This window comes from Stegostoma tigrinum, chromosome 5 (genome assembly GCF_030684315.1).
Source record: "Stegostoma tigrinum isolate sSteTig4 chromosome 5, sSteTig4.hap1, whole genome shotgun sequence".
NCBI lineage: Eukaryota > Metazoa > Chordata > Chondrichthyes > Orectolobiformes > Stegostomatidae > Stegostoma > Stegostoma tigrinum.
The window spans coordinates 103731232-103803320 of record NC_081358.1 but is presented as its reverse complement, the minus strand read 5'-3'; positions in this window follow the sequence as shown (position 1 = coordinate 103803320).

Sequence of the window (72089 nt, the reverse complement as noted above, 5' to 3'; positions counted from 1 at the left end):
CGCACCTGGAGTATTGTGTACAGTTTTGGTCTCCAAATTTGAGGAAGGACATTCTTGCTATTGAGGGAGTGCAGCGTAGGTTCACAAGGTCAATTCCCAGAATGGCGGGACTATCATATGTTGAAAGATTGGAGTGACTGGGCTTGTATACACTTTTTAGAAGGAGTTTAGAAAGATGAGAGGGGATCTGACTGAGGCGTATAAGATTATTAACTGATTGGACACTCTGGAAGCAGGAAGCATGTTTCCGCTGATGGGTGAGTCCAGAACCAGAGGACACAGTTTAAGAATAAGGGGTAGGCCATTTAGGACAGAGTTGAGGAAAAACTTCTTCACCCAGAGAGTGGTGGATATATGGAATGCTCTGCCCCAGAAGGCAGTGGAGACCAACTCTCTGGATACTTTCAAGAAAGAGATAGATAGCGCTCTTAAAGATAGTGGAATCAAGGGTTATGGGGATAAGACAGGAACAGGATACTGATTGTGGATGATCAGCCATGATCATAATGAATGGTGGTGCTGGCTCAAAGGGCTGAATGGCCTACTCCAGCACCTATTGTCTATTGTCTATTGAAAAATGTTGTGATCATGCCTACATGGTATAGACTATAGTCATTCAGGAAGGTGATTCACTATCACTTCATCAAGGACAATAGAATTTGGTAATAAATATTGCCCTTAATATTCTTACGTGATTTTTTTAAACCCTACATTTAAATATGACATGTGGGAAATAAGTGGATGTCACAAAAAGACAAGTTAATCATTGATAAGAAAGTGAAAGCCAAATCATAGATCTGGTTCTTGCAATAAAATTTCATATCTAAGGATTGATTAAATAATGCAGGAGAACCCATATCTGTGTTGACCATTATAATTTTTTCCATTATCTGAGAGGAATGTATCACTCAAAAATGATAGTTAAATAGCAGAGCTGAATCAGTGGATTGATTTCTTTAACATTGAATAATACTTTTAACATTTATTTTTGTTTCCAGCCCTTCCTTGATGTAACAGTAGGTAAATTATAATTGTATTGCTGTAACTGAAGTGAAATTTGGAACAGTAAGTGTCAGATTATAGACGGCAGAACAAGAATCTGTTAACTGTGTGCCAAGTATAGGTAATGAGGTAAACACAGATCAAACAAATCGTCTTCATTCACTCCAAGTTTCATGTGTATTTGCAATCTCACAATGATTTGTTCAACTGTCAGAACAGCATATGGAACCATTTCTCCATTTACAATATTTGCAACTCTTTTCAATAGGAAAGTTTCACTCTTTACGGCACAAAGATTAATCTGCAAAACCTGAGACCAAAATTTCTGAGTGGTTTCTTGGCCCATTGCATTCCTGAGTTAATGTATTTTTGATAGGCCCATATTTATTGCCCCTCCTTAACTGTCCTGCAGATGCTGGACAGCTACCTTCTTGAAACGCTGCAGGCTTTGGGAGTGTTGGGACACCCAGAATGCTATTAGAAAGGAAGTTTCAGGAATTTGGCCCAGCAACAGTGACAGAATAGCAATGTAGTTCCATGTCAGGGTGATGCAAAACGTGATAGGAAGCTTGCAGGTAGTCGTGTTCCAATGGATCTGCTTTCTTTATTGTTCTAGTTGGTGGGGGGGGGACACTGGTTTTGAAGATGTTGTCTAAGGAGCTTTCATGAGTTACCTATAGGTGGTGCTTACTGCTGTCATTGTGTTTTGCTGGTGACAAAAGTGAAGGTAAATGTTGGAATGCAAGTCAAGTCAGCTGCATTGCCATGAATGTTGTCAAGCTTCTTGATTATCATTGAAGATTTTGAGCATTGTTGATGTTGTCTGCACGCAACCAAGAAAGTCTCCGCTAATTCCCTTCAGCTCAAACCTTATTTTCATTTGTAGTCTCATCCAATTCAAATTCAACAGCATTTGACAAGCATGGCCCCAAGTTCACATGAAAGAACTAGGGTGAACACGTGTTTGGAAATTTTCTACCACTCCCTTTAAAAGGCACCAGGCTTGGGGGCAGCAAGTATGTAGAATATGGCTGTAAGAGGGCTGACAACTGTTGTAACAAAAAGTTCAAGTAAGATTTGATGACACACTTGAAGAATGTCTTCGAGGTATATAATAGACAGAGGCACCCAAATAATGGAACTTGACATTTCAAAGAAACATCACACCTACATCACACTAGAAGTCAGTCTCCGATGATGTATGGCAACTGACAGCTGTGACTGCAAAGTCTACAGCCTTCATTTGTGTGAACACCATGGGAGATTTTTCTTCATTGCGGGATTCAATGGAGTGTGTGGCAGCTTCACTGAAATGTGCATCAGCATATCTCAGAAACAACCAGAAGTCATTCATTACGTCTGCCTCCACAGAAGCAGATCACAGTGACAACAGGGAGCTAATTAGACAGCGGGCTTTGTATTAGTATTCACACACTATGGGGTCACACATTTGTGTCTTAGGGCTCTCATCATCTGAGAACTGCCAATAGTCTAAGTGATCAAGGGGTTCTCAGAACCTGGGCTCGGTTCAATTTCATTACAGAAAATCTCTGGAACAGAAGCAAGCCAGTCCGTTGAATTGATACACAGTGTCATGTATGACACACAAACCTCCCCCAACTCTTTTCCCTCAAAAGTCTCCTTCCTCCCCATTCTAACACTTTTGTTTGCTCATGTACACATCGACTTTCCTTTTCAAAGCGTCAACATTATTTGCTTCAGCTATTTCACATGGCAGAAAATGTTATATTCTCAAGGCTCTATAATGAAAATCACATTGCGTTCCTCATTCGGTTTAATCTTATATTTAAGCCTCCTTTCTTCTGGGCTCGTCCACAAGAGGAAGCAGATTCTCTACATTCACCATATCTAACCTAGTCATCATTTTAAAGACTTCCATCAAATGAGAAATGCAGGTAGTCACTCTGAAAGCTTATTGGTCTCAATATTACTGTGCGCTGGAAGCTGATGGCAGGGAAATTGAAAATTTTCAGTAATCCTGTTCCCGTGTCTGCATATCCCTGCCAGCCTCACAGGCGTTTGGTGCACAATTGAAGGGAAGCATCCAGCAGCCTGCCTGCCTGTTATTGAGAAGCAAATTAACGGAAGTGCTCATTTCAGCAGCACTGGGATTTTGTTCACAGTCAGCAGCACACATCTTGGTGAGCAGAGTAAGTGCTACAGTCGGGCTAATGGCTGAGTCTATTGCTCCCATTCACACATCCTCCTCCTGACCCTGTGTTTCCTTGATCCTGCCCTATTGATCCTGCCCTCTCCTTCCTGAATCTCTCCCCTACGAGCTGAGACTGGCCCCAATAAGACCCCAGAAAGTCCAATTCATGGTATCACTTCTTTAGAACAGATTGCTCTAGCAAAGGCCACAGCTCCAAGTGGTAAAGATAAAACAAAGCGATGACAGCCATTTGATTGGCCAGCAAGTCTTGGAGACAGACCTTCCTTTCCAATGGAGGCAGCAGTCCCACCTCAATGGCTAATCATCTTCTCAATGTCTCAGGCCAAGCCAAATAAGCGTAGGTGATCATACCACCAACCTTTATATTGGGGATCTTTGTTCCATCAAAAACAAAAGACCATCATTTCACCAGGTATTATCACATGCCTGGCATATAGCTAAGTACCACATCTCAATCTTGAGATGGCATCCTTTACAACTGTTATGCGGTAAAACATTTCCTCTTCGTTTCTCTCTACCTATGTGCAATCTTTAGCATGGTTGATCTTACTTGTCTGCTCCACCAACTCTCGTATTGTCCCGCTGCTTGACAGGGCCATTGGCTAGGTTCATTCCAACCTCTCAAAATAATTTCCTGCAATGTCTTTTCTTCCTGTTCTCATATTGTCAACTCTAGAGTCTTTACATCGCTGATCTTTGGCCTTTTCCAATTTCTCATTTTCATTCCACTCCTTGGTGACATTATCTGAAGATATGTCAGAGCCATTGGTATGCTAATAACATCACTCAGCTCCTCCATTACTTTTGATATGTAACATTGCTTGTCCAATGCTCAGCATTAAATAATAAAAATATCTTTGGAACATCAAAATCATTGCCATGGAACTCCAATGCAAACTTTGTTGCTTAGATTCCAACTCCCAGACTGAGCTAGACTGTTTGTAAACCTGCTATCCAGAGCTAAACTTCTCGTCGGATGTCCTTTGTATCACCAAGTCCTCTTATCTCTATCTTCATAACATTGTGATCTCTATCCTTGCCTCAGAATATCTTGTACTATGCCTTTGTTAACTCCAGATTGGACCATTTCAATAGTCTCTTGGACTATTCACTTCATTGTATTCTTATGTAATGAACCTACACAGAGTGCAATGATGTTAGGAAAGACATGAACTGGCCATCTTGGTGTCTGAGTTTCTTTCCTGACACAGAGGGGAGAAAGTCTTATCTCCATCCTACTAAGAGGCAATATGAATGGTAGACGGTGTTCCTTTGGCAACTTCTATTGACCTCCAGGCTGAGGATTTTTGGGAAGTTAGAAACAGTTTGGCAGAATGTACAGAATTCAGGCATCTCACATTATTCAGCTAATTGTTACAAAAAAATCAGTGAAGGTTTACTGAGTCACTCTTACCTTTAAAATCAGACAAAATAATTACAAGGGATACATTATAATGTTAGGAACTCATAGTTACGAGAATCATTCAGTTCATAGATTGAAAGAATAGACAAGATTCCCAGAACAAATGGAACCCAAAAAGAAGTCAAGATTTGAAATCAGAATATACTTGTATGGAAGTAAAATATTGCTAATGCAGATTGATGTGGAGGTATAAGCTTTGCTATGTAAACTTCTTTTGCCCAGCAAAAGATGGACAATTTAAAACAGTCATCACCAGTTTGGAGAAACATTTCAATACCCACTTGAGGTGGAAGCAGGTTAGAAATTTGGAACTAAAAATTATAAAGTATCCAAATTGTTAGAGAGTACACTGTGTCTCTGAGGGATTTCTAATTTCAATACAACTTTGGCGCATGTGTAGCCTATGCATTACAAGGCAGATGTGTCTGTGATTTGGAGGATAAATCAAATTTAATAAGCAAACAAAAATATAACACTTGAGCTATCATGCAAATTAATTTTACCATGGAGATGGCAACAAAAATGCAATGATGCTTATAAGTCTTGTTCTAGGCAAAATTCCAGTCTAGCTTCTGTCAACTATTGAAAGGCCTGAAGTTTAATCCTGAGCAAACTTGATCAGTAGAGAGCTGTTGTTAGTTGTTTATTGACTTTTTATCATTGTGATGAGAACCACACAACATAGGCATGTTAATACAGAAGCCCCAAGTGCTTTATTTGACAAATGATGAACACCATATTACAACTCTTGCAAAGAAAAAGCCAAAGTACGACAGAACACTTGCTCCAGTTGAGATAGAAAACAACAACATCACAAGTATGGAGTTTACAATCCTGAAGAGAATCTCAAGTGCTTCAGCAGAGGATATCTAGAGCTGTACAATATTTATGCAACCAATAATCATTCGAATGACAGGCTTTTGTACACAGCTATTTATTAAACCAACAGAAAATCAATATTTGCATCAATACATCTGTACATTTCCCTTTATATCTAGACACAGATGATAGCATTTTTGGTTACAGCCTTTAACAGAGAGCATAGATTAATTGAGCTCCTACACCAGTGTTGGAAAGTTGTGTACCACCAAGTGCAATGTTTAATAATAAGCACACGTAGAACATGACTCGTCAACTGAGGTAGTATGGGCTGAGGTTAGAAACAGGAAAGGAGAGGTCACCCTGTTGGGAGTTTTCTATAGGCCTCCGAATAGTTCCAGAGATGTAGAGGAAAGGATAGCAAAGATGACTCTCGATAGGAGTGAGAGAGACAGGGTAGTTGTCATGGGGGACTTCAACTTTCCAAATATTGACTGGGAACACTATAGTTCGAGTACTATAGATGGGTCAGTTTTTGTCCAGAGTGTGCAGGAGGGCTTCCTGACACAGTATGTAGATAGGCCAACAAGGGGCGAAGCCACATTAGATTTGGTACTGGGTAATGAGCCCGGCCAGGTGTTAGATTTGGAAGTAGGTGAGCATTTTGGTGATAGCGATCACAATTCTGTTATGTTTACTTTAGAGATGGAAAGGGATAGGTGTATACCACTGGGCAAGAGTTATAGCTGGGGGGAAGGCAATTACGATGAGATTAGGCAAGATTTAGGGAGCATAGGATGGGGAAGGAAACTGCAGGGGATGGGCACAATAGAAATGTGGAGCTTATTCAAGAAAAAGCTCCTGTATGTCCTAGATAAATATGTACCTGTCAGGCAGGGAGGGAGCTGTAGAGTGCGGGAGCTGTGGTTCACGAAGGAGGTGGAATCTCTGATCAAGAGGAAGAAGAAGGCTTATGTTAGGATGAGATGTGAAGGCTCAGTTAGGGCACCTGAGGGCTACGAGGTAGCCAGGAAAGACCTAAAGAGAGAGCTCAGAAGAGCCAGGAGGAGACAGGAGAAGTTGTTGGCAGATAGGGTCAGGGTAAACCCTAAGGCTTTCTATAGGTATTTAAGGAATAAAAGAATGACGAAAGTAAGATTAGGCCCAATCAAGGATAGTAGTGGTAAGTTGTGTGTGGAGTCAGATGAGATAGGGGAAGCGCTAAATGAATATTTTTCAACAGTATTCACTCTAGAAAACGATAATGTGGTCGAGGAGAATACTGAGATACAGGCTACTAGACTAGGTGGGATTGAGGTTCACAAGGAAGAGGTATTAGAAATCCTTCAGAGGGGGAAGATAGATAAGTCCCCTGGGCTGGATGGGATTTATCCTAGGATCCTCTGGGAAGCCAGGGAGGAGATTGCCAAGCCTTTGGCATTGATCTTTAACTCGTCATTGTCTACAGGAATAGTGCCAGACGACTGGAGGATAGCGATTGTGGTTCCCCTGTTCAAGAAGGGGAGTAGAGACAACCCTGGTAATTATAGACCAGTGAGCCTTACCTCAGTTGTTGGTAAAGTGTTGGAAAAGGTTATAAGGGATAGGATTTATAATCATCTAGAAAAGAATAAATTGATTAGGGATAGTCAGCAGGGTTTTGTGAAGGGAAGGTCATGCCTCACAAACCTTATTGAGTTCTTTGAGAAGGTGACCAAACAGGTAGATGAGAGTAAACCGGTTGATGTGGTGTATATGGATTTCAGCAAGGCGTTCGATAAGGTTCCCCACAACAGGCTATTGTACAAAATGCAGAGGAATGGGATTGTGGGAGATATAGCAGTTTGGATCGGAAATTGGCTTGCTGAAAGAAGACAGAGGGTGGTAGTTGATGGGAAATGTTCATCCAAGAGACCAGTTACTAGTGGTGTACCGCAAGGGTCGGTGTTGGGTCCACTGTTGTTTGTCATTTTTATAAATGACCTGGATGAGGGCGTAGAAGGATGGGTTAGTAAATTTGCAGACGACACTAAGGTCGGTGGAGTTGTGTATAGTGACGACTGATGCTGTAGGTTGCAGGGGCATATAGGTAAGCTGCAGATCTGGGCTGAGAGGTGGCAAATGGAGTTTAATGCAGACAAGTGTGAGGTGATGCACTTTGGTAGGAGTAACCGGAAGGCAAAGTACAGGGCTAATGGTAAGATTCTTAGCAGTGTAGATGAGCAGAAAGATCTCGGTGTCCATGTACACAGATCCTTGAAAGTTGCCACCCAGGTTGACAGGGCTGTTAAGAAGGCATACAGTATTTTAGCTTTTATTAATAGAGGGATCGAGTTCCGGAACCAAGAGGTTATGCTGCAGCTGTACAAAACTCTGGTGCGGCCGCACTTGGAGTTTTGCGTACAGTTCTGGCCACCGCATTATAAGAAGGATGTGAAAGCTTTGGAAAGGGTGCAGAGGAGATTTACTAGGATGTTGCCTGATATGGAGGGAAGGTCTTATGAGGAAAGGCTGAGGGAATTGAGGCTGTTTTCATTAGAGAGAAGAAGGTTGAGAAGTGACTTAATTGAAACATATAAAATAATCAGAGGGTTAGATAGGGTGGATAGGGAGAGCCTTTTTCCTAGGATGGTGAGGTGAGCACGAGGGGGCATAAATTGAGGGGTGAAAGATATAGGACAGATGTCAGAGGTAGTTTCTTTACTCAGAGAATAGTAAGAGAATGGAACGCTTTGCCTGCAATGGTAGTAGATTCGCCAAATTTAGCTACATTTAAGTCGTCATTGGACAAGCATATGGACGTACATGGAATAGTGTAGGTTAGATGGGCTTGAGATTGGTATGACAAGTCGGCACAACATCGAGGGCCTAAGGGCCTGTACTGTGCTGTAATGTTCTATGTTCTATGTTCTATTACAGCATAGTACAGGCCCTTTGGCCCTCGATGTTGTGCCGACCGGTCATACCGACCTGAAGCCCATCTAACCTACACTATTCCATGTACGTCCATATGCTTATCCAACACGTTCCTGAAATTGCCCAATGTTACAGTGAGATATCTGAACAAAGAATTCTTAATGAATCAAGATTGGCATTGCTAGCTGAGGTTAGACTAGAAGCAAGTTTTTGAGTTGCAATTTTCAAACAGCCATAGCAACATTTCCAAGAACAATTGGGACGATATGTTGTATATGGAAGTGCATGTTCAATCAGGCCTCGTACAAAACAATATACTGCAAGGCTAGTTCAATTTCTTTCTTTAAAATTATCAGCAGGATGCGGGTGTGGCTAACTCGGCCAGCATACGTTGCCCGTCTCTTACTGTTTTAGAGAAGGTGATGGTGATTTGCCTTTTGGAACAATTGTTGTCATAGAGTCATACAGTGCAGAAACAGACCTTTTGGTCCAACCAATCCATACTGGACATAATCCCAAACTAACCTAGATTCATCTGTCTGTTCCAAGCCCATATCCCTCCAAACCTTTTCTATTCATGTAGTTATCTAAATGCCTTTTAAAAGTTCTAACTGTACCCACATCCACCACTTCCTCAGGATGTTCATTCCACATGGGACCCACTCTCTGTGTGAATAATTTACCTCCCATGCCTTTTTTACATCTCTCTTCTCTGACCTTAAAAACATGCCTCCTAGGCCTTGAAATTCCCCCATTCTCAGAAAAGACAACTACCATTAATTCTAAAACAAAAACAGAACATGCTGGAAAAAGGTCTGACAGCATCTTTGAAGATAAATCAGTGGGATTTCCCTTTACACATGCTGCCAGACCCGCTGAGATTTTCCAGCAATTTGTGCTTTTGTTTCTGATTTACAGCATCTGCAGTTCCTTTGGGAAGGTTTTTTTTTACCATTAACTCTATCTAAAGCACTCATTATTTTATAAAATTGTATAGTGTCTCCTGTCAACCTCCCAAGGTCCAGTGAAAAATGCCCAAGTGTATCCATCTTTTCATTATAACTCAAACATTCCTTAACTGGCAACATGATGGTAAATCTCATCTGAACCCTCTCCAGCTTAATAATATCTTTCCTAAAACTGGGTGACCAGAACTGGACATGATATTTTAGAAGAGGCCTCACCCATGTCCTGTACAACCCCAAGATGAGTTCACAGTGTCGTCAGGGAGTTCCAAGAATTTGACCCGTTGACAGTAAAGGGATGGCAGTATGGTTCTAAGAAAGGGCAGTAAGGACTTGGAAAGGAACTTGCAGGTGTTGGTGCTCCCATGTACCTGCTGCTGTTGCTCTTCTAGGTGCTAGATGTTAGGAGGTGCTGTCAAAAGAGCCCTGGTAAGTTATTACAGTGCAATCTCAGGATATGCACTGCTCTATATTATGCCGGTCTCTTAATAGTGCATAATGCATTGCTATTGCTGGTGTAAGTGGTAAAATCATATTGTACTGATCATCTACATACAGAAAGGGCAGAGCTTCTCTACTTGTACAGCAATATTTGTAGATGTAGTGATGAATCTAGTTGCTTCATGTAACTCAGGTGACAGCTACTCAGCAGGGCTCCCATTTTCCGAGGCTCTTGAGACTGCTGAACATTTTCTTTGGCTTCTTATAGCTCAGCTCTAGCATTGAACTGGGCAGTTTTATCAAAGTGAAACTTGGCTTTATGCCACTTTATCTCTATTTTGTCACGGACCCCTGTACCTACTTCAGTTTCCCATAGTTTCTTCATTGTTGGAAGAATTGTTGGTGCTGCATGACTGACTTTAGACTGAACTAATTTCCATGTCTTTTGCAGGTGGGCGTGGTATTTCTGCGGCCAAGAATCCCTTGTTCAGTAGATCATGAACTTCTAGCATAACAAGGTGTAGAGCTGGATGAACACAGCTGACCAAGCAGTATCAGAGGAGCAGGAAGGCAGTTTCGGGTCTGGACCCTACTTCAGAAATTGGGGAGGGGAAGGGGATTCTGAAATAAATAGAGAGAGAGGGGGAGGTGGATGGAAGATGGATAAAGGAGCAGCAAGGTGGTGAGGTGACGGACCGGTCAAGGAGGCGGGGATGGAGCCAGTAAAGGTGAGAGTAGGTGGGGAGTTAGGGTGGGAATTGGTCAATCAAAGGAAGACAGACAGGTCAAGGAGGCTGGGGTGAGGCTGGTAAGTAGGAGGTGTGGGTGGAGGTTGAGGTGAGAGGAACGGATAAGCAGGATAAAAGACGGACAGGTCAAGGAGGCAGGGATGAGCTGGGCTGATTTTGGGATGTGGTTAGGGGAGGGGGAGATTTTGAAGCTTGTGAAGTCCACATTAATACCATTGGGCTGCAGGGCTCCCAAGCGAAATAAAAGGTACTGTTCCTGCAATCTTCAGGTGGCATCGTTGTGGCACTGGAGGAGGCCCATGATGGACATGTTGTCCAAGGAGTAGGAGGGGGAGTTGAAGTGGTTCGTGACCAGGAGGTGCAGTTGTTTGTCGTGAACCGAGCATAGGTGCTCCACAAAGCGAACTCTAAGCATCCACTTGGTTTCCCTGATGTAGAGGAAGCCACACTGGGAACAGTGGATACAGTATACCACATTAGCAGATGTGCAGGTCAACATCCGTTTAGTGTGGAAGGTTTTCTTGGGGCCAGGAAGGGGGGGTGAGGGTGAAGGTGTAGGTGCAGGTGTCGCACTTCCCTCGGTTACAGGGAAAGGTGCCGGGGGTGGTGGGGCTATTGGGGACTGTGGAGCAGATAAGGGAGTCACAGAGAGACCGGTCACTCCAGAAGTCTGACAAGAGTGGGGAGGGAAAAATGTCCTTGGTAGTGGGGTCGGATTGCAGGTGGCAGAAGTGGCGGAGGATGATGCATTGAACCCGGAGGTTGGTGGGGTGGTACGTGAGGACGAGGGGGGTTCTGCTTTCATTGTTATTGTGGGGAGGTGGTGTGAGGGATGAGTTGTGGGGTATGTGGGAGACAGAGTCAAGGGCATTATTGACCACTGTGAATAGGAAGTTGCGGTCCTTGAAAAATGTGGACATCTGGGATGTCCAGGAATGTAATTTCTCATCTCGGGAGCAGATGCGGCAGAGGCGAAGGGCTTGCGAATAGGCATTCTTGCAGGAAGGTGGGTGAAAGGAGGTGTATTCTGGGTAGCTGTGGGAGTCAGCAGGCTTGAAACAGATATCAGTTTCTAAGTAGTTGTCAGAGATGGAGACAGAGAGGTCCAGGAAGGAGAGAGAGGTAGTAGAGATGGCCCAGGTGAACTTAAGGTTGGGGTGGACAGTGTTGGTGAAGTGGATGAACTGTTTGAGCTTCTTGCGGGAGCACGAGGCGGCGCCGATACAGTTATCAATATAACAGAGGAGGAGGTGGGGTTTAGGGCCGGTGTAGCTGCGGAAGACAGATTGTTCCATGTATCCTACAAAGAGGCAGGCATAGCTTAGAACATGGAACATAGAACATAGAACATTACAGCGCAGTACAGGCCCTTCCGTCCTCGATGTTTTGCCAACCTGTGAAACCAATCTGAAGCCCATCTAATCTACACTATTCCATTATCATCCATTTGTTTATCAAATGACCATTTAAATGTCCTTAAAGTTGGCAAGTCGACTACTTTTTTCTGTAGGAAGTGGGAGGAATTAAAGGAGAAGTTGTTAAGGGTAAGGACGAGTTCAGCTATGCGGATAAGGGTGTCAGTGACGGGGGAACTGGCCGGGCCTTTAGGACAGGAAGAAGCAGAGGGCCTTTAGGCCATTGCATGGGAAATGCAAGTATATAGGAACTAGACATCCATGGTATAGATAAGGTGCTGGGTCCAGGGAATCAGAGTTTTGAAGGAAATAGAAGGCATAGGTGGGGAGTTCCTGGGCCCGGAGGAGAAAATGGTGTCGAGATAGTGGAGATAAGTTCAGTGGGGTAAGAGCAGGCAGAGACAATGGGTTGGCCAGGGCAGTCAAGCTTATGGATTTTGGGAAGGAGATAGAAACAGGCGGTGTGGGGTTAGGGAGCCATGAGGATGGAGGCTGTGGGTGGGAAGTCACCTGAGGTGATGAGGCTGTGGATGGTCTGGAAGGTGATGTTTGGTGGTCGGGGGTGGGGTCAAGATCAAGGGGGAGGTAGGAGGAGGTGTTGAAATGATTACAGTGTCAAGGAGAGGTTGTTGACTTGCTCATCGAGCTGGCTTATGTCAAGGGATCAATGGTGGGTTATGCCATTCTCACAATCTAATTAAGAACCAAAATCTCACAATTCAAAAGCAAAAGGCATTTTTGGTGCTTTATCATACTTGTACAGGATATATGAGTGTCTGAAATGTAAACAGTGGAAGGCCATTTGGCTCCTCAAGTCTGCTCCAACATTCAGTAAGATCAAGATTGATGTGTTTGTGTTTCAAACTCCACTCCTGACAGCACTTGATTCCTCTACCTGACAAGAATCTAACCACCTCTGTCTCAAAAAAATTCAATGGGCCTACCTCCATTGCCTTCCGAGGAACTAAAAGTTCCAAAGTAGCCCTCTAAGAGAAAATAAATTTTCCTCATCTTCGACCTGAAAGGGTGACCCCTAATTTGAAATTATTACCCCTGAGTTCTGGACACTCACACATGAAGTTCATATCCACATTGTCAGGACAATTCAACCTGTACAACCTATCCTTGTAAGGCAACTCTTTCATTCCAGGTATCAGTCTAGTGGACCTCCTCTAAATTACTGGCAACACATTTACAACTTTCCTTTGGCAGGGAAACAAAAACTCTACACAATATTCTAGATATCGTCTCAAAATTTCCTTGTACAACTGAAGCATAGCATCCCTACTTTAATGTCCAATTTCACTCATCATAAAGAGTAGTATCCCATTAGCCTTCTCAATCATCTGCATAATAAATTTTTATGACATATGAGCCTCAGAGTTCTTCAGCTGCTCTCCATTTAAGTCATACTTTGCTTTCTTATTCTTCCTGCCAAAGTGATTAACTTCCAAATTTCCTACACAGAACTTCATCAGCCAGATTTTTGCCCAATCAATTAACTTGTCTGTGTTTTCCTCCAACATTGTTTTTGTCTTCCTCACAACATACATTCTTACCTGTCATTTTGTTGTCTGAAAAATTATATACTATGCCTTCATTCCTCTCAGTTAAATCATTGTAGAATCATAGACTCATACAGCATGGAAACAGACCCTTTTGTCTAGCTTGTACATGCCACCAAATTAGTTCCACTTGCCTGCATTTGGCCCAAGCCCCTCTAAACATTTCCTACTCATGTCCCTAATGACATTTTTTTAAATGTTGAAAATGTAGCTGCATCTACCTCTTCCTTTGGCAGTTCATTCCACTTATGAACCTCCCTTAAAAATGTACCGCCTAGTTTTGAACACACCCATCCTAGAGAAAAACTTTTGCGATTCATCCTGTCTATGCCAGTCATAATTTTATAAACCTCTATAAGGTTAGCTCTCAACCTCCTATGTTCAGGTGAAAAATGTCCTATCCTATCCAGCCTCACCTTATAACTCAAACCCTTCCATCCCAGCAACATCCTGGGAAATCTTTTCAGAACACTCTCCAATTTAATAATATCATTCCTACAGCAGAGCAACCAGAACTGTGCACAGTACCCTCACTGAAGTCCTGTGTGACCTCAATATGACATTTTAACTCCTATACTCAATGGTCTGAACATTGAAGGCAAGTGTACTAAATGCCTTCTTAACCAACCTCTCTACCTGTGTTGCAACTTTCAAAAAACCCTAGTCTTTCTGTCTTTTTGTTTAACAACACTACCCAACAACAGTACATCATTATCATTGGCATTAATTGTAAAAGCTGGGATCCCAGCACAGACGCCTGTAGAACTCTACTCATCACATGCTGCCAATCAGACAGCTATCTATTTATGCATATTGGCTGTTTGTACCAGCCATCCAATCTTCTGACAATTCTGCAGCGTTTACCCTCTAACAGCTGACTAGACTGAGGCTATTTTCACTGAAACATCAGAGGCTGAGGGGTGGCCTTATCGAGGTTTATAAAATCATGAGGGGCATGGTTAAGGTGAACAAGCAAGGTCTTTTTCCTGGGGTAGGGTAGTCCAAAACTAAAGGCTAAGGTTTTAAGGTGAGAAGGAATATATTTAAAAGAGACCTAAGGGGCAAATTTTTCACGGAGGGGTCGTGCACGTACGGAATGAGCTGCCAGAGACAGTGATGGAGACTGGCACAATTACAACATTTAAAAGGCATCTGGATGGGTATATGAATAAGAAGGGGTTAGAGGAATATGGGTTGAATACTGACAAATGAGGCTAGATTAGTTTAGGGTATCTGGTTGGAATGGACAAGTGGACAGAGGGATCTATTTCTATGCTGTACATCTCTATGATTCTATAACCATCAGCTTTGATTTTGCACAATAGCCTTTGATTTTGCATCCTATCAAACACCTTTTAGTAATCCAAGTACAGTACATTTTCAGTGCCCCACAACCTTTTCATCAGTGCATGTTATTCCTTCAAAAGCCTTCAATAAATTGGTTAAATATAATTTAATTTTGATGAAGCCATGGTGACTCTTCGTAACTTGTTGCATTAGGCACTCGGATGTAAGCGCTGAAAGTATAATCATTTTGAGGACTGCTGATTTTCTCATTACTGCAACTGAAAATGAAATTGGATTTCAGGCAGAACAGAATCCAAAAGAGTCAAAACAGATATTGAATGTTTGCGTGGTTTCACCAGTGTAAAGATGAGTAACTGAAATCATTCCACCACTGTCATCATGAGTCGACATTGTCAATAGTGGGATCACAGTTGGATGGTTAAGTTCTTCTGAGAGATAGAATTTGGGCATGACTCTATGCTGAACATAAGAAATTGTATGAGACGCATAGCAAGAGGATTTAGTTTATCGGCCTGACCTAAATAGAGAAAATGGGAAGCAAATGTACTATCATCCAAAACTATAGAAATAAGCCACTAATCATGATGAGCCAGTTCCTTTCAAAGAGTTCATGTAGACATTCTGGAAAGGAAAGTGGAAATTTCTTGGAGTTCGCCCATTGCTACATGAAGTGCATCAATGTAAAGTATGTTAGCCAAAGTACCAATGCTGAATCAGCAATAAATAAATTACAGTCCATTTTTGCTGGCCATGACTTACCTCTGATAACAGCCATCAAGTTCATTCTGCTCTGTTTGAATATTATATGAAACAAAACAGCATCAACCATCCTATGATAACAAGGTGTAGAGCTGGATGAACACAGCTGGACAAGCAGCATCAGAGGAGCAGGAAGGCTTACATTTCGGGCCAAGACCCTTCTTCAGCTTTCCTGCTCCTCTGATGCTGCTTGGCCTGTTGTGTTCATCCATCTCTCCACCTTGTTATCTCAGATTCTCCAGAATCTGCAGTTCCAGTATCTCTATCAAGCATCCTATCCCCTGTTTGCTATCTGCATCAAGTGGAGAACAAGATCTGTTAGGCTAGTCAAAGAAACTCTCAAGGAACAAGTGTTGAATGGCTCCTTTAAATTCACTTTGAAACAGCAGCTGGCTAATTCTTTGCTGAAGTGTAGCACAACTTCACACCCTGTGTGAAGAGAATTTAAAGAGCATTTAATGAGGAGAAGAGTTTTTTTCAGTCTTTCAAATTTGATTGCAAAAGAGGAACTTGAGCGATTTAGCCAAGATGTCAGTATGACCTGACCCTGACAAAAGGGAATGCGGCTTCATGTTCATATTCTAAGCCCTTTTCAACCTTCCCTAGTCCTCTCAAAAGACTCACAAGCATGATGTTGGAATGTAGTAGCGATTTATGAAACAAAATGAAACTCAGCTGAAATTAAAGGAAAGGAGAGAAATTCGCATGTGGATCATATGATCCCAGGGAAGTATAGAACAAGACACAATACTACTGACTTGATCATGAGTTCATACTAAAGCGCAATTCAGTTCAGATTTTAGTGTGTGAAGTATCAGGTTCTGACAAATGTACTGCATTCTCACATGTACTGAACTGGAGCCGTCAAAAATCTGACTTCAACAAAGCTAATAAGGAGATCAAGAAGGTTTCTTAGAATGGTTATTAAATTTCATTTTAAAATGTAAGTTGCAAGTAAAAAATGCTACGTTTAAATGTGTTTATTGTGCACATTTTAAAGACATTTATTTGTTTTTCACTTTTGTAGTTAGGAAACAGTTTATATTTTTAAAAAGTGCTTTGTTAAAATTAGGTGACATATTCATTCACTATTAAGATGCACAGTTTGCAATGATGGAAGTTAACACATGAATGGGATATCTTGATGTCTATCCCTGTTTTGCCAGTGCCTACCAAAGTATAGCACCTGGCAATTTGCATTGTCCAGAAATTTAAATTCATCCAAAGTTCTACTGCTGATTCCCATTCACCCATCACCACTGGACATGCCGAACAACCTTAACAAATGGTTCAGCAATGTCTCAATATTAAAATTATCTTCCTTGTTTTCAATACTGTGGTCTGCCATTAGTTAATAAAATTCTCATCTTTGAATCATGACAGTTCTGGATTCTAATCCCACTCTGGACCTTGAATACAAAAATCAATTCTAACACTTCAGAACAGTGCTGATGGAATGCTTTACTGTTGGACACACTGTCTTTCTAATGCAATGTTAAATCTGAGCAGCTTTTCAGGTGAAAGCAAACTATCCCATGATATTAATGAAAAGTAAAGCAGTTAAGTTATCCCCAGGATTCTGTCCAATATTTAAACCCTCAATGACAACACAAGTGTAAGTTACCTGATAATGATCATATTGCTGTTTGCAGCAACATGCTGTGTTCAGGCTCTCTGTCACTTTTTTAAACCAAAGTTACAATAATGAATACACTTCACTAGCTGAGAAGCAGTTTAAGATATTTGTTGGTCATGAAAGGCACTGTATAATCCAAGTCTACCTTTAATCTCCTTCAGCTCTGCAACTTTACAAGGTATTTGTACTCTCCAATTCTGGCTTCTTGCACATTCCCCAGTTTATTTCCTCCAGCACTGGTGGCCATATCTTCATTTACCTAAGCCTGAACCTCTAGAATCCATTTCCTAAACCTCCTTCCTGCACCCTTTTAAAACATTCCACACACCCAAAACATGGTCAAAGGAGCAGACTATCAGTCTTAGATAATAAACAGCATCTGTAGTTCCCATTATCTCTGAGACTATCAGTCTTATTGCCCTAGACTATTGTGGTCAAAGTGGGGAAAAGCAATGCTACTTATTATTGAGCTGGATGAAAGCCTTGCTGTCAGGTTTAGGAATCTATGTGCTATTAACTGTGTATTTGATGTTCGTGATCAGAGATAATGGGAACTGCAGATGCTGGAGAATCCAAGATAACAAAGTGTGGAGCTGGATGAACACAGCAGGGCAAGCAGCATCTCAGGAGCACAAAAGCTGATGTTTCGGGCCTAGACCCTTCATCAGAGAGGGGGTTGGGGAGAGGGTTCTGAAATAAATAGGGAGAGAGGGGGAGGCGGACCGAAGATGGATAGAGGAGAAGATAGGTGGAGAGAAGAGTATAGGTTGGGAGGTGGGGAGGGGATAGGTCAGTCCGGGGAGGACAGACAGGTCAAGGAGGTGGGATGAGGTTGGTAGGCGGGAAATGGAGGTGCGGCTTAAGGTGGGAGAAGGGGGTAAGTGAGAGGAAGAACAGGTTAGGGAGGCGGGGACAAGCTGGGCTGGTTTTGTGATGCTGTGGGGGGAGAGGGCGAGCTGGCCTGGTTTTGGGATGCAGTGGGGGAGGGGGAGATTTTGAAGCTTGTGAAGTCCACATTGATGCCATTGGGCTGCAGGGTTCCCAAGCGGAATATGAGTTGCTGTTCCTGCAACCTTCGGGTGGCATCATCGTGGCACTGCAGGAGGCCCATGATGGACATGTCATCTAAAGAATGGGAGGGGGAGTGGAAACATCAAGGTAACGGAGGCAGAGGTGGGGTTTGGGGCCAGTGTAGGTGCAGAAGAGGGACTGTTCCACGTAACCTACAAAGAGGCAGGCATCGCTTGGGCCCATGCGGGTGCCCATGGCCACCCCCTTTGTCTGTAGGAAGTGGGAGGAATCAAAAGAGAAGTCGTTGAGGGTGAGGACGAGTTCAGCTAGGCAGATGAGGGTGTCGGTGGAGGGGAACTGATTGGGCCTGCAGGACAGGAAGAAGCGGAGGGCCTTAAGGCCATCTGCACGAGGAATACAGGCATATAGGGACATTTGATGTTCGTGTTGACTGATGGAGATTTCTGTTACCATGCTGCAATGATATTATCAAGTTGTCTCCACAGGAAATGAAAAGCATTAATTATCAAATCACCTCCCAAAAAATGTTACAGAGTGAAATAAAAGCAGGGTCATTCATGGTGTTACGAAGAAATTGAAATATTAAGAACAAATCTTTAAGAAAATCTCAAAACCTTTAAACATCTGAAAAATAATCATTTTGTACATTTGTCAGTATTCCACACGTGTAACTTTTTTTATTTGTGAGCAAATCAGTTTTTTTTAGCAGTAGCTTTTACAACTATCACTATTTAAAAAGCCAGCTCACCTCACTGAATAACGCAGGATTGTTTTTACTGGAGTATGAAGGCAAAAGACAGGAAGATCTCTTCAAATCATTTAGTTTAATTGATAGTCGCTCGGGGAATGGGAGATTCAGAGTGCAGCTTGTTGTGAAACGGCGAATGACGTACAATATTGCAAATTCAGAATGTCTTTGTTAATGTATACTGACAGTTCACTCTCAATAAGTTTTAGAGCAATACTTTTTGTGGCTTAAGGGCTGACTTTGTTTAACAACGTTCATTTGAAGGCTGTTGGAATATTTTACTGTGTTAAAGGCACCACAGAAATGTAAATTGTTGTCCTGGTTGTGGGAAGCTACAGTAAGCTGCTTCAAGATAAAGTTACAGCAATTTACTCAGAAGGATTACACAAACCTCAGTTACGTGAAGGATAATTTTTTTTTGAAGTGATACATATTAGCTGCGCACCAGAAGATCCCGCCTGCATTTCAAATGACACCATAGCTTATTCTGCATTTTCTGGAACATCAGCGTACGGTTTTGTACAATAACTTTGAATCAGAGTTGATACAAATTAACATACTTGCCCTGAAGCCAAAGGGTCTATGTTCAAGGTACACTCCAGAGACTTGAGAGGTACAAGATCTAGGTTGAGGTTCATGTTCGGGTTGATCGAGCCCGATACTCTCATACACAGTATCTCCAACAAAGTGTTAAACCTCTTCCCTCTCAGATAAATGTGAAAGCTTCAATGAAAAATGAGAGACTTTGACATTTTGGCCAATATTCTTCACTCAATTAACACCTAGAGCAATTTATTTGGTCATTATTACGTTGATATTTTAAGATTTACTTTGTTAAAATTGTTTGCCACATTTCCTGAATGGCAATAGCATCAACATTTCAAAAATATTTCATTGGTTATAAAATGCCTGAGTTCTGATAGGTGCAACATGAAAGCACATTATTTATTTCTTCTTTCTTCATTTTATCCTCTGATAATGCTTCTGTATAACATCAGTGTGTCAGCCGAAAATATATGCTCAGAGCTGTACTCTCAGAAATATAAAGTGCTCATCCTCAGCCAAGCTGATTTTAGAAAGGCTTCATGTTACTGGTTCAGAGCAGCATTCAAAAAGCCCTCAGGCCTGATCTGAGTGAAATATTATGCTAGCTTAATGCTTCTTTGATCTTTGAGGTGTTTCCAGATCCACCACAGAAGCATTTACACAGAAAGTGAAAATTCTCCATCTCCTAGGCAGAGGTAGAATTGGAAAAATGTCAGAGACCGGATTCATTGGGTCCTCATAGGCCCCATTTCTTCATGGTATATCCAAGAATTTTACTCACTGCTTTAATGTGCTAGATACTGTAACCAACTAACTACATACATTGTGGCTGCATTTGTTTGGGAAACAAAGTTGTGGCAATCTGATAAACTCAGATTGTTTATCATACAACATTAGAATTAAATTCATTCACCTGTTTACATACAATGCCATAGAAAGAGATCAGAACACTGAAGTACTGCAGACAACATTAACTGTTAATTCCGAATGTGGTTTTAAAGAAATCTGTAACAGCCAATGAAATGAACAGACTTGTAAATTTAGTCACACTCTGGCAACTCCCCTTTTGATACCCATGGAATGTTCCACCTGTCCAGTGTCAGGAGAATGTCAGAGAGAAATGTAACAGTAACAAGCAAAGAGGGTTCTCACGACCTTCTGGCCCACTGTATCAGCAGGAAGTCACCTCTTGGAGAATTTTAGTGACTTTGGCCTTACAGGAAAATATGAAAAAATGGTTAAAAACCAATAGTTTATGAGTTAATGGCCTTACATTCTAAGTGCACAGATTGTGATCAAAACCACAGCCCTGAGAACAACCATTAAATATCTGTGTCAGGCGTGTAGAAAAAAATGGGAAAGGCTGTTTATCATTGCCTGCTGACCAGTGCTGCCAGTCAGCTACTGATAAGAAAAAGTCACGACACAGGCTTCAATCACGTTACAAAGTCAAGAATCTCAAAATCAACTGGTTAACTACCATCATCAATACTACCTGTAACATCCACTAAAACAGCCACAACATTCAACTACCCACTTCACATATACAATTCAGGGACTAATCCATATGTTTTAAAACTTATATCTTTCTGGACTATGTTCATTGTACTGTGTTGCTATTTCTTCTCACGTTCAGTAATAAATGAAAGCAACGGGCACAATCTCACATTGGCTTGAATGAAGTGGACCTTGGGAAATGAATGGCTTGAGAATTACATTGAGGCCTACCTCAATGTCAGGAACAATTTGCTACATCTTTTATCTAAGTTTTGGGTGCCAAGGTAAGGTTCATGCTAGGCAATGGTGAGTGACTTATTAAGGGGGATTGTTATTGATAACGATCTTGTTAATTACTCATGTCACCTCATTAATATGAAGCTTTCTATCCTAACACCCTGCGCAAGCAAACTGAATGTTACAAATACTTGGCATGGAAGTCCAAGTGAGTACCTGGCATTTAAAAATCATTGTGTGCTCCAGACAATCTCCATATTGGACACCAGGCACCAAAATCCCAGGGAACACTCCATGGACACGATCAACATTTATCCCACATCCACAGACATTGCCATTTGACATGTGCCAACCTTTATGAATGCAAGAGACACATTTACAATCCACTTACATGTCACTTCTGCATTTCAATACTGCTCCTGGGAGCACACCAGCAACTATCATTGTAATGCTACGGCAGGTCACTGTGCACTCAGGGGCACTCACACAGTTTATAGACTGGACAGGATTGCATCGCTGAACTGTTTCAGAGACAGTAGGAACTGCAGATGCTGGAGAATCTGAGATAACAAGGTGTAGAGGCGAATTAACACAACAGGCCAAGCAGCATCAGAGGAGCAGGAAGACTGACATTTTGGGCCTGGACCCTTCTTCAGAAATGGGGGAGGGGAAGGGAGTTCTGAAATAAATAGGGAGAGAGGGAAGGTGGATAGAAGATGGATAGAGGAGAAGATAGGTGGAGAGGAGGCAGACAGGTCAAAGAGGCGGGGATGGGGCCAGTAAAGGTGAGTGTAGATGGGGAAGTAGGAGGAGATAGGTCAGTCAAGGGAGGATGGACAGGTCAAGGGGGCGGAATGAGGTTAGTAGGTAGGAGATGGGAATGAAGCTTGAGGAGGGAGGAAGAGACAAGTGAGACGAAGGACAGGTTAGGGAAGCGGGGACGAGCTGGGCTGGTTTTGGGAAACGACCCCGGCTAGTCCTCACCTCCCTCACCTGTCCTTCCTCTCACCTGCCCCCTCCTCCCACCTCAAGCCCCACCCCCATGTCCTTCCTACTAAACTTATCCCGCCCCCTTCACCTGTTCGTCCTCCCTGGACTGACCTATCCCCTCCCTAACTCCCCACCTACACTCATCTTTACTGGCTCCATCCCCGCCTCTTTGACCTGTCTGTCTCCTCTCCACATATCTTCTCCTCTATCTATCTTCTATCCGCCTCGCCTTCTTTCCCTATTTATTTCAGAACCCCTTCCCCTCCACCATTTCTGATGAAGGGTCTAGGCCTGAAATGTCAGTCTTCCTGCTCCTCTGATGCTGCTTGGCCTGCTGTGTTCATCCAGCTCTACACCTTGTTATCTCTTGCATAGCTGAACTGTTTGCTTCCCCTCTTAGTGCTCACTCACTTTGAGCATACCTGGATATTCACAGCAACCCTGACTTGAGTTTTTGTGCCTTGGCCCTCAGCAAAAGGTACCAGGCTCTCAGTTCTTCTGTATTTCCATGCTGTTTAGCACAGACACAAAGAAAGGAATCTTGTTATGAATACCAGCAGCCCTCAGTCACATTAAGGGGGGAAAAGTCTTCGGGCGACCCTCACACAGGACAGCCTTTAACAACCATCCAGCAGCTTGGATACAGTCACTCAGTCACTCAGTGTGATCAGAGTTAAGATTTTCTCTTGATAAGTGATGACGTGTTAAGTACTAGGAAGCCCACAACTAGTCCCGCGTCTTTCTGCCCCATTGTGGGCTGTGTTCCTCCTGGAATGAGATAGTAACAGGTATTAAGGGAGATGAAAGCAAATAGTACAGCTGTTACTTTTGGAGCAAATGAGCAAGTGAGTAAGTTTCCTGAGCAAGTGAGTGGGCAGCACAGAGGACGGACGGTATCAGTAATATGGGCATTTAACATGGATGTCTATAAATGAAGGAAGACGTTGAAATCAATCATGAGAGTAGCAGAACCTTGGTAGGAGGTGGGCATAGTAGCAGAGATAGTGGGAGTTTGATATAAAGAGATGATAGTGGCATTTAGACTCATGAGTATAAAAGGACTTTCCTCATACATTGCTGTGCATTCCTCCAAATGGCTGAGATTGTATTGATCCTGGTATGACTTTGTTGCATGGCTTCTGTGCCTGGTCCTAAAGGATGAGGATATCCCCCTTCTGCACGATCCTATCCAGCAGGGCTTCAAGAACCATGTCCCAAAGCAAGACATCAATTTCTTCTTCTCTGCACAGTTTCAATGTCCAAGGTGAATATGCAGGAAAGTTATAGGCCAGCAGCGCCTGCCTAAGTGAGCAACTGTGTTGTTAAAGATGCCATTCCATTCCAGGATATACTACCCATGGTAAGCTGTTCTTGGTTGGTCATTAATGAAATAAGTTTGGTCAACAGCGAGAAAACCCACCAGCCTCAAAGAGAGAAACCCTGTAAGAAATTTGATGAACCTGACAGTTAGCCAAAGAAATGCAAGTATCATCCCACTGTTCTTTTTTATTCATTTAAGGCTGGTTGTATCATTTCCTTCTAAAATATAAGTTCATTTGCATCTGGTAGAAGAATGTCCACAAGAGAAGGGATCTTTTATTGAATTAACCTTGTGGCTGGGACAAGGAAAGGTGAGTAATCAAGGAGAATTTGTTCATCCCTTCTCACCAGGAATTAAACAGTTTCAGGTGTCCCATCTGTTCCTGGAACAAATTGAGGACTGATCAACTGCTTTTGAACAATATCCCAGAGGACATCAAAAGCAATACAATTCTTTGTTCAAGGAGTGTTCATAAGAAAATGATTTGCTTTTCTCAGTAAATTTTGCATTCATTTGCCTTTCTGGATTTCAACAGATTGATCGAAGAATGTCATTTCTTGGAGGTTTACTGTCATTAATAACTGGTGTTGAAAAGCTTTTTATCCTATTTTAATGTGAGTCCTGTATCTGGTCAGTCTGCTAAGATTACTTTTTTCGCTTCCAGAAAACTGATTACCTGACGATTTCAATTGTTGCTGAAACTATCATTCGCCTGGTCGTAAATTTAAAAGGGAGTCTTTGTCTCCCATTTACACATTCAAAAAATAAGAACATAAAACTCTTTTTGGGTTTCTTATGAAGTAATGCAAAGCCAGAAAAGAGATAGATATGAGATCACAGAATACCATGGAAACACTGCTGACTTTATAAATTCTCTATAAGCAAAGTTTTCAGATCATAAAACATCCTTATCTTCTTTTCAATAACAATGGGTTTTAACTCATCCTGAGCCTTCCTTGAAGTATTCGCTCAAAGAAATGTACCTCTGCACAAGTTACAGAAATTGTTAGCAAACCTATCTTCTACTCGATGTACCCATGGCAACGCCACTAACCTGTTGATGAAAACAGTCATCAAAAAAAGGTATTATGTCTAAGTGCAAGTTCGGAGCAACTGGGGATTTAAATGCGAGCAGATAGATATATCTTCGTCCACAAGTTGTCTGAAAAAGTATCTAATGCGGTGAAGTAATTGCTGACAAGGATGAAAGTGTAAAGTGACTCTAGGCCCTCAGTGAAGGTAAAGCCTGGAAACAGCCAAATGGTTGAAGTGTATGATTACTGTCTTTGATGTAAGACATAAGCAATTCAATCTGCAACGGTATAAGACTGTGAAAGAATATATAAGGCTAGAAGCAGGGCAGTGGAATTAGGTCATAATGGACCTCTGATGTTCATGTTAGAATGATAGAAATTTTCAGCACAGGAGGTGGTGATTTGACCGTAGTGAGTGTGTCTGCACATTGCCAAGAGAATTTAAAATTAATCCCAATGACCTGTGCAGTCTCAACAGCCTGTACCTTCAATTATTTATCTAATTTTCTTTTTAAAGATGGAATTGCCTTTGCCTCAATCATATCCTTGAGCAAAACATTCCATTATTCATAAGAATTAAGGAAAGTTCTAATCTCTCTCTTCAACCTTTTAGTGAAATCTATTAATTGTCAATTCCCCAGCTTTTACTAACCAAACTAAAGAAATGATATTCCACCATCTTAAACATCTCAACTAGATGTTCTCTTAGTCATTATTCCGCAATAAAAGACATTCCAAGTAAACCAAATCTCTGTCTTCCTAAATAGACGTGGAGTTGGCAGTGTTGGACTGGTGTGGGCATGGTCAGAAATCACATACACCAGACTATAGTCCATAAGGTTTACTTGAAAACACAAACTTTCATAGTTATACACCCTCTTCAGGTGTTAGAGAGAAAGATAGTAGCAGACACAGAATCTATAAGTAAAGGATCAAAGGATCACATTATTGATGAGGGTGTATTACATAAACCTAAGATGCCGTAAAATCCGCAATCAGTTAGCACATTTTAATTGATTAATATGTATGTGTAAATTACCAAATTCCTTTCAAGCCCCTGTCCTGTGAGAACTAAAGGCTTTATCAGTGTAAAGAAGAGATGGCATCTTAGGTTGGATATTTCATGTTGGATGTGAGACCTTGTTTAGAATCTGCTTGTGTTTGGATGGGAGTTAGACTGGTTTTATTTCAAAAGTAGAGACTGACTGTCTATAACTTTTGTGCTTTTTGAACAATATAGAATGCATCTGCCAATACAAATTGTGTGTGTGTGTGTGTGTGTGTGTGTGTGTGTGTGTTGTGGGGAGTGCTGGTGGGGAGGAAGGGAGAGAGAAAGAGTGTGTGAGTGGGACAGAGTGAGTGTGTAGAGTGTACAGTGTGATGGGGTCACCTGTAATGCAATTTCAACCCAAGATCCCAGTTGAGGCCATCCTTATGGGTACCGAACTTGGCTATCAGCCACTGATCGGCGTCTCTGCTTTGTTGTGTATCCCATTTTCACCTGAAGATCTGAGGCTGAATGTCCTTGACCGCTGAAGTGCCCCCCCCCCCACCACTGGGAGACAACATTCCTGTTTGGCCATCATTGCGTGTTGTCCATTCGTCCGTTGTCGGAGTACCTGCGTGGTTTTGCTAATATACCATTCCTCGGGCATCTTTGCCTGCAGCATATGAGATAGACAATGGTGGTCAAGTCACATGAGTATCTGTCATGTATGTGGTGGGTGGTGTTCCCACGTGTGATGTTAGTATCTATGGCAAAGATTTGACATGCCTTGTATAGGTTACCATGACAGTGTTGTATAGTGTTGTATACACTCTCTCTCTTTCTTTCTCTCTCTCTCTCACATACACACAATCACACAAACACACACACACACACACACACACACACACATACACAATCAACACAGATTCTGTCTCATAAACACACTGTCCCTCTCTTGCACACACCTCCACACACACACACACACACACACACACACACAATCCCTCTCTCCCTCACACACACAGACATGCACACATGTACGCACTCTATCCCACAGACACACTTTCTCCCCCACACACTCTCTCACACACACTCATTCTCTGTTTCTCTCCCTGCACAGACACACAAACTCTATCTCTCTCTCTCTCTCTCACACACACACACACACACACACACACACACACACACACACACACACACACACACACACACACACACACACGAGTGAAATAAGGGATGAATTTGTATTTGCAAATATATTCTGTTCAAAAAGCATACAATTTACAGACAGTCAGTCTCTATTTCAGAAATAAAACCGGTCTGACTGCAAACCAAAGCACAAACAGATTCTAAACAAGGCCTCATACCTGACATGTATTGTCTGACTCAAGATGTTACTTTGTCGTCACGCTGATAAAACATTTAGTTCTCACAGGACAGGGACTTGAAAGGAATTCGTGGATTTATATCTACATACTAATCAATTAAACCTATCCTAAATAGACTTTACTAACACTGACACATGTTTCCATCAGCTTTAATGGCCATGTTATTTATATACTTTAAGCAGACCTTTTTTTAACTAATTCATGTAATGTGAGTGCTGCAGACTGGGTCATTTATTTTCTAGCATCAGTTGCTCTCAAAAAGGTGGTAATAAGCTGCCTTCTTGAACCACTGCAGCCCATGCGCTGTAGGTAGACCCGCAATGTTGTTAGGGAGTGAGGTCCAGGAAACCCTCAAGGAATGCAATATATTTCCAAATCACCACTTAAAGAAGATGTGTGTCCCCTTGTATCTGCTGCCCTGGAGCTTCTAATTGGCAGTATTTGTGGGATTGGAATTTGCTGTCTATGGAGCCTCGGTGAATTTCTGCAGTACTTTTTGTAAATGATAATGATACACACGGTTGCTACTGAGCTTCGGTGGTGGAGCGAGTGAATATCTGCAAATGTAGCAGCAATCAAGCGGGCTGTTTGGTTCTAGATGGTCTCACACTTCTTGAGTATTATGAGGCTGCACTCAAACAAACACTCATCCAGATTTTGGCTCATATTTATTACTATATCGCTTTTCCATCCTGTGCCTCTACTTATAAAACTAATGCGGTTTTGGTCTTTTAATGTCCCTTTTATCTACTCCCCTTACATTTTTAATAAAATTTGTGTTTGGATCCTCTGATCTTAGTATGCAGTATCTTACCAGCTTCAAAAAAGATCCGCTTTCTGGACCCCTTCTACCTTCACTGTACAGTGTACCCTCCATTCAAAATGGATCTTTTGAGAATTTTGTAGTGAAGAAGTTTCATAGTTGTTTAGGTCATTTGAGTAGGTTATTACCCTCAGAGTCATTAGTCCACAGTCTTGATTATCCCCAAGTTTGTGGCCTCATTATCCTTGCTGCTCTTCCATTTAGAGGATGTCACAGTTGTCCCCAGTTTGCTGTGGGAGGCCATCTCCAAATAGCCCTAGGCTTCGGTCTTAGCAGGGCATTGGCCTCACTCCGGTTAAATACTGGTGACTCTTGATAATGGTCCATTGGGGAATGGAGCAGAGTGCCTTCAACTGATCTAATTGTCTGCTTGCCTTTGGGAGACCAGGTAGCAATTCACATGACAACTCAGTCCTAGAAGGATACAGAGGTAGGACAGCATCAGAGACCCAAAACAGCTTGCGCATTTTTTACATTTTGCCACATTTCTACCTGCGAAACAATCTTCATCTGACCAGGAAAATGCTTTTAGGGTCTTTCCATTAGAGTTTGAATTAATAGTCCATAGTTTTCCTGTTGCAGGATATCTATTTTATCACAATGACTTGCATTTGCACTATTAGCACAATATAAAACATTTCAAGAAACTTCAGAGGAGCTTTAACAAAAAAAAAATGACACAGAGCCACAGAAGATGATTCTGAGTAGATGGCCATAAGCTTGGTCATAGTGGCCCTTAGAAAATCTGCTACAAACAAAGAGCATTAGAAAGACTGAGTTGGGAGGTGGATTCATGAAGAAAATACCAAGTTTTGGAACAGAAACAGAAATTTGTGGAAATTCTCAGCAGGTCTGGCAGCATTTGTGGAGAGATGGCAGAGTTAACATTTTGATCCAGTGACTCTTCTGAAGGAAGGCAAACCAGTGACTCTTCTTAAATACGCAGAAGCAGTTCTGATGAAGACAAAAAGTTAACTCTGCTTTCTCTCCACAGATGCTGACTTTATCCAGTAATTTATGTTTTTGCTTCTGATTTCCAGCAACCACAGCTTTTTTTGTCCAGAGTTTGGGACCTCTACATTGGAAGGTATGACGGTTAACTGTGGAGGGGAAGCTCTGGTGTCGTGGTAGTGGCACTGTACTAGTAATCTAGCAACTCAAGCTAATTCTTTGCAGACAAAATTTCAAACCAGACCATGATAGCTGGTGGAACTTCAGTTCAATTATTTATATCTGGAATTGGAAGTTCACCTCACAAGCGGTTTCACTAAACTACCATCATCGTGTCCTTTAGGAAGGCAAATCTACCCTTCTTATTCAGTCAGCCCTGTATGTGACTCCAGGCCCACAGTAATGTGGTTGGTACTTATCAGCCATCAGAAATGGACCTGCAAGCCACCCAGTACACACAGCCTATGAAAAATTATAACTATTAGAAAAAACATCATAATTCAAGAAGTACCATCATCTAGAATGAATAGAGGGCTGGAGGGTATTATGGAGATAGTGAAGGGCAAGAGAATGGAGAGAATTAAAAATAAGCTTGTGAATTTTAAAACAGAGGCTTTGTTTGACTGCAAGACAATATAAGCCAGTGAGAACAGTGGTGATGGATAGATGGAATTAGGAAATAGAGAGTAGAAATTCGGAATAAACACAGAGAATGCTGGAAAACACCCCAAATGTGGCAGTAGCTACGGTGAGAGAGAGTAACAGAGATAATTCCTGCTGAATTTTTCAATCATTGCCTAGTTTTGTTTCAAATTACCAGCATCTGAAGTATTTTGCCTTTATTCGAGCAGAGATTTAGATTTGCTTATGTTTATGATGTGGGTAAGCTAGGAACTCAAGCAAGGGGCATTGGATAATCAAAACTAAAGGCAATAAAGGTAATAAGGTGTAGAGCTGGATGAACACAACAGGCCAAGCAGCATCTTAGGAGCAAGAAAGCTGACGTTTCGGGCCTAGACCCTTCATCAGAAATGGGGGAGGGGAAGGGGTTTCTGAAATAAATAGGGAGAGAGGGGGAGGTGGATCGAAGATGGATAGAGAAGAGGATAGATGGAGAGGAGATAGACAGTCAAAGAGGTGGGGACGGAGCCAGTAAAGGTAAGTGCAGGTGGGGAGGCAGGGAGGAGATAGGTCAGTCCAGGGAGGATGGACAGGTCAAGGGGGTGGGATGAGGCTAGTAGGTAGGAAATGGAGGTGCAGCTTGAGGTGGGAGGAGGGGATAGGTGAGAGGAAGAACAGATTAGGGAGGCAGGGACAAGCTGGGCTGGCTTTGGGATGCAGTGGGGGGAGGGGAGATTTTGAAGCTTGTGAAATCGACATTGATGCCACTGAGCCGCAGGGTTCCCGAGTGGAATATGAGCTGCTGTTCCTGCAACCTTCAGATGGCATCATTGTGGCGCTGCAGGAGGCCCAGGATGGACATGTCATCTGAGTAATGGAAGGAGGAGTTGTTTATTGCAAACTGAGTGTAGGTGTTCTGCAAAGCAGTCCTCAAGCCTCCGCTTGGTTTCCCCAATGTAGAGGAGGCCACAACAGGTACAGCAGATACAGTATACCACATTCACAGATGTGCAGGTGAACATCTGCTTGATGTGGAAAGTCTTCTTGTGGCCTGGGATGGGGGTGAGGGAGGAGGTGTGGGGGCAGGTAATAATGCTATCTTACCTATTGTAAACTACAACTGTCACCACACTTCAATTTGATGAACAACTTCCTGAAGCAATGTGCAGTTCTTTTGTGCTGCCGTCAGGTTATGAGATAGAACCTTCTCCAACTGTGTAACTGGCCAGTCTCTTTTTTAACACCTGTGCAAACATGGGAATTAGGGAATTGGCCATTTAGCCCTTTGAGCTTACTCCATCATTCTATCAGATCATGCCTGATCTGACTGCATGTTCCATGCTAAAATTCCTGCCTAAATTCCAATAACATTGGATTCTAACATTTCTAAATGAAGAACCTAGAACCTGCCAACCAGTATTAAACTGAAGTCTGTCTTGTTTTGCATAGGTGCAGAACTTGCACCTTATTACCTGTTTAAGTTTCACACTTAAGAATCATCCAACCATTATGCACACATGGTAGTTGCAATGTGTTTAAGAAAATATAATTGTGGAAGTTGATAATGTAATTCATTCGAAAGCATCAAAATAGATGCAAAGAAACACAAAATACAATATACCTGTCAGGGTTGAGAAAACATAAATATAATTTCAAAACTTGCCAGTGGCTAACAGAAAAATAACTTTGGCTCCTGGTGCTTTCAAGATGTGGGAGTGACTTTCCAGTCTGATCAGCATTGGTTTAAATGTACCAATGTCTCTTCCTTCTCCTTCCCTTTTGGCAGCAGGGTTTTGACAGAGGTCATGCTAAATGGACAATAATAACAACTTGTATTTATACAAATGAACACAATGACTTGAGGAAATTTGTGCATAAGATAAAAACCAGGACAATTTTTTTCATTCTTTTGTTGACCAAACTCTTGTGAGAATCAAACATTTCTTGCTCATTTCACATCGAGTCAGAGAACCATACTGCACAGAAACAGTTCCTCCGGCCCAACTTGCCCATACCAACCGAGTTCCTTGAACTGAACTAGTCCCATTTTCCTGCATTTGATCATATCCCTCTAAACCTTTCCTATCCACACACTTGTCCAAGAGTCTTCTAAATGTTGTATTTGTACTCAAATCTTCCACTTCCTCTGGCACTCATTACATATACACACTTGCTTTTTTTGTGAAAAAGTTGCCTCTCAGGACCCTTTTAAATATCTACCCTCTCACCTTAAATGAGTTGTATTTTTTAAAAAAACTTCAGCGCTAAACTACCCTCAAGGCTAAATTTCCATTGAAGCAAAAATCTGTTTAAGCAAGGTGTCAAACTTGATCGACGTTGACATCAGAAGGTTATAGGCTCATATGATATACTGGAGACTTAAGCACATCCCTTTGGCAAAATACCCAGTGCAGTAGTAATGGGCCTTTAGCACTCTCAACCATTTCAGAGGGAAATTAAAAGACATCCCCATTTCTGTAGAGCTAGAGTGAAATGGAGCCCAGCTCAGTTAGCGGGGGTAGATTTCCTTCCCTGAAGAAGATTAATAAGCCAGATGGGTTTTTGCAACAGCCTACAATGGCCACCATTAAACTAGCTTTTAATTTTATATTTTACTGAATTCAAATTTCACCCTCTGCTCTGGCAGAATCTAAACCTACATGTCCAGGACTTTAGGGTGGAAGTCTGGATTACTTGTCCTGTGACATTATCACACCCCCACAATCAGCCAGTTGGCTGGGGAGGTACCATATTTCAGGTGAGATGCTGACTGAATCAATTTCAACATCCCCTTCAGAGTTTGAAAACCGTTTTCTAAGAACAATGTCTGCAAAGTTGATTAGCTGGTTCAACAAATTTTGTTTTTGTTATCTTGCAATGTGAATCGATTATGTTACTCATACTGTGACTCCGATACTTCTCTGAGGTACTGAGTATTCATTGAGGCTACATGAAGGAGTAACTAGTACTTGAGCATTTTTGAACCACAGGAAATGTGGTATAAATTGTCGACTTCAGAAAGCTCTCAAAAATTAGAAGTTGGCATACTTTTATGAATACCTCATCATCACATATAATAATTTGCAGATATCTGTCACCTTGCTATACACAATACAAGGAAAACCTTGCTTTAACATAGAACAGCACAGGAACAGGCCCTTTGGCCCATCTTTTCTGTACCAACCATGATGTTATTCTAACGTAATCCCATCTACTGGCACATGGTCTGTATCCCTCTGTTTCTGATAGTTAAGCAAGGGTGTGGGTGGTGGGTGGAATCTTGCCCAATAAGAGCTGCCAACCTTTGAAAGGCCAGCATCTCTATTGAGTGGCAGGCTTAGGGGTGGCAGGGGGTGTTTACTATGCCACCTAACTGAGACTTTTGGCACTGGATCCCAAACCACTCATGACTAATGACAGGAGAGGGGTCATGGTGTAGAGCTATTAGGATATAGAAAGGCATTGTCAGTAATGGAAGAACTCTCAACAAGCCTCCCTCTTCCTGATGTCTGTTCTCTAATCAAGCACTGAATATCTTTAAGAAGAAACAATCCTAACAGCCCAAAAGCCACACTCCAAAGACAGTCTTGGCTTGATCCACACATCATAATTTGTTGGCCCATTACTTGGTTAAAACTAGGGGCAGCAGGATGATTCTTTTAAGTGAACAGTATTTGGCTTTGTTTCAGTGGCACCTCCTCTATAGAGGCCCTGTGTTACCAAATAGGCTGTTTTTTTTTTGTTGAGTGTGCTGAATGTTTGCATTCTAATTGGCTCTCAAAGTTTTACCTCTAAAAATGTTTTATCAACTTTATTAAAGTAGACTTTGTCTTTCTACCTTTGGACTTTGATCAGTTACTCAGTCTTGTAACTACTTCTGGCCTCAGTAGTGTTTTAGTTTTCTTTTGGAAAAGGAACCTGAGCAAATGTGACATTAACTGATGGACTTGACTATTTTCTATGTCTTCAATTGTGAGCTTCTCCATTCTTAAGATTGCTTTGTATGAATCTGTGCTGAAACTAGTCATTTTTGTCATGATTCCTTTAAAAATTGCTATCACTGCTTCAGACTTTCCATTTAACTAGGGTAGTGTGGAGATAGTAAGTGGAACTGATTTACCGCATTATTCAGTAAGTACCTAAACAATTCACTCATGAATTGAGCACCATTGCTATTCATGGAGAGACCACTCTCTCCGTGACTCCCTTGTTCGCTCCACACTGCCCTCCAACCCCACCACACCCGGCACCTTCCCCTGCAACCGCAGGAAATGCTACACTTGTCCCCACACCTCCTCCCTCACCCCCATCCCAGGCCCCAAGATGACATTCCACATCAAGCAGAGGTTCACCTGCACATCTGCCAATGTGGTATACTGCATCCACTGTACCCGGTGCGGCTTCCTCTACATTGGGGAAACCAAGCGGAGGCTTGGGGACCGCTTTGCAGAACACCTCCGCTCAGTTCGCAAAAAACAACTGCACCTCCCAGTCGCAAACCATTTCCACTCCCCCTCCCATTCTCTTGATGACATGTCCATCATGGGTCTCCTGCACTGCCACAATGATGCCACCCGAAGGTTGCAGGAACAGCAACTCATATTCCGCCTGGGAACCCTGCAGCCATATGGTATCAATGTGGACTTCACCAGTTTCAAAATCTCCCCTTCCCCTACTGCATCCCTCAACCAGCCCAGTTCGTCCCCTCCCCCCACTGCACCACACAACCAGCCCAGCTCTTCCCCCTCACCCACTGTATCCCAAAACCAGTCCAACCTGTCTCTGCCTCCCTAACCGGTTCTTCCTCTCACCCATCCCTTCCTCCCACCCCAAGCCGCACCCCCCGCTACCTACTAACCTCATCCCACCTCCTTGACCTGTCCGTCTTCCCTGGACTGACCTATCCCCTCCCTACCTCCCCACCTACACTCTCTCCACCTATCTTCTTTACTCTCCATCTTCGGTCCGCCTCCCCCTCTCTCCCTATTTATTCCAGTTCCCTCCCCCCATCCCCCTCTCTGATAAAGGGTCTAGGCCCGAAACGTCAGCTTTTGTGCTCCTGAGATGCTGCTTGGCCTGCTGTGTTCATCCAGCCTCACATTTTATTATCTTGGAATCTCCAGCATCTGCAGTTCCCATTATCTCTGATTGCTATTCATCATATTGTTGGGTATGTCATAGCAATTGAAGTGTGTTTCCAGGCATTCTATGATCTCATTGGTAGTTCTTGGCATAATGAGTTTAACTCCCAGTAGGTTGAATAGATACTCACTAAACGTGAAGAGGTCTATTCCAAACATCTTTGTCCATTATCTGTCTGGGATACTACAAATCATTAGTTTGTTTTGCTTGATGTTCATTGTAAACAGTACATTGGTTGATATGGTCCTTAATCTGATTGCTTCTCTTTGGCTAATAGCGGATTCTCTTCCATTCATCCTTATGGGTTTGACCCCTTGATATCTTATTTGATTTGCTTCAGTATCTCTTTTCTTAACACTTAAGGAATAGGGTTTCTCTCCTTTCAGGCAAGATGCCATACTGAATAATCACTTCATTTGCCTTAGGTTCACAGAAGCTGATATACCCTTAATGGTTCTAAGACACGCTTCCATCACAACTTCTTGTCACACTTAGGTAGTTCACAAAACCTACAAATTGCTGAACAGCTGTCAAATTTGCTAGTTTCTGCAAATTTAAAGCCATTTAAGAGTCAGTATATGACCTATGTTCTGGACTTCACTCACCTTCAGTTTTAGCTTTTTGGCTTGTTCAGCCTCAGGCTCACCTGATAACCTCACACTAACAGTCTCATTAGATTTTGATCAAGGTTTGCAGGAGCTTATTCTATCCTGCCTCCCCATCTACAGAGTAGCACATCATCCATGATCACTTCCATTGATGCTGTTCCAGATCAGTAGAAATGCCAGTATTCATGCTAAACCACATAAACCTCCCAAATATTGTCCAAAAAATAATGAGAAAACTATTGCTTTCATCCAATTTCACTTCCCAGTGCCCTTCGATGATTTTTAAAGGAATAAAACATTTGATTTTGTGAGTAGTGATATAATTAGTTCAATGCTTGCTAGCTTGGTTTTATTTCTTTTTCCTATCTTTCTGTATGTATTATGCTCTGTTATGATAATGGATCAGAACCTAAAACACATCCAGCATTTTTTAGTCCTAAATGCCAAAATGTGAACTTTTAGAAGGTTACTTTTTTGGAGACAAAATAACTGCAGTAGTAAATTCAATGTGTGAAATAGATGGGATGTAACACCAAATGGTGTGAAAGAAATTTGATATAGAGGTGCTGGTGTTGGGACTGAGGTGGGCAAGGTCACCGGCAAATTTACATTGTGCAGAGTCAGTCATATCCTGACCAGGTGTCCTAAATTAATCTAGAATCACTCATACAATCATAGAATCCATACAGCGTGGAAACAGGCCCTTCGGCTCAACAAATCCACACCGCCCCTCAAACTCCTCAAAGCATCCCACGCAGACCCATCCCCTATGACTGACCTAATCTACACATCCCTGGACACCAGGCTATAGTCCAACAGGTTTATTTGAAAACACAAGCTTTTGGAGTCTCAGTCCTTCGTCAGGTGTTAGGGAAACTTGATATAGGCTAGACTGTGATATTTTGTCAGTATAAAGATAACAAAGGGCTGATGACACCAAACTAAATAAAAAGCCATCCCGTGCAGATTATGCACCAAACTGCAGACAGAGTGTGTGATTTTCCTTTTGAAGAAAGCCAATTTAAACTCTACTGTGAGACAGATTCTGGAACCAGAGATAATATAGTGTGCAGCTGGAGGAACACAGCAGGCCAGGCAGCATCAAAGGAGCAGGGGTCATTTTAAAATTTTGGGTCAGGACCCTTATTTAGAAATGCCAAATTCCCCTTTCTGAAGAAGCATCCCAACCTGAAACTTTAGGTTTCCTGCTCCTCTGATGCTGCCTGGCCTGCAGTGTTCCTCCATCTCCTCACTGTATTATCTTAAACTCTACAGTATTGTGTTAATACAAGTAAACATTCTTGCCCATACCAGCTTGGGTCTGAACGTTAGTGTGCTGTGAAGATCACAGTCAAACAACTATCCTCTAGTCAACCCTATGTTCCAGGCACACAACATCTACATATGACAATAAAACTAATTCAATTCAATTCAATTCTGAGTGCACAAAGTCAGTTGGCTAACTGCCAGACAAAATGGAAACAGGGCTCTCTCTCTCTCTCTCTCTCTCTCTCTTACATTCTGAATGCTGTAATTCAATCCTAATCAAAAAGAAATAGAACTACAGAGGTGCAACAAATCTGCGAGACTGAGGATTATGAAACCCACTGTCTGCTATCAACATTGATATAAATGGTAACTTTCATTGCAACAGGCATTTTTTGAGAGCAGTTCAGAGACCGACCCACAAATGTGTTTATTTTGCTTTTATCTTTTTATGTTCACTTAATTCGAATCATTGTTCATGTGTGTTGTGTTACTAGTTCTTGTTGTGTTTATTAATTAATAAATCAACTATTTGTTAACTCAAGGAAGCTTGGCTAAATTGTCTCCTTTTAAAACATAAATTAAAACTTGCTGCAATCAATCAAAGGAATAGGTGAATAAAGAAGGGGAGCCAGTTTGTCCCTCCTCAAATCAGAGCTTAATGCTTTGATGTGTCCCATGATTAACTGTAACAAATTGGAGAATCTCACTTGGGTTCTAGGCATAACAACGCAGTTTAAACCCGACCAACATCTCCAACTATCTCGACAGAGTGCCCTCGATTGCAAACAGAGCAAACTTCCTCCAGTGGATCCATGAACTACACAATGAGAGATCAGCTAGTCAAAAATAATTGTAATTTTATGGAGAAAGAATTAAATGCTTTGCACTTAGAGGCCAATAAATTCCTCAACCAGAGAAAACTGATATAGTATAAATCATGTAAGATTGGATAAAGCTTGGCTTCACCATCTAAAAGCAATACAAAAAAATGAGTTCAATTTAAAAGCAAGTAAAAGAGAATCATTTGGTTAAAACTTATATCATGGCTATCAAGTTCTGAAGGCAGAAATTGTCTAAACAACATCACAAGAAAGCAAAATTAGCAGTGTGTTGAATCATGCAGAATATTTTACAAGGAGAAAAGAAGGAGGTCTCTGTTAGCATACCAATGAAGGAAGAACAACCACTTTTATTTTGTCACCAGATAAAAAGACAATTGTTGTAAATCACTGAGGTTTTCAAAATTGTTTGATGAAATATCTGTCTTCCTCAGAATTTAAGAAAAACGGAGAGGTTGAACAGTTAATACAATTCACTCTCTGCAATTGGTGAAACATTAAATGGTGAAGTAATGAAATGCTATTATTTTTCTTGGAATTGCATGCCTTGGTTGTAATAGGAGGAAGGAAGACATCCAGTAATCATTGTTGTACTCATGGGTATATAAGCACTTCCTTTATAAACTGGTGCCAAACAATCTGGAAGTAGCCCAGCGCATGATTTTAAGTAGCAAGATATCCCAAGGTTTTGATTTAACTTGAAGGTTTTGGATTTGTCTGCTAAGGCCATTTGGCCTTTGCCAGAATCCTTGTGAACTATTTAGTGTAACATCTCAACCAAGATTTGCCATCAGAAGATCAGCACTGGCTCAGAAAATGTCAAGGAACTGTTGGTGTGGGATGGGATTTTATGCTGGACCACTCGATGGTAGAGTGGCATTTAAGCTAAGCCTTTCATTCAAAGATGTAACCTAGATGGATGCTCTAGCATGGAATATATTCAGGTCTGAGACTGAGAGCTTTTAGTTGCTCATGGAATCAGGGGATACAGGGTAAGAGAGTTAAGGAAAATGTTCCACCACCAATCAGTCAGCAGAACAGGCAGAAGAAGTAGTTCAATGTTTCCAATGTGCTGATGGTCTTATGAAACTATGCCATCAGTCTGAGCCAAAACGCCAGCCCTCAGCTTGATGGTTCATCTGGAATCCTCCCTCCTGGTTCTTTAATTCAAGTCCAGATGATGGACTTAATTCCTGGAGTGGAATTAGAATAACTCTGACTTTCTTACTCAGAAGCAACTGCTGGTTACACTTCCAGGTGGGGTACATCACGACGTTAAACTTCCAGGTGAGAAGGGGTGGCAGGTCTCCCCTTGGTTATTCACCCCACCCCCTTATTGGTCAAAACAGTGTTAATTTTCAGAAAGATTCCTTTCCTTACGGATCTCTTTCTCCCAGACACAAATGAATTTAAAAGGAAACAATTTAACCAGGCTTCCTTGGATTATTACAAATTGTGTATTTGTTAATTATTAAACTTAAGAAGAAATAGTAACACAGTACACATACATGCAGATTCAAAATAAGAGGTGAGTCTAAAAAGATAAAAGTTGTAAAATGCTAAGTGGATCAGGCTCTGAATTGTCCATAACAAAGAGATAATTGTACATTGATAGTTTAATAGTTTGGCATTCTAAGCTTTGTAGGTTGATTGAAATTCTATTGTCCTTAGTCTTTTCTTGGAGCTAAGACCCTCACAGTACCACAGCCTCGACACTAGGATATCTGACCATTAACACACATACACCAGGATGTGGAGATGTTGGTGTTGGATTGGGGTGGACACTGTCAAAAATCACTTGACATCAGGTCATAGTCCACCAGGTTTATTTGAAAACACAAGCTTCCGCAGCTCAGCTCCTTCTTCCGGCATAGTGCGAGAGAGAGCGTATAAGACTAAGAATTTATGAGCAGAAAGGGAACAACCCTAAAAGTGGCTGCCTCTTGTTGCATCTTCAATCAGTTAGGAGGGAGAAGACTGATTGAAATGCAAAATTCAGATTCGTTTCAATACATTGTCCCCAGATAATTAAAGATTTTATCAATGTACACAAGAGTTGGCATCTCAGATCAGACAATGCATTTCAGATGTGAGGTCTTGCTTAGAATATATGATTTAAATTGGGGACAGGTTTTTTTTAAAAACACAGAATGTATCTGCAACTACGCAGAACATAGAACACAGAACAGTACAGCACAGTACAGGCCCTTCAACCCACAATGTTGTTCCAAACTTACACCCTCAACCTAAGGTCTATCTAACCTCCACTGCTGCCATATACAGTCATCCATATGCCTATCTAATAGCCGCTTAAATTCCCTAATGAAGCCAACTCCACTACCTTCTCCGGCAATGCATTTCACACGCTGACCATGCTCTGAGTAAAGAATCTACCTCTGATGTCTCCCCAATATCTACCTCCTTTCACTTTAAAACTATGTCCCCTCGTACAAGCTATCCTAGGAAAAAATCTCTGGTTGTCCACTCTATCTATACCTCTGGTCATTTTGTATACCTCTATCAAGTCACCTCTCATCCTTTGTCATTCAAAAGACAAAAGCCGTAACTCTCTCAAATTTTCCTGGTAAGACCTTTCCTCCATTCCAGGCAACATCCTGGTAAATCTCCTCTGTACCTTTTCCAATGCTTCCACATCTTCCCTGTAGAGGTGACCAGAACTGGACACAATACTGCAGATGTGGCCAAACCAGGATCTCGTATACCTGGAGCATAACTTCGTGGCTCTTGAACTCAATCTCTCTATTAATGAAAACTAACACACTATATGCCTTCTTAACAATTCTATCCACCTGGTGGCAGCTTTCAGGGAACTGTGGACATGAACCCCAACATCCCTCTGCTTCTCCACTTGCCAAGAATTTTTCCGTTAACCCAGTATTCTACTTTCAAGTTTGTCCTTCCAAAATGAATCACCTCACACTTTTCAGGGCGAAACTCCATCTGCCACTTCTCAGCCCAGCTTTGCATCCTATCAATGCCCTTTGTAGCCTAGAACAGCCCTCCACACTGTCCACAATACAATCATGCACAAACTTACTAATCCACCCTTCCACTCCTTCATCCAAATCATTTACAAAAGTCACAAATAGAAGAGGACCCAGAACAGATCCTTGTGGTACACCACTCATAACTGAGCACCATGTTGAATATTTTCCATCCACTACCACCCTTTGTCTTCTAAGAGTCAGCCAATTCTGAATCCAATCTGCCACATTTCTCCCTATCCCCTGTCTCCTTACCTTCTGCATGAGCCTACCATGGGGAAGCTTATCAAACGCCTTACTTAAATCCATGTATACCACATTCACTACTCCACCTTCATCCACATGTCTGACCACCTCTTCAAAGAATTCAAAAAGGTTTGTGAGGAATGATCTACCCCTTGCAAATCCATGCTGATTACCACAAATCAAACTGTGTTTTCCAAATGATCATAAATCCTGTCTGTCAGAGCCCTTTCCAATTATTTGCCCACCACTGACATAAGACTAACTGTTCTGTAATTTCTGGGGTTATCCCTATTCCCTTTTTTGAACAAGGGAATGACGGTTGCCTCTTTCCAATCTTCTGGCACTATACCTGTGATCAGTGAGGACAAACAGGTCATTCACATCCCTTGCTTCCCAAGGAATCCTTGGATAAATCCCATCAGGCTCAGGGGACATATCTATCTTCAACTTCCTCAGAATTCCTAGCACAGCTACTCTACTAACATCAACCTCCTCTAGCCTACCTGCCTGTTTCACAACATCCTCCTCTCCAACTAGGTCCCTCTCAGTTGTGAATACCGAAGGAAAATATTCATTAAGGACCTCTCCTATCTTTTTAGGCTCTGTGTACAAATTCCCTTTACAATCCTTGATCAGCCCTACCCTTATTGTGGTCATTCTCTTGTTCCGCTCATATGTGTAAAAAGCCTTAGAGTTTTCCTTGATCCTATTCGCCAAGGTTTTCTCATGCCCCCTTATAGTTCTCCTAAGTCCTTTCTTCAACTCCTTCCTGCATAACCTGTATCCCTCTAGAGCGTTTTCTGTTCCTTTTTTCTTAAACCTTACATAAGCCTCCTTCTTCCTCTTAACCAGTCGTTCAACCTCTCTCAAGAACCATGGCTCCCTCACTCGACCGCATCTTCTCTGCCTGCTAGGTACAAACATATCGAGCACATGCAGTATGTATTTCTTAAACAATCTTCACATTTCCATGGTGCTCTTCCCAGAGAACATTTGTTCCCAATTTATGTTACCCAGTTCTTGCCTAACTCAACTGTAATTACTCTTCCCCCAATTATAAACTTTACCCCGCTGTATGTACCTATCCTTATCCATGACTATCGTGAAAGAAACAGAGTTATGATCACTGCAGCCCAAATGCTCTCCTACCAACAGATCTAACAATTGGCCCAGTTCATTGCTAAGCACCAAATCCAAAGTGGCCTCTCCTTGTGCTGGTCTATCTACGTACTGTGTCAGGAATCCTTCCTGAATGCACTGGACAAAATCTGTTCCATCTACACTATTACAACTAAAATGTTTCCAATCAATATTTGGAAAGTAGAAGTCACTCAAGATTACAACTCTGTGACTTCTGCACCTTTCCAGTATCTGCCTCCCAATCCGCTCCTCTATTTCTCTGCAACTATTAGGGGGTCTGTAAAAAATACCCAAACAAAGTGACTGCTCCTTTCTTGTTCCTGGCTTCAACCCAACTACACAAACATCTTGGATGAAATATATTTCATATGCTTGTCTTTGTCTGTGTATGTTTGTGTGTGTGTCCATGTCTGTGTGTGTGTGTCTGTGAGAAAGAGAGAGAAAGAGCGAGAGAGAGAGAGAGAGTGAGAGTGAGAGTGCGTGTGTGTGTGTGTGTGTGTGTGTGTGTGTGTGTGTGTGTGTGTGTGTGTGTGTGTGTTTCAGAGAGTGTGAGTGCAATGGAGTGAATATGTTTGAGAATGTGTGTGTATGTGTGAATGCGCATGTGAGAGAGGGTGTGTGCAAGCTCTTGAGTGTGTTTAGGTGTGACTGCATTTGTGTGAGAGAGTGTGTGTGTACGTATGTGTGTGAGTGAGTGAGTGTGGGGCATTATATAGTATGGTGGAGTTACTGGGAATGCGACATGAAAACAAGATGACAACCGAGGCTGTTCTCATGGATATGGAATTTGACTATCGGCCTCTGCTCAGTGATTTTGTATTGTTGTGTACCTTGAAGTGCATCTTGGAGGACACTTACTAAAGATCACAGGCTAAATGTTTTTGACCTGAGTGTTCCCCCACTGGGAGGGGACGCCCCTTATCCGGTGGTTATTGTGCAGTGTCCATTCATCCATTGTCACAATGTCTGCATAGTTTCACCGATACACCGTGCCTTGGGGCCTTTTTGTCTGCATCGTATAAATAGACAACATTGGCTGAGTCACATGAGTATCTGCCATGCACGCAGTGGGCGGTGTTCCCGCCTATGACGGTAGTGTCCATGTCAAGATCTATCAAGTCTTGCAGAGGTTGCCATGGCAGGGTTGTGTGGTGTTGTGGTTGCTATTTTCCTGAAGCCTAGGTGGTTTGCTGCGAACAATGGTCTGTTTAAGGTTTGGTGGTTGGTCGAAGGCAAGAGGTGGAGGCATAAGGAAGCTTGTGGTGAGGTACTCATCAATAACTTGAAGTTGAAAGCTGTGAAGAAGATGACATAGTTTCTCTGCTCCAAGGAAGTACTGGATGACAAAGGGTACCCTATCGATCGTACCTCTTGCCTATCTTCTGAGGAGGTCATTGTAGTTTTTACCATGGCATGACAAAATTGGTGATCGAAGATTTGAGCATCGTATTCTGTTCTTATGAGAGCACCCTTCAACACCTCAGTTGTCCGTTGCATTACCCCTCATCTGAACAGATTCTGTGAATGTGTAGAGCATGTCTGTAGGGGAAGGCTTTTTTTAATATGTTTAAGGTGGAAGCTGGAGAGGCGCAGCTTCATGAAGTCCATAGGCTTGCTGTAGAGTGCGTTACTGAGGTGCCCATCACTGATGGAGTTGTGTGTGTCCAAGAATGGGACTGATTCTAAAGAGTAGCCCATGGTAATCTGATGGTGGGATGAAACTTGATGATATCACTACGTAGCCGTTTGCGTGATTCCTCGCCATGAGAAAGGAAGAAAATGTCGTCAAAGTATCTGGTGTATAGCTTTGGCTGGAGGTCTTGTAGAGCAAAGAAGTCTTATTCCAACCTGCGCATGAAAATATTGGTATGTTGGGTTGGAACGTTGGTCCCCATGGCTGTTCCATGTGTCTGAATGGAGAACTGGTTGTCGAAGGTGAAGACATTGTGGTCAAGGATGACACAGATGACTTATATAATGGCATCAGGAAACTGGCAGTTGTTGGTATTGAGTGCAGATTTTGTTGCAGCGATGTCATCATTGTGGGGGATGTTGGAGTAGAGTGCTAAGTGTCCATTGTGACAAGAGTGTTTCTGGTTCAGTTGGCCCATGTGTGCTGAGTTTCTATAAGAAATTTGTGGTATCACAACAGAAGCTGGGGATTCTTTGTACAATGGCACTCAAGATGCCCTTGACCTAACCAGAGAGGTATTCACCCAGGGTCCCATTGCCTGATACGATGGGATGTCCAGATGTGTTGGCTTTGTGAATCTTTAGAAGGCAGTAGAAGTCTGCTACATGAGAAGTACACGGGGTGAATGTGTAAGGTAATATCTTTCCAAAATGATTCAAGATTCAACAAGAGGCAGCCACTTTTAGGGTTGTTAACTTTCTACTTATAAATTCTGTGTCTTGTATCTTCTCTCTCACACTACGCCTGAAGAAGGAGCTAAGCTCTGAAAGCTTACGTTTTCAAATAAACCTGGACACACACACCATGGTTGAAGCTTTTGTTTTTGAAACTGGAAAGACACAAATTATGTCTCTTGCTTAAACTGATGTCTTTTTTTTAAGCCATCATATCCACAGTCTGAGATACTCCTATGAGGTTTCCTGTCCAAAGCATTTTTGCATTTTGAACTTCTTTGACACCTCATTAGATGCAACATTCCAGAATATCGCACTCTGTGTCCAAGCAGCTACTGAATTCAAGTCTACAATCAATATTTGGCTGATTCATTTCTTCTCAACAAATAATCCTCATGTTGTAAGTAAAGTGTGATATATTGGTAGGGGGTTTGGAATCATGGTATAATTTATCTTCTACTCTTCAAATCAGAAGGGATCAGGCAGTAAACCTAAGCCATTTCAATTTTGGCAAGTTTTGGGTTGATATGAAGTGAGTGATTAAATTTGACATGTTAAATGATATTGTGATAATATCAATGAGCAAAATTGATTCAATGGGTGATCATTGCAATTACTGGCAATTTATTTATCATTTCTCTGCTTTTTCAAAAATTTTCCATTGAAATTATAGTACACAAATTGGTGAACCTCTGTGCACCCAAGACAACAAGAAAACTGTTTTAATAAGGTATTTCTAACACATGTGGCTGCGCATTATTAGATTGATTGTTTTGAAGGTGCTGCATCTGACTTTTACAGCACCTACAGAGGACTCTCCACTCTGCTAGTCAGTCTCAACTGCCCTGTTCTTATTAAAATAATACCTTAGTATGTTTCATGTCTACTTGAGAGGGCCAATTTGACCTTGCTTTAATATTTCATCTGAAAGGTGGCATCTCCAACAGTGCACTACTCCCATGGCACTGCACTGAAAAATTAGCTTAAATTATTTGGCCATACTTTTTAAACTCATATAGGCTCAGGTCCCCAATCAAAAGGTGGACCGAAATATTCAGTATATAGTCATTAATATTTTTAACATTCTCTTATGAAGAACAGTTTGACTTCCCACAAATGCATATTGGAATTTCTCTTTCATCATGTCCATGCTTTGAGCCCATTTTAAATAATGCTACACATACAATGCTCGGGCTTGTACATTTTAAGTGTTTCTGTCAAGCGGTTATGTGAATAAAATTGAAAGTAGCATGCCTCATGTTATGAATTATTTATTGATGGTTATACTTCAGGGATGCCCTATTGTTTCTCTTCGGCAAAAGTCAAAAGGTTAATTTGGTTTTACACTTGATACAAAAAAGAAACTTTGTTTAATTGTATTAATCTTGTAATCTACCTGTGGTATAATTTATCTTTTACTCTTCAAATCAGAAGGGATCAGGCAGTAAAATAAGCCATTTCAATTTTGGCAAGTTTTGGACTGATATGAAGTGAGTGATTAAATTTGACACACTAAATGATCTTCCTCCAATGTCTAGTTTGGTAGAAATGTCCCTTTTTGGTTGATGTTTTATTGTACCCAGTGTATATGAGCTACTGTTTTCAATGCTCCATATCATTCTGATGTCAGATTTCCAGCATTAGCAGCATTTTTGCATTTTGTATGTGAAGAAAGATGTTAGATAATATGAAATTGAAACTCGGAAGGCTCTGACGAACACCTGAAAAGGATAACACCATGAAGTTGTGGAGAACTGAGCGGAGTCTTGTGTAGGTTCGTTCAAACCTGAAATGATCTAATGTGAATAAGGACCTAACTTTCTGGTTGAAGTAGAAGAGTTTTTTTGAGTAAATAATAAAAAGTTCACTGTCTCACTATAAATATTTACAAACTATGTGAAATGACCTACATTACTACAGAGAATGTCAGGAGTCCACAAACTCCTTCTTTACTCTGACCAAGTCCTCCTCACATTATCACAGTGGATGTTTACTGGGCACAATTAAATCTTAATTCTTTTAGGTGCATATATATCTTAATTGTATTTTCTTTTCTCCCTCATACTATTATTCTTATGTATTTGTCATAGAATTTACGTTTTCCATTACCCTGTCTCCCCCTAAGCCTTTGAATTCAGAAATTCAGACAGGCAGGAAGTTTTATTATTCACCTGGCCATGTTCTCTTCATACGCAGAAGAAAAGTATGTTTTTGAGTAGACAGTAATTGATTGAGATGGTCTTCCTGACAGCCTGGAGTCTGTCATTATCTCTTGAATGGCGACTTTTATTCTCTTGCATTTCTTTTTTTGGAGGACTTCATTATAAATGTCTTTTTTAATAGTTTTCAATATGGTCCCTCCTACAGCAGGTGGCTTCTTTTCCTTGTAGTATTATGGTTCATGATTGTTTGTTTCTTTCTGGTGTTGCCTTTTTGCAGAATTGTGTGTAATACATAGTCATAGAAATGTACAGCATGAAAACAGACCCTTCAGTCCAACTTGTCCATGCCAACCAGCTGTCCTAAACTAATCTAGTCCCATCTGCCAGTATTTGGCTCATACCCCTCTAAATCCTTCCTATGCAATACCCATCCAGATGTCTTTTTGCCTTTTAAATGTAATTCTACCAGCTTTCACCACATCCCATCCTGTGGCAGTTCATTCTATACCTGCACCACCCCCTCCATGAAAAAGGTGCCCCTTAGGTCCCTTTTAAATCTTTCCCCTCTCACCTTAAATCTATGTCCTCAGGGTTTGGACTGTCTTACCCTGGGGAAAAGATTTTGCCTATTCGCCCTAACCATGCCCTTCATGATTTTATAAACTTCTTTAAGGCCACCCCTCAGCCTCTGATGCTCCTGGGAAAATAGACCCAGCACATTCAGCCTTTCCCTATAGCTCAAACCCTCCAAATGCGGCAACATCCTTGTAAATCTTTTCCGAACCCTTCAAGCTTCACAACATCTTTCCTATTGCAGGGAGTCCAGAATGAACACATTAGTCCAAAAGTGGCCTAAACAATGTCCTGTACAGCCACAACATGACATTCCAACTCCCATACGCAATACATTGACCAATAAGACCAAATGCCTTCTTCACCATCCTGTATACCTGCAACTCCACTTGTGTCAATGGAATTAGGTTCTCATTTCTCCTGTAGATCTATACTAAACTGAATAGAGTTTTTTTTGTTCAACAACTTAGCCCCTCTCTTGAACTATTGGTAAACTCAACTGTTCACTTCTTTTATTGCATTGTCTAGAGATTTGATTTGCTTGACCAATTTATTGTTGGGGATTCTTCTTTGGCAAGTGGACAGATCAGACGTTTGTCTTGAACTTTTTGTTTCTTCATTGCTGCAGACTCTAATGGTAGACTTGAATTTGGAGTAGATACCTGTTCACTGTGCTGTGTGGAGAGCTGACTCAATCCAGTTGCAGATGCTTCCATTGTGTTTCTGTCACTATACATCTTCTTGAGGATTGCTGTATTTCTTGTCAAGCAGTGCTGCCACTTGGAATATGAACTAGCATGAACTACTTAGATTGCCATTAGACTAGATTTTTATATTATATAAATTTTCCCCAGCTGCCATGGTAGGTTTTGAACTCATGACACCAGAGCATCAGCCTGAGGTTCTGGATTACTGGCCCACTGACATTACTCTGATGGCAGTGCCTGCTTACTTCTTAAACATTAGCCCTTTCAGACCCTTTCATCCCCAAATACAACACACATGGCTTGCAATAAACACAGAGAAAGCAGGAGAAATGTAGCAACATCTCTGCAGAGAGAAACAGAGTCAATGTTTTGAGTTCAGTATGGTGCTTCTTCAGAACGGAGGACCTACCCTAGACTGAGAAAATATGGAGTTGCACGTATTAAGAATCCTGGCAATCAATATTGCAAGAGTCCTCTTCGTAAAGTGGGTCAGAGGAAGTTGTCTTGCTTGGCTCAGTGAAGGAAGTGACAGAAAAGAATGATCCAGAGTTAGCAGCTTAAAGAAAATCAAAATTATATGGGTGTTAAGTCAAAATTGAAATGGAAATAAAAGGACATGCCAGAAATACACAGTAGATCAGACAGAAGCTTTAGAGTGAGAAATAGAGTGAACATGGAAAGAAAATTATGAATGTGGACAATCAAAGAAGTTTGAGCATCTTGTCAGCTATTAAGTTTCAGCTATCTCTGTAATTCTCAGTGGTAGTGAGTGAAGAAACTCAAATGGATGGACATATTATTAAATGACTAACATTGAAAAAAACTTCATCCTGCCATATCATCAATCATTGGTGCAAACCACATGAATTTATGATCAGATTTGCTGAAAAAAAATGTTGGGAGGCTGAATGATTCATGCTATTATTAATGATCAATTGGCCAGAAACCTACGGTAAGGAAGAAATGGGCCATAAACTGCAAAACCATCAATAGCAAGCTGATACGTGCTGTAAACTACGTGATCCATGCTCACTCTTCCTTTAAAATGCATGAATTTGCTTCATTTACAAATTAGCTGCCCATGGAGCTTGACATAGAAAGTTTAATCTTGTAACTAACAGCTAAAGTACTATTTTAATCATGTGACAATTGTGAATAGCTGTCAATTAAGCTCTTATTCCCAGAAAGTGAACAACCATCAGTAATTATGTGGACTTTAGTCTTTATCCATCAAACAATTCCCATGTTTTCAAAGTCTACCAATATAAGATTACCAAACAATTCCTCATTCAGAAGAGATGGATAAAGTATTAAAAGTGACACAGAAGGTTTCCTGTCTCTGTTCCTGTCCTACTTTGTCCAAGGCCATGTGTAAATCTGCTCAGGGTCATTTTTAGGTTTGGTTGTGGTTTCAGCTCGGCTCCTTCCTGCTTATATCTCTCTGGGCAACAAAATTGTGCAAACTGCAATAGACAGCAGTAGTCTTGATCCACATTCTCTAATGTATAATTTCATTTTTCCCTTGCACAAGCTTGTCAGGGACAGAGGTGTTTTGACTCACTAAATTTTTAATTGATTTTAACGGATTTTTAACTTCATAGTTCATCAATGTTTAATCTGCAAAAGAAACTCAAAATTAAATAGCAGTTTATTTTCTTGTTTTATCAAAAGATCAGCCATATTTTCACTTTTGCAAAATCTAACTCAATAGTCACTAATCTCTTTTACAGAAATATTCTCTTTTGGAACCTTCACTCTTCATTTGCAGAGACTATCTTCCCTTACATCTATAGCCAATTCCCACACACACAGTGACTGTTAGTGCTGGCAGCATCTCCGAGAGAATCATTCTATATCTATCTAATCATTCTGCTTCATTCCAGATGACTTTGCCATTTGCAATGATTTTCTGAAAGAAAGTGCAGCTCATTTAAGTCTAGAATGTTGAACAAGCAATCTGACAATACAGCGGCAACAGAGATAGTCATGAAATCTGGCACCCTTCCTCCTATGCCCGTTTCCAAACTACTTCTTTAATTGATTGACTTTTAGTTCTAATGCTCACTCACATGGCATGCAGAGTACCGAGTTATAGAATTTTACAATATATATTGAAGCCTCTCAGCCCCACATACCGATATGGCTCCCAAAAGAGCTACCAAAGCTGGTCCCACTCTCCAGCCCTGTCTCTGTAACTCTCCAAATCCATCACTTTCAAATACATATCCAGCTCTGTTTTGAAACCTCCAGTGGTTTCATCCTCCACCACACTCCCAGGCTGCAAATTCCAAATCCAAACTAACCTCTGAGCAATGAAGTTCTTCCTCATCGCCCTCCGAACTCTTTTGCTGGCGATCTTGAATTGTGGCAGTTGGTTACTAACATATCAACTCATGGAAACAGAATGTCCTTCTTTACCATGTCAATATTGTTCAAATTTTGAACACCTCAGAAAGGTTCCTCTTAATCTTTTCTGCACCAAAGAGGATTAGCCCTATTTTTCTAATTTTGCATTTTAATTCTCGGTGTCATTCTAGTAAATCCCCTTTGCACTCTCCAGTACTTTAACATGCTTCTTTAAATAAGGTGTCCAGAGTTGAGAACAATATTCCAACTGTAGTCTGACCAATGATTTGTAGTGTTTCTTCCTTGCTTTTGTACACTGTTCCTCTATTCATTATCCCAAGGATCCTGTATGCCTTCTTAAAAACTGTTTCAACTTGCCTTGGCACCATCATAGAATTATGGTCTTAAGCTCTGAGGATCTTCTGCTGCTGCGCCCCCTTAAAGTTATACCAATAATTCTGTATTGGTTCTCTGTGTTTCTTCTAACAAAATGCATTACCTCACATTTTTCTGCATTGAAGTTCATCTGCAAGTGTCTACCCATTTATCCAATGTCCCTGTCAATTTCACTCTGAAGTTACCTCACCTCACAATTTACTATTCACCCTAGCTTAATATCATCTTCAAATTTAGAGGTTTTACTTTCAATATCCATCTCCAAGTCATTTGTATATAAAAAAACAATGTTCCCAACTCCGAATCCTGGGGAATACCACTTTTAACTTGTCTCCAATGTGAGAAGTGCCCATCTATACCTACCATGTTTCCTATGTTTAGCCAACTTCTAATCCATTCTGCCAAGAAGACACCAATCTCAAATATTTCTAATTTTCTAAGCAATCTGTCATGTGGCAAAGTATCTGCTTCTTTATTGAAAGTTTAAATATACAACATCCACAGCACACCTACATCCCACTAACTTGTCAAAGAACTCAATCAAATTTATCAGACATAATCTTTCCTTGACAAAGCCATGTTGATTGTCTAGTATTACCTTGTTTTAATCTAAGTGTATATTTATCTGATCCCATTTAATGGCCTACCTCAGTTTTCACAATGTTGATATCAAGCTGACAAGTCTGTAGTTTATACTTTGCCTTTTTCTTCAATAACAGCTTCACATTTGCTATCTTCCAGTTCCCCGGGACTAATGCTAAACTCAGACATGCCTGGAAAATTTCTGCCAATGGCTCTGCAATTTGTTCTCTTACCACTCTCAGCAATTTAGGAGGGATCCCATCTGAACCTAGTGACCTCTCTACTTGGAATGCTACCAGACTTTTTAGAACCTTTTCTTTATCTATCATTATACTGGTCGGTTGCTCAACATCCATGTTTTCAACTGGGCCATTGTCTAATGTGGTAAACACAAAAGTAAAGCAATTCTTTAGTACCTCTGCCACATCCTTTGCTTCAGTGAGAAGTTTACCCTGTTTCCTTGTTATGGGCCTAACTCTAACCTTTTGATAATCTTTTCCTGTTAAACTATTTGAAGGACATTTTATTATTTGTTTTAGTGCAGTCTGCCATTCTTTCCTCATGCTTCATCTTAATCTTCTTCAATGCAGAAGTGCTGGTCTTGGACAAGGTCAGAAGTCACATGATACCAGGCTCTAGCTCAACAGGTTTATTTGAAATCTCAAGCTTTCGGAGTGCTGCTCCTTCACCAGATCCTCTTGTGTGACTTCTGACCTTAAACTTCTTTATTCCAGCATAAGCCTCTATCTTGTAGTTGAAATGCTCATCCTGATTTCTATTGTAATTATTATTCTAGTATGCATCATTTGCTTCCTTTTGCTTCTTCATTTTCTTATCAATACACTTAATCATCCAGAATACTCTATTTAGAGATTTTATAATAAATTAGAGATTACTGCTCTTGAGGTCTTGTTTTTTTTTAATTTCCTTTGTAAGTCCCTGAAATCTGCACTCAGGGCTTCATATTTCTGCCTACCTTTGTCGTTGAAACCAATGTTGACCATGACATCTGGCTGATCATCCTTCCTCAGAAGGTTATCTTGCAACTGCTCCATAATGTCCTTGACCCTGATATCAAGGAAGCAACACATTCTCCTGTGTTTGATGCTGCAGAAGCGCCTGTCTCATCACCTGACTATGAAATACCCCACAACCTTTGCCCTTTCATCTTCTTCTGATCTATCCCTTTATAGCTGAGGTTCCAATGGTGCTATCGATTTGGCGCTGGCTATACTCCCTGAAGAGCTTTAGACCCACACCAGTTTCCAAAATTGAATATAGATTTGCAAACACAATAGACTCAGCGGACTCCTGCTCAACTTGCCTGATTTTCATAGACTGCCTCACAGTCACTCACTCCCTCTCCACTGACATGTTCCTAACCTGCAGTGTGACTACTTCTCAATTAGTGATATCAACGCAGCCTTTTGCTTGCAGATACATGACAGAGACACCATCCATTGCTCAAGTTCTGAAACTCACAGTTCGAGCTTATACAGAAAGGGGCACTTCCTGTCAATGTGTTTGTCTGGGACATGTGACCTTATGCAAAATGCAGGATATATATTTTACTTAGCCAAGATGACCTACCATCCCGTAACTTTATATTTGTTACACCTAAAATACATAAAGCGTCCTGTTAAATTGACTTACTTCACTTCCATTACTTTATTTCCTTTCAAATTTCTTTAGAATTTAACTTCACTTTGGCTTGATATAACTGTACTTCTCTTTTTGAAATTTCCTGAGAGATATCCAGTCAGCTACTTTTTTTAAAAATCTATACCAATATATCTATCTAGTTTTAAGTTCTTTAAACTCGGTGCCTAACAGCATCTTCTTACCAACCATTGCACTTACAGTTTTCCTATGAATGTTGCAGTTGAATATTTGGTCAGACAGCCCGACTTCAGAGCAACTTCGGGAGTAGAGGTGTCCTGCGCAGGTCTGATTGTCTCCTACCCTGGAAAGTGAATAAAGGCCCTGAACCTTACTTTTCCTTTAACATCTTGAGTAGGTTTGAGTAGAGTTGACTCCCACGGGTCCAGCAGCTTTGAAAGCGAGAGAATGTACCTCAAGGTCGGAAGTTGCAATGCTATCTATCATGGAGCCTAGCAAGGGAATTCGAGTGATCCACAGTTTAGTGATGGCAAGAGGGCGGGAGGTGTATCGCATGGGTATGTTGATCTCAATCAGGGTATAGTGGAGGGTAGGAGAGAAAACATACTGTCCTCATAGAAAATATAGCAATGAATCTCAAGATTTTTATGATGGAGAAGGAAAAGGCCAAATCATACTTAAGGAAACCCAGCCGAGTCTGGTGTCTGCTGCTTTATCACATCAGTACTGCTCAAGTCAGCCTCCTTTCGATATGGTGTATTAGACAGAACGAAAGAGAGAAATCTTTATTGGGGGCAATGGCATAAAGCTGGAACTGAGGGAATGGTTTATTAAAATCGACAGCAATAGATTTACTGTTCAACAAAACTTTATATTTTAATCGATTGGCTGCATGGGCCACCAACAGCAAGCTAAAAAACATTTTAGATATAATTTCCACTTGGTTTGATCATTTGTCCCCTTTCTGCAGTTATTACTGCATAATGAGAGGGGAGAAAATTGTTAGTTGTAATTAATATAGCCCAGATTCTGCAGATGTACATACAAAAAGACAATAGTGTCTCTTTCGTGATTCTCTAAAGGATTGAGACAATTGTCATCTAAAAACTTACGTACCATTGCGTATGATGAAGCTGTTTAGATAAATATTTAGTGGCTAATTAAAGATGTTTTAATTATGATGTGGGAAACAAATAATTTCAGACTATTGTGGAGCCAGTTATATTGCAACCAGATTGATATATTGTTTACAGTACTTTCTATTTGTTTCTATTTTTGGCTGCTAGTTATTCTAACAGCGTTAGACCTGACAATTCTTGAGATTCATTGCAGTGTTTACTATGGAGACAAAAAGACTTCAGGAATTGTAAATGAACCACAAATTGTCTACAGATAGGTTATACTCAATTGTCCGTTTCTTTTTTAATAATTTCAATATCACTGATCTTAGATGATTTATGTTACACTGATGGAAATTAAATTTGTTATTTGCTAACATCAGCAATAATCTAATAACACATTGGTGAAATCTTATAGTAGTCTGTATGACGTGGGTTATAGTGAAATTTGTTGCAGAATTGGACAAGAAGCTCCACTAAGCCTATTTTGATGTCAGAGGATGTTACTCCATCATTTGTGTTTTTGCCAAGCGGTGAGGTATGTAGGTAGCAGTGAGCTACCGAAAAAAAGGGGAATTATTGCTTGTTAAATGCCTTGGTTATGAATCAATCAATTTGATTCATTAATATTCTCCGTTCTAATTACCAAACTCACCAAACAATCTATCCATCCAAGCAACTCAACATTGCAACCGGGACAGGTGCTTGGCAAATTCAGCACGCCACTGCTCTAAAGGGCCTTCATGTTGGTCATGGGACGTTCTATGGCATGCTCCATGGGCACCAACTATAGTCATTCGACATCAAGGGACATTGGCATCCAAAACGTGAAAGCCTCTAAGAACCCTCATGGCCTATCTATGATCCTCGTACAGGACGCATCCGCACTTCAATGTGGCACTGGAAGCTATCATTATAATGCTCCAATAAGGGTGCTATGCACTCAGACCCATTTGCCCAGCTCATGCACTGAACAAAAACAAAGTTGCTGGAAAATCTCAGGAGATCTGGCAGCATCTGTGAAGGGAAAAAACAGAGGTAACATGTCGGGTCCGGTGACCCTTCCTCAGAATTTCCTCATGGACTGAACATGGCTGTTCTCATCACATTCATTCATTCTGTGCCTACATGGATGTTGACAGTATCCCAGTCTTGTATTGCCTTGGCTTGGCGTGATGAGATTCCCCCAACCCTGAGCCAGAGATACAAGGCTCATATTACATTCTCCTCACACCTCACAGCCACTTCCCATCATAGAAGGTGTAAAACCTGCCTGTTTACTTCCTTCCTCTTCATGATACATGTGTCCAAATATACCTTCTAAGTGAAGCAATGATTTACATGCTCTTTACACAATCTAGTCTACTATACTCACTGCTCACAGTGTGCAGTCCTCTACATTGGGGATATGATATGCAGATTAAGTGACTGCTTTGCAGAGGACCTATGCTCTGTCCACAAAAAGGACCCTGAGCTTCCAGTTGCCTGCCAACCACACCATTGTGTTTCCTGGCCAACATCTCTGTCTCAGGTTTGCTGCAGTGCTCCAGAAGGGTTCAATACAAAATGGAGGAACAACACATGTCAGAGGATGTTGTTCCATCATTTCTGTTTTTGACCAGTGGTGAGGTGTGTAGGTAGCAGTGAGGTACCAAAAAAGGGGGAATGTTGAATGTTGGGCAGCCATCCTGGATTGGATGAGACCTGCCCTAAGTCTTTCTGCCTTATTGTGGGCAGTTATCCTCCGAAAATAAGAGAGACATGCCTTAAGGGAGATGGAAGTATGTGGCCTAACATTTAGGGTTGGTGCTGGTAGAAAGGTCCTGAATGAGTTGTGATGGATGACAGCAAGTGAGGGAAGTTGCTATAGTCATTAATGTGGGTAGTAAAACATGAGCCTTGGTGGGGAATAGGTGGAAAAACAAAGATAGAGTGAATGGAAGTTATCAGACAGAAGGTGGTGTACCTTACCCTGAGGGACTGGAGAAATACATTGATCTCCAACCCACATTCCTGGGTATTCCCCTCAACAACTGGGGCTGGTTTAACCCAGATAGCAGCCTTGAGCGAGGCTGGCCAGTCCTGGTGTTACGGTCTTCACTCCTTATGCTGAGAGAAGAGGAAGCCCGGCCTGTTCACCACGACCTCCAGGCCCCTGCCCGCAAAACGGGGCACCAGCTTCTCCTTGGCTCCCAAGGCAGTGGCAAATGTGAAGAATAACGCGAGGCAGGTCTGATAGTGTTGTCCACATGCATACTGGTCTTGTAAAGATGGCATGGGCACAAAGGGTGCTGCTGAATTCTGGGATAACTGCTGAATGGTGAGTTGTTCTGGGAACAACCTGCGGTAAGGAAGGCCTAGAATTGGATAAAAAAGAATGCCACAGGGGCAGGGTAGGCCATGAATGCGACAAGTAGGCAAGATAAGGTGAGAAAATCTGTTAGGTATTTGGGCAGAAATCTAGAAAAACCACACAACTCAGGCTTAGTTGAAACAAAAACATAAGATTCATGCCTATATCTGTAGCTGTGAATTTGTAGCCTATAATGGGGAGGGCCAGAATATCTGCAGCTGCTTATTTCCCAGGACCCTATCCATGGTTTAATGAGCTCTATTCATCAATGGTGCAACTGTTTCAAATGAGTAGGATGTGTGTCACCATCAGCCTCACATCATACATGTGGATGTTAGGTACTCTCAAGTAATTTATGTTTAATTTATCCTGCTGTAGTCAAGAGTGCTGCCATTATACAAACTAGAATCTGAATCCTCATATCTTTGAATAGTATTAAAGTAGAGTTTGATGAACCACATGCTTTCACAAGCAGACAATTATTTGTACCTACAAGCAAGCTGAAACAAAGAGTCTGCTCCTGGTATTACTCCACACAGCATCACAAATAACAGCTGAGTCCTACAGCTTCCTCAGTTATACTCTCACCAGTCACTGAATAAGTGGAAGAAGCCTAAAAGGTAAATGAGCTCAAGGCTGTAACAAAATACTAGGAAGACAAATCTGATAAACTCTAATTGATTAAATAAAACAACCAGGGCCTGAACACAAATGATTAAAAAAAACCCTTAATTGAATCAGAACAATGTGAGATATCCACACCTTTTCTTACTGTATTAATAATGTCTATAGTAAGGATAGCAATACTGAGTTGGAATACTGATGAAGTCTCAAAGAAAGCACACAGAGAACCAACATTGATTTATATTGTTTCATATATAGAATGATGTTCTCCAAACAGACAAGACTGTACTTACAATGTCAAAGTGTAATCATAAAAAGACATGAATGTTGACTACTGGATGGATTCATGCAGCCTTTTAAAACTCTTTAAGACTTGGCATACTGATGTAAAAGAAGTGAATAATTTTAAAATGTTGACCATGGTATTTTTGGTCTGGAATCTGTGGAGAGGTAATGACATGTTTTGAAATCTATTTCCCCCATTAGCAAATACTCTTGTCAATGTCAGTGTCATAATAATATATTTATATATCATTATATTATAATGTTCTCCCTGTGTCTGTGTGAGTTTCCTCGGGTGCTGTGGTTTCCTCACATAGTCCACAGATGCGCAGGCTAGGTAGATTAGCCATGCTAATTTGCCTGTTGTGTTCAGGGATGTGTAGATTAGGGAGATGGGTCTAGGTGGGATGCTCTGAAGGTCGGTGTGAACTTGTTGGGCTGAAGGGCCTGTTCCCACACTTTATGGATTCTTTGATCTAAAGATAGGTTGAGGCAATATCGTAATGAACAATAAGGAAATGATAGATTTGCTAAATTAATCTGATGTGTACATGTTGCCAGGTCCTAGGCAGTAGGTTTGTTGGCCGGTTTTGAGAGAAGAGTTGGACTGGAGGAAATTTATTGACTTGGCTTCACAATAGGTTCCACCTCGAGCTAGTTTTCTGCCTAACCCATTGATATCAGCCTGTGCTGTCCCCTTAGCATCCCAGTCACTGTCCAGTGTGTCATTTATCATTCCTCCCTTTAAAGCCAGAATAAGTGGACAGGGTTGTTAAGAAAGCATATGGTGTTTTGGCTTTCATTAACAGGGGGATTGAGTTTAAGAGTCGTGAGATCTTGTTGCAGCTCTATAAAACTTTGGTTAGACCGCACTTGGAATACTGCGTCCAGTTCTGGGCGCCCTATTATAGGAAAGATGTGGATGCTTTGGAGAGGGTTCAGAGGAGGTTTACCAGGATGCTGCCTGGACTGGAGGGCTTATCTTATGAAGAGAGGTTGACTGAGCTCGGTCTCTTTTCATTGGAGAAAAGGAGGAGGAGAGGGGACCTAATTGAGGTATACAAGATAATGAGAGGCATAGATAGAGTTGATAGCCAGAGACTATTTCCCAGGGCAGAAATGGCTAGCACGAGGGGTCATAGTTTTAAGCTGGTTGGTGGAAAGTATAGAGGGGATGTCAGAGGCAGGTTCTTTACGCAGAGAGTTGTGAGAGCATGGAATGCGTTGCCAGCAGCAGTTGTGGAAGCAAGGTCATTGGGGTCATTTAAGAGACTGCTGGACATGTATATGGTCACAGAAATTTGAGGGTGCATACATGAGGATCAATGGTCGGCACAACATTGTGGGCTGAAGGGCCTGTTCTGTGCTGTACTGTTCTATGTTCTATGTTCTATGTTCTATGTTCCAAACCTGCCCATGCATGAACCTTCCATATCCACATGACCCCCTTCTCAGTCACATGCCCATATACTCCCTCAATTACAAACATAGCCATGTCACCTTCACAATTGTCACACTCCTTCCCCTCAGCCTGTAGCCAGCAATCCTCACAAATAGATTCCTAAGTCTCCCACATCAGCAGATACCCTTACACTCCTAACTCTCCTTTCTCTTTGGTAAAGGATAATAAGGTGTGGAGCTGGATGAACACAGCAAGCCAGGCAGCATCAGATGAGCAGGAAAACTGATGTTTCAGGTCTGGACCCTTCTTCAGAAAACAAAAAGACTCAACAAATTGAACGTGGCAATGGCAATATTAGTGGACATCCCCAGATGAGAAGTGCCCAGACCCTTTCCTGACACCTGTACATCTCCCTGACTGCATTAGGCCTTCCCACCCAACTGACACATATTGAGTCACAGGACTGACTGCAACCCACGCCCCGCACTGCAGAGGTATCCCTCAACCTGACATCTGTCTATAGCCAATTCCCTGGGCCAGTATCAGAGGCTGCCCTTGGCTGACAGTGTCATGGCACGTGGAGCAGGTGGGAGATTAATACCACCCAATGCTGAGCAGCAAGATATCCTCCCTCTTGGCTGAGGGCAGCTGATTAAGAAAGGCAGGCTGCTTGGCTGAGTGACTGCACAGCTTTCAGCTTGTAAAAGGGGGTATAGCTACAAAGTGAGGGGTGATAGATTTTAGACAGATGTCAGAGGCAGGTTCTTTACTCAGAGAGTGGAAAGGGCGTGGAACGTCCTGCCTGCTAATGTAGTTAACTCAGCCACATTAGGGGCATTTAAACAGTCTTTGGATAAGCAGATGGATAATGATGGGATAGTGTAGGGGGAGGGGCTTAGATTAGTTCACAGGTTGGCGCAACATCGAGGGCTGAAGGGCCTGTTCTGCGTTGTATTGTTCTATGTTCTATATTCTATATGCACTAATTGGCACAGCAACGCAGAAATGCCGTGAACACCCATGTAGCCAATAAATGAAAAAGCGCTAAGAGGCAAGCAAGCAGCCCTGAGATGAAGCCTGGCCCAGTCCATCAGCTGGGTACCTGTCACTTAGCGTTAAACATCCTGCAGTCTATCAATGTTTGTTACCGGTTCACCCCCAAAAGGCAAGTCTCAACTTCCAAAGTGTCCTGTAAGTAGATCAGAGGAGTCATGAAATTGCAGGGGGGTCATCAATTATCCCATTCCGATGGTAATAAAATCATTAATAAGTAATAAGCCTTTTTAATAGGTGGCACATTGCACCTAGCACAAATCACATTTAGATGCCTAAAATTTAGTTAAAATATGCAACAAGTTCTTGCCAATGAGACTGGTTTCACACAACTTCTTAAGCAATTCTATATGATTTCTTACAGCCCATGGCAGTCAGGCCTCTATGAGATTCTATCCATAGTCTATTTTGTGGGATGTAATATATGATAATCCCTAGAGTTCTTCACCAATTTCTTTAATAAAGTGATAAAACCCTTTCTGTTCAATTTTTCAGTGACTATTATGTTAGGAGATATGATAAGCTAAGTTATGGGGTACAATAGATCATGCTGGTGGGAGCAAAAGGCAGCAATAGATTAACTGAGTTAGAAAATGGCACTTTCTGGAGGAAATTGGTACCTGATCTGGAGAGGTGGTTGAAAGTACCATTTCAAAAACTACCATTATCTGAATAAAGACTCAGATTAGCTGTGGCTCTATAGACCACATTTCTATCTCTGAGTTACAAGATTCTGGGTTAAAACACCACTCCAGAGCTGTAGCACAAATATAAAATCTAAAACTTCAAGGCTGCTATCTATGTAATAAAAGCTTAGACACATTTGCCTGTTTTGTTGGCAGAAGAACTGGGGAATTTTCCCTGGTGTCCGATGTAGTCCCATTATAAAGGTCCCAGCCACACAGTGCAGGTCCACAGGAAATTGACTAATTCAAAATAAGCAATTGATTCTTGTGTTAAAGTACAAGTTGGGGAACTTTACAATAATGCATTCAACATTCAGCCGCTCATGTTGTAAATGGCAAATTCTCTGCTTTAGCGTACCACTTGTGATCCAGATCAACTAAAAAGTTTTACCAATTCCAATATGTTGACTCTTCCTTTTTGTTCTTGACATTACAATCTTTTTAGTGAGACAGCACAAAGGCAATTTCCAAAAGGTACCAGTAAGGGCTAGCAGCTGTGTAAATAAAAGTAAACCTAGATGGCTCTGTTGCCACAATGACTATGGAACCTGAATAATTTCTCTTCTTTTATCGTCGAGTTCAGCATTTCCATTTTATTTGAGGTAAAATTGTAATGAGGATTGGACTGCAACAGATGTGTCATCACCTACCCATGATAGCGAACAAGATGAATTCTACTATTGATTGACAACTTGCAGTCAAACTCAACATTAATTGTTTGATGCTTAGTTGCAGAAACAGCAGCTTCATTCATGAAGGGACCAGAGGTGGTGGCACAATGTAAGGCAACAGCAGGGAACAGTCTCAATGCGATTAAATAAACAGTTTAACTTTGGTAAATCATTCTGGTCAATTGACCTTTAGAATCATAATGCATTTTGTTTATTTTAGAAAAACTCATTCAAGGATTTATTGCCCATTTGTAAGGCCCAGAGGGCAGTTCAGAACCAACGAAGATATTTTGATCAAATTTCAGGTAAAGGACACTGAAAAGAATCAGTGAAACAGCTGAGTTTTTATGACTATTGACAATAGTTGAATGATCATCATTAAGCTATGTTTTTATTAAAGTTTTACCTGCAAATCTTATTCGGGTTTTAAAAATAATGGGTCACCCATTTAAAAACAAAGAAAAGGAGATTTTTTTACACAGACAGTCTTTGGAATGCTTGTCCTCAAAATGCGATGCAAGCAAATTTTTGAATATTTTTAAAGATGATGTAAATAGAGCCTTGATAAGCAAGGGGTTGAAAGATTACCAGCGTTAGGTGAGAATATAGATTAATCAAAATAGCCATTGTCTTACTGAATTTTGGATCATGCTCAAAGGGCCAAGTTGCTTACTGCTGCCCTTACTTTGTAAGTTTGTAGTTAATAGATTTCTGGAGAATCTGTAGGTCTTATTTCATAGATTTTTGAATATTTATTTATTCTAATCAATTTTTTTTTGGAATTCCCATGCATGCTTCTCAATTACCTTTAAGGTTATTTATTTAACCGAGCCAGCAGGATTTTGGAACGCCTGTAAAGTTGGCCTTGTGTAGTTTCTGGAAGTTTTGGGGTTTGTTCATTTCAGATTGACTAAAATAAACACATAATTTTCCTGTATCTGATACATAGGGCTTTAAGTGAGAAGAGGTTTAACAAAATAACCCAGCTACTCGGTCAATCTTCAAGCATGGGTACTTTGTTCTATTTTATGTGAGGAAAGCAAATATCTACAGCAGGAAATGAATCCAGGAATTTTTGGAGGCAATCGTTTGTTCAGAAGCTTTCAAATCAATGTGGAGCTTGAGAGTGGACACTTGACACCTGTCAGATGCACACTATCTTTTTCTTCAAAATTGGAAACAGCAAAAAACTTGTGCAAGGCTCATCAAAGTTGCAAACATTTATTGCAACATGCTGGAGGGCATGTGTATTGTTCCAGATGTTTGCCGTCTATTACAAATGCAATAGTGTCCCCATCATAAAATTCTTCTCCTTCACATTAGGCTGGATGCCTTTTGTTTCTTGCAATTATCTACTGCTTATTTTCTCTCATAAAGCTGCCCAGTGGCATAGTGGCTTTTCTGTATTCCTGATTAGGCACAAAGGGATTTGAGTCTGGATAATAACCTTCAGCACAACATACTGCAGTTACCATCTCAAACTCTGTAATTCTGTACATTTCACATTATGCGACCTGCATTGGAATTATTTTGACCATTCTTCGATTTGGAATAGCAAGATTGCAGAAACCATGCTGGATGAATAGACTGGCACATCGATGTGCTTTGATACCCATCGCCCTTATGCAATTACGGGGACAGGAAGAAACCCTAGCATTACATGAAACCCACTGATAGCAGAGTTCTAGCAGAAAGGATGAATAGTGCAGTTACAGTTTAAAACAGTAATCTGAGATTTGTGGTTTGGGAGCTATGAGCCAAGGGTATCTCTCAGGCAACAAACAAGAAATGTAAAACAAACAGAAGGAAAGGAATTAAATGAATAGTAGGAAGTGTGCTTTAGGCACTGCAGATTCAGAAAAAACCTGAAGTATGGGAGGTAATTAAGTCAAAAGAGAGAAAGAAATGTGTGAGCAAAACCTTTGTGCAAAAGAACTGGTTAGAATTTTTTTGTACAAACATGTGGAATATGTTCAAGAAATACCATTAGAAAATTTAAGTTGCATGTGCAAAACAAGATGGCCACTCCTAACGCATGGCTGCAAATTAGACAGAACAAGGAAATGAATACCAGGTTGGAATATGAAGAACCAATAAGAAAACTCATGGAAATGAAGGGGTGGCCTTGACGATAAGGATTAAAATAGCTTTAATGATAAAGGTGGATACAAGGAAAACTTAACAGGCAATGAAGAGTGGATTTTAACCAGTTGGAATCTAAGTAGGGATTGCTTGCCAGAATCCATGTCCAGTACAATTAATCTATAGGGAAAGGATATGTTTTCTCAATATAAGAACATAAGAAATATCAGGAATAGGCAATTTAGCCCCTCAATCCTATTTTTCTATTCAATAAGATCGTAAGTGATCTGATCCTGGCCTCGACTCAACTTCCCTGCCTGTCCCCCATTCCCTTGCAGAATAAAGATCTGTCTAACTCAGGCTTTGTATGAAGAGTTCCTCAGCTTCCATTGCCTTTACTGAGAGAGAATTCTAAAGATAAATGACTCATTGAGAGGAAAGAATTATAAGCAACAACAAAGGATACCCTTTATTCTGCAAATGCGACCACGAGATCAAGACACACCGACAAGAGGAAACATCCACCCACCATACACTTTGTGATGCCTGCTCAGAGTCTGAAAACCCAGATTTTCCAAAGAGTAAACTGTCAATATTCCAACATAGAAAAGGAATATTTTCTGAAGAAGGGTCCTGACCTGAAACATCAGCTTTCCTAATCCTCTGATGCTGCCTGGCCTGCTGTGCTCCTCCAGCTCCACAGTGTGTTATATTTGACTCCAGCATCTGCAGTTCTTGCTATCTCTGCAATAACATTTCCCTGTTTTTAGATTCTACCTCCATTGCAAGAAAGATCAATGCTCCATTTGACTTTACAATTACATTTGTGATATATGTGCAAAGACACCAATTCTCTTTCCATCACAACTTTCAGTTGTCTCCCACCATTTAAATAATATTTTACTTTTCTAATTTTCCCACCAAGATGGCACAACTGAACTATATTTCACAAATACTTTACCACTGGAGAAAGATCCATAAGTATCCCTATTGTCAGTAATGGGAGGAGCCCAGTACGTCATTACAAATGATAATGCTGAAGCATTCAACAAGAAGTGCTGACAGACAATACATCTCACCTTCCTCCAGACGTTGCATGTATCACAAATGTTAGTCTTCATCTGATATCAAGAAACTGTTAGAAGCATTGAAGGCTGAATTCTGGGCCTTGGGCCCAGGCAAGATCCCAGCAATTGTACTACAGACCTGTGCTCCAGAAGTAGCTGTACCACTAGCCAAAGCTTCCAATACAACTACAACACTGCATCTACCTAAAAATATGAAAAAAAAATGTTCAGGTATATCTTGTACACTTTAAGCTAAACCAATTCATTTGGTCAGTTACTCTTCCTTCAGGCTACTCTCAATAATCAGTAAAGTGATGGAAGATGTTGTCAACAGTGCTATCAAGCAGCACCTGCTTCACAATAATCTGCTCAGTGATGCTCAGTTTGAGTTCCACCGGGGCCACTCAGCCAGTGTCCTCTTTACAGCCTTGGTCCAAATATGGACAAAAAAAGCTGAATTCCAGAGGCGATAGTAGCTGCCCTTGACATCAAAGCCACATTTGACAACTTGTGGCATCAAAGAACCTGAGCAAACCTGGAGTCAATGGGAACGAGGATAAAGATTTCCACTGGTTACAAGCATAACTGGCACTAAGGAAGATAGACTTAATTGCTGGTCAATTATCTCAGCTCAAGGGTAGCTCTGCAAGAGTTCCTCAGGGTATTGTCATAGGCCCAACCGTCTTCAACTGCTTCTTCAATGACCTGTCCATCACAAGATGAGGATGGTCGCCAATGATTTCACAATATTCAACACCATTCATGACTCCTCACATACTGAAATCCACGTTCAAATGCAGCAAGACATGGACAACATACAGACTTGAGCTGTAAAATGACAATTCCCCACTTGTTTGGATAGATGCCGCTCCAAGAACACTCAAGAAGCTTGACACCATCTAGGACAAAGCAGACTATTTTCTTGGAAACATATCTGCAAAAAATCCACTCTATCACTGACACTCAGCCACAGAAATGTGTGGAATCTACATGATGCACTGCAGAAATTCACCAAGGTTGCAGCTAGAAGGTGAAGGGTTGCAGACATTTGGGACATTCCCCTCCAAGCCACTCATTATCCAGACTTGGAATTATATAGCTGTTCCTTCAATGTTGCTGGGTCAACCTTCTGGAATTACCTCCCTAACAGCATTATGGGTCTACCTACAGCACATGGACTATAGTAGTTCAAAAATCAGCTCTCCATCATGTTTTTAAAGGCAACTGGAAGCATGCCCATATTCCACAGGTGAATTAAAAACCATCTAATTGAAAATATCTGTATTGATCCTTGTAGATTCGTTGTGGTCTCTTCTCAACTCTTCAACATTTACATTTGTACCGGCAAATTTGACTACATTCTGCACCCCCCTCCCCCCACATTCAAATCATTCATTCAGCGGAAAAGTATGCAGTAAATGGCATGGATCCTCATTAATATATGCAGGAATCTTGGGGTGAAATTCCCTGAAAATGGCAATACAAGTAGATAAAATGGTAAGGAGGGCATATGGCATGTTTGCCTTCATTAGTCAGGGCACTGAATCTAAAAGTTGATCTGGCATGTTGCAGTTGTATAAAACTTTAGTTAGGCTAAATTTGCAGTATTGTGCGCAGTCTATATACAGATTAGAATTTTCCATGCTTATCATTCCATCTTTCTGATAAGCAACCATTATTATTTATCCCTTTGTACAACACCCTACAATCCGGTCACTGTTGGGATTTCAGTGGGCTAGTCCCACAAATGACTTCTTCCCTTTAGCATTTATCTCAATGCTAACTGTTTCTATGTTCTGGTTTGCTGACCTTAGATTCTTTCTCTCTGTTGTGTTAATACCATAATTAATTAACAGAATGCATAATCTGGAATACAATGTTGCAAAAACAGTAGAAGTCAATTTAAATATCATCTTTCAAACAGAAACTGGATCAGTACTTGGAAGGGAATAAACTGTTTGAGGTATGGCGAAAGATTGATGAAGTTAGAGTTCCCACATAGACCTTCTAGAGAACTGGCACAGATCACAAGGCCTGATGGGGTAATCCTTTTTCCGCCTTGTATGTTTGGACAATGCATGATAACTGCACTATTAAACGGTGTTGTGGTCAGTTCTTTCTCAAATGCAAAATTGCACAAGTTTGTTGATGAAAATGAACATACGTAAGTATAGTAGATGAAAGTTCCTTTTTTGCAAATATCTGGGAATCAGTTAGGAGAATTACATCTGAGAAACAGGATGGAGAAATGTGCATGGGAGCAATTGTCATTTCTCAAATTTATTTTCTGAAAAACTAATATGTAAAGTTCGTCCAATGGTTTGTATGGAATTGCTGCACCCAGTGCGGTACTGATATTACAATTGGTAGGTAGGTGTCTTGTGTTGTAGTTATAGTGTCCCATATTCAAGCCCTACTTGCCCTAAGGTTGTGCAATAACATACCTGCATAGACTTATCATGTTCATTCCTAGAAGCGTGTGCAGAGTTGCCTGATCCCAAATTGTTCCAAGTCACAACACAATTATTTCAGCTGACCGCCGTATAGTCAGCATGCAGAGAAGTCAGAATCTATACTTCATTGAAGATTGAATCAAGACGGTTCCAATGGTTCAGTGGTAATGCGCCTACTTCTGAGCCAGGAGGCCCAGGTTCAAGCCACACCTGCTGCAGAGTTGGGATAACATACCTGTGAACAGGTTGAATAAAAATATCTACAGATTGAAGAAGCTCAGATGCAAAGACTAGTTGGGATTAACAGGGTCAGTCATTGCCTACGGAATTTACTGTTGCCATAAGAACAAAGTTCAGATGAAAAATATGTGGAACTTAATTTTGAAACTAAATCAATTCACCAAGATTCAATCAAAAGAAGTAAGCCATTCCATTCTACATTTCTTTCTTGGGGGGATAAGTGGTGCTGCCAGCACTTATTGCCCATGCCTAGTTGCCTTTGCAGTGAATGGCTTACCAGGCCATTTCAAAAGACAGTTCTGAGTCAACTACAATATTATGGGTCTGGAGTCACATTCGGACCAGACCACATAAGGATGACAGATTTCCTATTCTAAAGGACATTAGTGAACTTGGTGTCTCTTTACATTATTTGGTGGTAGTTAACATAGTCAACATTACTGACGCCAGTTTTAAATTCCAGTTGGATACAGCAAATTCAAATATCACCAGCTGCAATGATTGAATGTGAGGTATGGAGATGAGATATGGAGAATGGTGTAGAGCTGGATGAACACAGCAGGCCAAGCAGCATCATAGCAGCAGGAAAGCTTGACGTTTCAGGCCTAAACCATTCTTCAGAAATGGGAGAGGGGAAGGGGGTTCTGAAATGAATAGGGAGAGAGGGGGAGGTGGATAGAATGTGGACAGTGGAGAAGATAGGTGGAGAGGAGACAGACAGTCAAAGAGGCAGGGATGGAGCCAGTAAAGGTGTATATAGGTGGGAAGGTAGGGAGGAGATAGGTCAGTCCAGGGAGGACAGACAGGTCAAGGGGGTGGGATGAGGTTAGTAGGTAGGAGATGGGGGTGGATCTTGAGGTTCAAGGAGGGGATAGGTGGGAGGAAGGACAGGTTAGGGAGGCGAGAACGAGCTGGGCTGGTTTTGGGATGCAGTGCGGGAAGGGGGGATTTTGAAGCTTGTGAAGTCCACATTGATACCATTGGGCTGCAGGTTCCCAAGCGGAATATGAGCTGCTGTTCCTGAAACCTTTGGGTAACGTCACTGTGGCACTGCAGGAGGCCCAGGATGGACACGTCATCTAAGGAATGGGAGGGGGGGTGTTGAAGTGGTTCGCAGTTGGGAGGTGCAGTTGTTTAGTGCGAACTGAGCCGAGGTGTTCTGCGAAGCGGCCCCCAAGCCTCTGCTTGGATTCCCCAATATAGAGGAGGCCACAACAGGAACAGCGGATGCAGTATACCACATTGGCAGATGTGCAGGTGAACATCTGCTTGATGTGGAAAGTCTTCTTGGGGCCTGGGATGGGGGTGAGGGGACAGGTGTAGGGGCAGGTGTAGCACTTCCTGCGGTTTCAGGGAAAGGTGTCAGGTGTGGTGGGGTTGGAGGGGAGTGTGGAGCGGACAAGAGAGTCATGGAGAGAGTGGTCCCTCCAGAAGGCAAAGAAGGGTGGGGAGGGAAAATGTCTCTGATGGTGGTGTCAGATTGCAGATGGCGGAAGTATCGGAGGATGATGCGTTGGATCCGGAAGTTGGTGGGGTGGTACATGAGGATGAGGGGGATTCTGTTTTGATTTTCATTGCAGGGAGGGGGTGTGCGGGATGAGTTACGGGAAATGCAGGAGACACAGTTGAGGGCGTTCTCAACCACTGAGGGGGAGAAGTTGCGGTCCTTGAGAAACGAGGACATCTAAGATGTACGGGAGCGGAATGCCTCATCCTGGGAGCAGATTTGGCAGAGGCGAAGCAATTGGGAACAAGGGATAGCAATTTTGCAGGAATGTGGATGGGAAGAGGTGTATTCTAGGTAGCAGTGGGAGTCAGTAGGCTTGAAATGGATATCAGTTTCTAGGTGGTTGCCGGAGAAGGAGACAGAGAGGCCCAGGAAGCAGGGAGAGGTATTAGAGATGGTGCAGGTAAACTTAAGGTTGGGGTGGAAGGTGTTGGTGAACAGAATTAGCCTTGCTCTCATTTTACTTATCCAGTGCATTACATCACCGTCTTTTCATAAATTAATTCTCTTTGGAATGTATTTTGGTTTTACCCCAAGTCCTGTAATTTCTCTTAGCATGCTCTAAAACAATAACCCTAATTTTCTGTGCAACTTGTGCTAAGGTCTGGTCATGACTTTCAGGGAATCAGCGGAACCCCTGGATAAATGACATAATGGTTGGAAATGATAATTTAGGCCTTTTCTCCAGAGGTTTTACCTAAGCTCCCATCCTTTTTTGCTCATCTGTTCTGAGTGTAATCTCTTCCAAATGTGTGATTGAAAAATTGCTGTGGTTAATTGTAATTAATGCAGCTAAGACGCTCGAGATTTCCAGTTGAGAAGTAATGAAATGTCTTTACAGAAGCCTAGAAAGACTAAAAGCTTTGTTATCTAAATCCTGCTGAATGATGATAACTGCACAATAAATATGTTTAGATAAGCATTGAATATTTAATTATAATTTCAATAAAAGACAAAGCTTACTAAATATAATTAACATTTTAATCTGTACTATTGCAAACGTCAGTGGTTTCAAAACTCTTCTTGTATAGAAATTAACAGACAATAATGGGAAAAGGGGAGAAATTAAAGCTAAATAATCTAGAGAGGCATGAATGCAAAAATTAGATTATTTCCTGAAGGAGTCTTTTCAACACAAATAAAGCTCCTGTATCTCGGATGCAGCAATCATTCTCCAGGCATCATGACTCTCTTGAATCTGTGGGTTTTATTACCACAGAGGGTTGAAGAGGCTGAATCATTACATATATTCAAGACTGAAATAGACAGATTTTTAAATCAATTCTGGAATCGAGACCTATCAATAAACTAAAGCAACGAACAATGTATGCTGGAAACAAAAACAGAAAATGCTGTGAAAACTCAGCAGGTCTGGCAGCTTCTGGGGAGAGAAAGCAGGGTTAATGTTTCAAGTCCAGTGGCTGTTCTGACGAAGCTACCAGACTTACTGGTTTTTTTTCCATCAAGTTCTGCTTTTGTTTAAGGGTTGTCAATCTTTTAGATTAACCAGGAGTAATAACGTGGCAGATATGATATCGGGTAGAAGCTGCAAACGAAAACCCTGAAACAATGCTCCAAGCATTGGAAAAACTTCTCCTTGTCCTGCCAGACTCTATTCATGTTGCTGCTGATTTGTCCATCATTGGAAATGGTGGCAGTCTTTGATTTCTCTCCAATTTAGTGGAGGTTGAGAGTTAAGCAACGATAGCAAAATCTAAATTCTGCAAGAATGCACATCAAGCACGGGATGTGTTTGGCTAAGGGCTGATCTTTTCTTAATTTCCTTAGGTCTGTCTTTTGTTTGATTCCTTCCAAACTTCTGACATGGTATTGTGATTTATCTTTTACCATATCTTACCAATGCATTGCTAAGTATATTCTATAGGTTAACAACTACTGGAAAAAATGTAGAGGAGTAAATTTGCATAGAAATTACAGAGATTCGAAGAATGATAATGGGAGACTATAAGCACACTATTAACTGAGATAGTAATCATTGAAACGACAGAGGTGGGAAAGGTTTCTGAAGACTGTTCAGGAGAATTGGTTTGATGTGTATGCTTCTGGCACAAAGAAGAATTGTTGCATCTCATTGTGAGGAACACAGTGAGTCAAGTGTCAGAGAATGTTTAGAGGTTAATGCTCTTGTATTACTAAATTTAGATTAATCATGGAAAAGGCAAAGAACAGAAGACAGCCAATGTTGTTGTTGTGAGAATAGATCTACCCAAGTAAAGGGAAATCTCAAAGGTTGAATGCTACTATAATGACAAAACAATAAAACTGCTTTAAATATGACATAGTTCAGGTATAGTCAAGATAAATCCCCTCATTGGGAAAGAGGAGAAAAATGGAAGGTTAACAAAACAAGTAAGAACCTGGGTAATTGCCCAAAATGCATAGAAAAAGAGGAGAAAACATGTACAATACATAAATAACAAGGTGACTTAATTGAATTATACAAGATCCTGAATGATCTTGGCAAGGTTGATGTGAAAAGAATGTTTCTGAATGTGAGTGAGTCCAGAACTAGGGAACAGACTTTAGGGCAGAGATGAGGAGAATTGTTTTCTTTCCAAGGTTTGTGTGAAGGAAGTGGAGACAAGCTCATTGAAGCTTGGCAAGTAGATTGCTTCTTTTTAGGGAAAGAAATCAAAGGACAAAATCTAAGCAATGTAGGCAATGATGAAATGTGTTACAGAACCAGGCAATGAGTGCAGCAAGGCTTATCTCAAAATTGTGAACATCTTTAGAGTCATAGAATCCCTACAGTGTGGAAAGAGGCCACTTGGCCAATCGAGTCTGTACCAAAGAACCTCACAGACCTAGTCCCCTATCCTATCACAGCAAATCCATATTTACCATGGCTAATCCATCTAGCCTCCACATCCCTAGACACTACATACAATTTTTCATGGCCAATCTACCATTGGGCAGTAGGAGGAAACCAGAGCACCTGGAGAAAACCCATGCAGACATGAGAAGAACATGCAAACCCCAAGGCAGGAACAGCTCTGAAGAAGAGTCACAGGAGTTGAAACACTAACTCTGCTTTCATAGAATCATCTCTCCACAGAATCTGCCAGACCTGTTGAGTTTCTACAGCAATTTCTGCTTTTGATCATGTGGGAGAATTTTTGATATTTTGATTAATAGGCCAAATATCACATTGTACAATACCAGAAGATACTGGAGTTTAGAGACACCATAGTGTTCTCCCTTGAAAAGAGAAGGTGCAAAAGGAGATTTAAAACACATTTTGAGATCGCGAGGGCTCTAGACACTCAAAAATCAGAGAAAATCAATGGAACTAATCAATTATAAAAAAGAAGCTATGGTATCATGAGGAATAAGTTTTTTTTTGTTGAGGGAGTGGTAAGGATCTGGAATGCACAGTATGAGACAATGATCGAGGCAAATACAATCCAAGCTTTCAAAAGATATTGGAACAAACACCTGAAGAGAGAATATTTTCTGGATTTTGAGCAGAATGGGACTATCTGAGCAGCTGTTTCAAAGACCATAGCCATGACTGAGCTAAATGCCCCTTCTGATTGTACAGGTATATCGTTTCCATGTGTTATTTTTCTACCACATTTACCATTTTGATGTATGACCACATTTATATCTTCAGAACTGATGCCTGTGGGAGCTTGCGCTCTTGTTAGGATTACCTTCCTTGACTGAAAGCTCTGGGCAGGTAGTGCAGGGGGGAAGAAGAAAAGTACTCCATCAGAAGACTTGACTAAATAACACTAATTTATTCCAGGAAATTGGGTGTCAATTAGGCACTGATTCAAATTAAAGTTAGAGCATTTGTCATAACATCAGGTTGTGGCCCAGGCTTTCGGAGAGGCTGATATCTGAAGCGAAAACTTCACTGAAGACATTAAAAGATTTATAAAAAACAAATGAATTACTATTTTTATGAAATAAGCTGATTATGTGTTTTAAATCCTTATTTAGCTATTAGACATTCAACCTACTGAAAGGGAAAATAGCACTTAAAAACTTTTCAGAAAATATTTAGTGCAATTTATGGGAACTCAATGACCAAATAATACAATTTTAGGATGATCTATAATACATAAACCTAACATTTCCAAACCCATTGATTAGATTCCAGACTGCAATTGAGTCTAAGTAATCCATTATTCCCAAAGTGAATCATCCAAACTCTT